The sequence below is a fragment of the Phasianus colchicus genome, chromosome 3, assembly GCF_987193195.1.
Source record: "Phasianus colchicus chromosome 3, bPhaCol1.hap1.1, whole genome shotgun sequence".
Lineage (NCBI taxonomy): Eukaryota > Metazoa > Chordata > Aves > Galliformes > Phasianidae > Phasianus > Phasianus colchicus.
The window spans coordinates 47,810,149-47,882,237 of NC_143438.1; the positions used below are offsets into that span (position 1 = coordinate 47,810,149).

A 72,089-nucleotide genomic window follows, 5' to 3' on the forward strand; every position below is an offset into this window, starting at 1 on the left:
CTTTATCTTACAGGAAACTCCTCTTTGCCAAGTCATCAAACTATGATTTCAAGTATAAGAAAAGGTATTAGTATAAAAGATTCACTTCTGGGAAGTAAGGGAATATTACCTCTTACTTTACAAGGCTATAAAGTTCTCATGTAAATCACAGTAACCTTTAAAATAAAAGGTTGTTCTAGTGTTAAAAAATACTACAGGGTTTTCCTTACTACATATCTAGTAGCATAACATGAAGGTCTTTCTCGCTACACAGAAGAATTATGCATACCTGCTCTATTAACTTGCAAAGAAACATAGAAATATATTCATGTTGCCATGCTAATCCATTTGCCAGGCATCGAACAGAGCTGTTCTCAGAGCCATGAACTGTTGAAATGTAAAGGAAACAGAAAACCAATTAACAGGTTTTCAGCAAGGACACATAGACTTGGAAAGTTAACTGTGCCATCTTCTTTCTAAGCCCTGCTGATAGGAAGAAAAGGTGGATGAAGATAATTTCTACATGAGGGAAATGCCAGACAGAGCTGTGCATAAAAACAAAGCAGGCTTCTTAACAATTCTTTGCAAACTGAGTGTAGATGATGTTGGAAACGAATAATTTTCACACAGTGAGAGCATGCTGATTCTGCCTTCCCCAGACGTTTGGAAGTCAAGATGCAGCTTCTTTCATTTAACTTCTGTTCCACAATTCAGCAGTCTTAGAAGGCTGATTCCCTCTGAGAAGCTGAAATGTTTGTAAAAAGTAAATGCAGTTAAAATATTAACACAATAATAGAAGTAAGGAAAAAAAAAGAATCCCAGGAAAAAAAAATAACAATCTGAAAACATAGCTGGTAGCAGCCAGAAAGAAGCTAATTGGGCTCCGGAAGGGGACATAGCAGAGAAACTAATCCCGGTGTTTAACTAGCCAGCTCTCACAGAGGCCATGGCAAGAGCTTAATTTCAGCCTGGGACCCCAAAGGGTCCTGCTCAGCTCAAAATGTGTTCCTACAGATTGCTGAGGAGAGCACAGTCTGTTCAGTGCACTCAGTGCAACTGTCTCACATAGAATGAATCTAAGACTCTGCACTGATGCTGGTTAAAAAAAAAAAAAAAAAGGTGAACTGTCTCCCTGACTCTTCTCTGTTGCTGTCTCCTATCCTCATCTCTGCAGTGGCTGCAGATTTTTAAAGTCAGTTATGTGAGCAAGAAAAGGGGATGTTGAGGCTTTCCCAGGTCTTTTTCTTGTCTAGCTTTTCATCTTGAAAACAGCGGTGGAGTTTCCATCTTCCCTCACTCTCTCATGTACAATGTCTCTCTGGTCAGCTTAAGTAAGTCATGGCCAATAAATTTATGCATTTTGATACACTGGCTAAACCCAGCCCTGTCAACAGCAAAAAATATGCAACCATGCTTTCCATTTAGATAAAAGAATTTGAGAATAGGTTTCAAGATTACCATAAACATCATCAATTTTTTGGTTTGTTTATGACTCCTTTTTCAGTCAACATAAATATATTACTTATGACTTTTCAAATGGAATATATGGAGTTGCAATCAGATATTCAACTGAAAAATGTGACCATCTCTCTCTAGCATACTTCTATAGGCCTTCTCTTACCAGAGAGAAATACCCCTCACTTCACAGCCACACCTCATTCATGCCATCACTTTTGACAGTAAGTACACTTATGAATAACTATTTTGAAGGACGAAACACAGGAAAAATAAAATTTCATCAAAAATCTCTGACAAACACCTTGAGAGCTCACCACAATTTGCAGCTACTGCTGTTGAACCAGAACGACATATTAGTTTCATGAAAACAAGATCACACATCCCACTAGTTTCATGGGTTTGTTGCTCACCCTTTTTTATATTAAAAAAATAATAATAAAATTAAATTAAAATGCTTTTTTACTTCTATATATTAACCATATTGTATATTTTATGAGGACTGCTCCAAAAGTAATGCCTCCTGTTTTATTATGTTGTCCCACGACATCAGAGGAGGATGTTAATGGGATGGCAGTAGGAGCTGAACCTTCCCACCAGTATTCCTTTATGTTCTGTTGCTGTGTGACAGATGGCAGCAGAGGGGCAATCTGACAAATGGTGTCTGACATGAAAGTACAGATGAAGCAAAGGTGTGTCACTGAATTCTTCCTTGCAGAAAAAAAATGGCACCCATTGGCATTCACTGATGCTTGCTGGATGTTTCTAGACACCAAACAGTGAATGTGAGCACAGTAAGAGGTGTGTGGTGCATTTCAGCAGTGACAGCAGCAAGAATGGGTCATCTACACCAGTGCAGGTTTTTACCAGTGTAGCATGCATGTCCCTGATCATCTTTAACAAAAATGCAGAGTTAATAGTGGTGACCGTGTTGAAAAACAGTGTTTTTTTAGCTGAGGATTTCTCTGTCAAACAGTCATAGTATGCTCATTTTCTCTGTTGTAGTTTCCATGCAAATAAATAGGAGGAGTTACTTTTGGAGCAACCTACATATATGCAGCCCAAGGCAGGTCCTCTTCATGCCCAGGCAAACCAAGAAGCTGGACAATCATAAGCTACTCTGTTTTCAGAGATATGTAACAGGAAGCTCAAACGTATTCCTTCATTGAAAAGTTTCTCTATGAACAGAATGTTAGTTGGTGAAAGAAGAAGTGCCAATAAATCATACTGAAGAGGGAGATCATTTGGGGCATGTGTGTACTAGAAACTGCAGCAGCCAATGGGTGGTGCCTATTTCATGGAGAAAAAAAAAAAACAGGAGGTATTAAAAGCAATTACAGCAACAAGAAGGCTTTGATTTGCTCATTTAAAAAGAAATCAAATTGCTAAACAAAAATCAAACCTGCATCTGATAATGTCTATTAGCCCTTTGCACATCGCCAAGAACACAAGATTTTGCTGGAAGACCAAGCCTGCCCTTTGATAATGACTCATTACAGCATGCTGCAAAGTTCTGCTGCAGGAATCTGCTGCTAGAACGTGACCTTCTTCCTGTTAAATAATGCCAAGACTGATGTAATGTGCTTATTTGAACTTCTAAATGAATCAAATACAGGCACCCTTTCCTAATTCTGACACTGTCTTACAAGAGAGAGTGTTCGTGTAACCAAGAACTTTACCACAATAGCGCTCTGTGATATATTGTAATACAGCCTCACTATTAGAGGATCAGAAAAACAAACGTGCATAGCAAATTCTGACATTAAAAAAAAAAAAAAGTTCCAAATTCAATATCTGAGATTTCTGGAAAGCAAATGCAACTATTTTCTGTGGTATGGTAGCTGATGACCCATAGAACTGTTCCATCAAAGATTTTTATCAGTTCTGTCTGTAAATGTCAACAAATGGCACCAATGTACAGCCACACTACATAGGCTTTAAGGCTGACAGTCTTTTTGTCCAGTACAAATTTTCCATATTCTGTGCAGATCTGGAGATATGCCTTCTGACCAAGACTAATCCAAACAGAAACCTAACTCCTGCAGATAGGGCTTTTCCAATCCAGTATGTTAGCAACTCAAATGTTCAGTGAAAATACTTGTTTATCTATAGGACAAGTCAAAATGGAGCAAATGCAGTCTTTTAAAATTATTCAGTTGTGTGGCATCCTGGCCACATTTTTGTCTATGAAAGATCTAAATCCATTCAAAGTTTGCTCTTTAGAAGTGCGGAAATATCTCCTAAAACTGACCTTTTCACCTTGTTTCCTCTGCCCAAGGCTTTCTGTCCCCTCAGCAGCACTATTTTAAGAGCAAAGCTGCACTCAGCAAGCCTAATTCTAAACCATCATCTCAGGTTTTGCAGCAACTTACCACACCAGCATATCCACAGATTTAAATAGCAATTTGCATGAAATAGACCATTATTTATTTCATGTAGGAATATCAAAATACAGCTCACCAAAATTTTCGCGAGAGTACTTTTAATAAAAAAAGTTTTTAAAATGAGCCCAAAGAGCACTGTCCTTTTGGGACTACAATCTCTTTTGCATTAACATACCAGAAATCAGTTTGCTGAACACAGTGCCTGACAGAAACCAACAACTTTTCTTATTTAAACTATCTCTTGCACAGTTTAACTCACACACTCCCCACCACAGAACTATTTCATCCTTTTGTAGGAAGCAGATTATAGGCTTTCATATTATGTTCCACTGGCATCTTCTTAAACAAGTTACCTCTGTAAGTGGTATCTATTACTGCCTTGAGCTCTAAAAAGAGTGAATTTGGGTAGGGAGGAGAAGAGCTGTTACAGTTGATCTATTCTCCTTAGTTTTTCCTCCTGCTGTGTGCACTCAGCACAATATTGGTTCTGCATGCTTAAGAACAACACGCCAGAGTGCAAGAGGAGTAACAAGCCTTTTGAAGTACTGGAAAATATTTCTAGCCTGCAGGAGAGGCCTGTGTCAGGCAGAGAATTTCTGTGTAGTTTTTGCACTTTTTACTCCCTTGCCATGGTTCCTCCTTCAGATGGAAAATTTGCTGCAGATTCAGTACATTCCCCTTCACCTAATATGTTGCCAGGAGCAGGACAGGAGTCCAGTCCATCCAGCTTTTGGCCGTCACCACCTCTCTCCTCAGAGCACTTACTCTAGCCCAGATAGTACAGGATACATGCCAAAACCTAATTTCTTCAAACTGCATCTTTATCATTTATTCCCTTAGTTTTCCTTCACATTTCCACCAACACAAGCAGTGTTCAAGCTGTTACTATTCACATACTAAAATAAAGAGCACATAATTGCAGTGACACTAGACCTGTGCTGGGTGCTACAAACCATGGCTCTAGTAAACATGGGCATCATCTCCTTCACTTTAGTGCTTAAAGGGCAGCAGATGCAAAGGAGAGGTGAAAAAGTAGCTCACTTATATGACATTTGAAACTCTGTGTAATCTTTGCATGAAAACCATTCTGCTTCACCTTTAGTGATAGGTTCTTAGAGATAATTATTCCATGCACTCTGACACATTATTCCTCCCTTAGGACTCTTCAAAACACAATTCTTGCTGTTCTTGATGCCAACCCTAGATCATCAGGAGATGTTGTCTCTGTATAGACAAGCTTAGTCCATTTGCTGGAGTGTGCTAGTGGAAGGCCCTACTTTCAAGGAAAATCTCACAGCTTTACTGACATCCAGAACTGGAGAAGCAGGACATATTTTGACTGCCTTTTTTTCAGTCTCTATCAAAGATATGTGAGAAATAAAGCAAAGTGATCAACACTGGGAGATCACTAACAAGTTATTGATTTGCTCCCACTTCTAATCTGCTTGTACTTCTCCTTAAAAAAGTAATGTGAAGGCACAGTGAATAAAAATAGCCAGAGGCAGATTCTCCTCAGCAGCAGGAAAAAGAGCAAAATATGAGAATCTTGAGAGCCCCAGAGGCGAGAGAGAAGTCTGTTGGGTGGGGAGGTACAGGGAGGCAGTGCCAGGACCTAAGCAGCAATTAGGAATGGAGGAGGATGGTCAGCACGAGCAACCAGTAGGGTGGAGGAATCAAAGGTGAGGAATGGGCAAAGGTGAACAATTGCTACTTGATCAAATCACAAGCTTGGGAAGGCAGAGAGCAAAGTATTACAGCTAAATATAGCTGACAAAAGATTAATGTAGCAATACTTTATCTGTTTGATAAAGCTGGCATAGCATTTATGCCAAACAGAGGGGAGATGAAGAGATCATCAGATAAGAGCTAGTTTTCTGGGTAGAAAGGAGATGAAGAGAGAGCTGTTGATTTTGACTGTAACAGTGATTCTCAATGCAGTAAAACCTTAAGTATGTCAGATACACTATAGAAACATTCACCAAAGGGCACTTGCCCTTGATTTATGAATCACAGAACTTGATTTATGAATCACAGAATAGCCTGGTCAGGAAGGGATTTTAAAGCCCATCCATCTTCAATCCCTGCTGTGGGCTGGGCTGCTCCCCAGCAGCTCAGCTGCCCAGAGCCCCATCCAACCTGGCCTTGAACATCTCCAAGGATGGGGCACCACAGCTTCTCTGGGCAGCTGTGCCAGCACCTCACCACCCTCTGAGTGAAGAATTTCTTCCTAACATTTTACCTAAATCTCCCCTCTCTTAGTTTACAGCCATTAGCCTTTGTCACTATCTGACTGTGTAAAAAGTCAGTCTCTATTTTTTATCTGTTCTGTCCTCCGCTGGTAAGATGGATATTTTGAACTTACAGTCTGGATAACTGACTAAGCATTTACAGATCTGTTTTTTAAAGATCATGCTTCTTAGTATCTTGAATGCTATTCAATTAAGTAGATTAGTAGGGAAATAAAAATGGAAACATTTCTACAGACATAAACATCTCTAAAATGTGTGCATAGACTTCTGAAAAGTTTACAGTTTACCTTAATTCAAACTCACTGTGTGATGGCATTGAAATTGCACATTGGTGGTGGTACCAAAATAACACTAATCTGCAGGCAACGTCAATATTATCCCCATCAAGTTAAATCCTCATGGCACTAAGTTTCCATGTACACTAATCCAGATGTTACTCAGTTTCTAGTTAAGGTTGGTTATGTTTCATCTAGGTTTGTGATAGCTTCTCTTTACAGTGTCATATGACATTTTTGATTACCAACCACATGGTCTGTAAATGTGCAACGCTCATTATATAAATATACTTTGTAATTAGTATACTTGCTGTCAATACACTTTATATTTCTGTGGCCTTTTCATGAGATATTCTTGGGTTGATATGCCTCATCAAAAGAAAAACCCATGATCGTTTTAGCTAGATGGAAAAAGAGAAGTTTGTTAGAGGAAATATGCATTCACAAACTCTATAAACAACCTCAGTAACTGCAGGTTCTCTCCCACAAAGTGCCATTGACCCAAATGACTGCTGAGTAGAGCTGTATAAGTGAAGTCACTTCACTAGTCAGTAGCAATAGTGTATTTGTAACTACTAATACAACATTATTGCTATCTTGATTCCTGAAGTAACAGGCAATAAACAAAAAACATAAGTGTGCTATTACAGATAAATTCTCTCTGAAAGTTTGTATGAAGCAAACAAGGATTATTAGGGAAACGTTTTTCCATCATTACTTTCCTGCTATCTTAAATATATTGTCCTTGTTTTTTAATTGCCATAGAAGAAGCCTATAGTGTTTCAAGCCTCTTTTGTGACATAGACAGCAGGAAAATGAAATTGCAGTATGTAAACTCACTCAGAAATTCATAATCAAAGCTTTTTTTCAAAAAGGATGGAAAGCAAGTGATAGTTTTTTCTCTCAGTGGAAACTGATTGCAGCTTATGAAACACATAAGCTAAGTTGGGGAAAGTCCATGACATTTCCTACAGGCTTCATTTCTCCATTCATTGTGCTGTCACACAAAGTGCTAAAGCGTTCTTCAACGCAATGAGTAAACAGATGAATAACAAGGAATTCAGGATTAATAACTATATAATTTATTGTGGATTTGTGATTCAGGAACATCTGCATGTCTAAAAAGGGCTTGTTCCACAGTTTAGTGTGGTCTGAAAAACTGACAACAGAGCTTTTATTGTGGAAATTTCCATATGTTTTTAGTCTGCCCTTTTCAGGAATTCATTTGCTGCTCACATTCATTTATGTTTCAATCACTCATTCATACACTATAGAGAGTTATCATTCTCTCCCCGCCCTCAAAGGATTGCTTTGTATAGCTAATGCAATCAATACTTCAGTCTGAAGGGATAAACTATCCCAGACTTCCTATTGTTTAGTGGTTTATTTGATTTTATCTCAAACTACAGCCATATCAAGCAATATTTTGTCATCTGCTTGACAGGTCTATTGCTAGGATATTTTTTTCTTTCATTGTTTGGATTCGACTCATCTTAGACCACTATTTATTTTCATTTCCTAATTAGTGTTCAAGTGACCCAGTGTCATGTTATAGATCTGATGAGAGTTATAACTACCTGGTCCTCATCCAAGCTGTAACTAATTTAAAATGATAATACTGGTGTCAATCAAAAATGCCACTGATAATAATTCCATAATAAATATTCGTAATTATCTTTCTGTATAACCTGACCTTAGATGTAATTAAGTTGGCTTAACGTTTTACATTTAATTCAACCTGTTTACACTGACTATTCAGTCAGTTCAGTTTCTAGTAAATAGGAGAAAACCAACAGAAGTGAAGACTCCACAAAAAGCTTCACATTTTATATTAAAAATGGGAAACACCCTGATTAGTCTCAATAATTAATGAATAGTAGATTTCTCATTCTGAAGCTCATACGTTCTAAAAAAAAAAAAAAGGGTCAATGTGTTAAATTAGTACTGGAGAACAAGGGTGATCTTTTGAAGGATCTTTAGAAAAGATAACCTGTAGTTCATGATTATAAGTATATACAATCATTCTCAGTCAGTACAGCAGAGGTTTGTTCCCAAATTTTTTGAAGAGAAAAAACTCACTGATTTTATTTCAATTTTATTCATCTTGAAACTCTTGTGTCTCTTTGTGTCTCCTGTCTAGAACAACAGATTGTAACAAACAGTAAATAGCAATTGTGTGAATTTATAGAATTTAGGAGACACTGAAGAGGGAGAGATATACGTATTCTCTAGCTTTCTAAAATGCACCAGGCCTAAACCTAAATATTTCAGATGCTCACAACAAGAGAACTATTTAATGAGAGCTGTTGGTGATAGGTGAACTATCCAGTTGGACTGGATGATCTTGTAGCTCTTTTCTAACCTTGATGATTCTACAATTCTACAATCACAGATTCTAAGAGAAAAGCACAGGAGATATTTTATCCAAGATGTTTAGGACAAATTCTTATTGTAAGCAAACTGGTATGTATACACATATGGTTAAGTTCTTGCTTATCTATGTTTGATGACATTGTCATACAGTGACAAAAGTAAGTCTTATTTGTTCAACTTAATAGATATGCACAGTTCTTGTTCAGATTAAGTTGTCAACAGGACACGGCAAGTGCATCTTTCTTTTCCAGCTCTCTTTCTAATCTCCCCTGTCTTTGCTGGAAGGCAATGAGATTTTTTTTTGGTGATTACTATCCACACCATGAAATGTATATACCTATATAAAAAGAAAGGAATTCTTTTGGATTGACAAAATAAGAACACTCTTAATATCCTTCTGTATTACACAATTACTCTCAAGGCTTCTTGTTGCCTCATGGTGAAATGAAATATACATATTTATATATATATAAAGCTGTGACTGAACTTTGCATCTTAGTATAATTTATGCTAAACTTTAAAATTACAATGACACCATTAGTAAGATGCACTAAGGCAAGAAAGTTCAGGCAAATAACATTTTCTTAAGTGAAAATGGCTTAGCTTTTTGAAGAGATTTATTTTATATTGAAAAATGTGCATTTACTTAAAATGACAATAGCAAAAATGTTATTGATTTGACTTTTCAAAACGTAATTAAAATAGCACAAAAAATCTGAATTCTATTTCAGAGTGTTTCAAATAAATGCAAACAGTCACATGAGATAAATTTATCTATACCTTGTTTACTTACTGAAAGTGCAGAGCTCAGAGTAAACCTTTAAGAGTACAGCCACTTATGTGGATCAATTTTTGTCCCGCCCTATGACAGATCTCATAAGACAATATCAAGTTGAGACACTGTTGATTAAAGGCTGATTTAGCAGAGGGTTGTGAGAGTTAGGGTGGTTTCAGTAGGTTGAGGTTGGACTCGATGATCTTAAAGTCTTTTCCAACCTGAACAATTCTGTGATTCTATGATTCTAAACCGCTTCAGTGTAGACAGAGCACTAAGACAAAAGACCAAAGAGTGGAAGAGTCACTCATAAAACTTGAGCCAGTGACAGTAAGAATCTAGGTTTAAGCAACTGGTTTATTTAGGTTGGTATTTGACTCATTCAGTCAAATGAGGATCAGAACAGGAACCATGCAAATAAAAGGTATGCAGGACAGATCTGGATTCTATATGTTAAGCTAGAACATGCTATTTCATGGAAAAAAAACCTCCATAATTTGCTGTCAAAATTATCAGACAGGAATATAGTAAGCAACAAAGAGAAAAACTGGCTAGTGAGCTAAGGTAGTTTTATTTTAATTTGCAGTAGTGAAAATGTCATAGGTGGGGGAAATATTATTTTTTGTCCATATTTTAGAACACAATCTGTTCAAACAATTAAAACGTCTGTTCTGTTATTGCTAGTTGAATCTCTGAACCACACTTTCCCTGTCACTTTTTATATCAACTGAAGCAGAGAAAAAGATGTAGTAACGCTATTTTTTAATTTCTTAAAATAATCTGTTTGTCTTATGACTGTGTTAAATCCTGCCATTTAAGATCTGTTTGTTGTTTGTTTTTTTTTTTTAATATTTAGTATGTTTGATGCTTTTGTGTGAAACTGTTTTCATTTTGTGCTGTCTAGTATCATAGCTGGTGTTGTGTATCAGTTCTTCTAGTAAATAAAAATTTACTGTGGAAAGCCCAAATATGTAAAGGCTGTCATTTCCCAATTACAAATCTAATGTGTGAAGCAATCAAGTTCATTTAAAAATAACTATTTATGTAGATATAATATCTTTATTTATAGCAATTATATTGAAAACTAGCACAGGATGACTGCTGTGCAAACATTCTTCTTCTCTTTCATGGGGATGATTATACTTCTTTTTTTATTATTTTTTTATTTTTTAACTTATCTTCACAGGAATACACACTGAACCAAAGTTCTACCTAATTTTCTTTGTTTTGTTAACAGAGAAATCTAAGTGCTTCAGATGACAGGCTTGAATGGTCACAATCCAGTACCAAACAGAAAGTTGCTTGTGTGAATCCAGTTGGAAACACAAAGAGAGAGCTGGCCAGTTCCCAAAGCTTTGGTAAGTACTCTAGAGAGTTTAGATCAGGGGGAATTCATCTACTAGTTCTTTCAGAGTCTGGATTTATCCAGACAATTAATTTCCACCCTAAACAAGTCTGCTTGTTGCAGAAATGATCATTACTCTTTAGTGATTTCCAAGAAAGCATACTGATGTGTAACTGATTGAATATTCTCCTGATACAAAGGTTACATGAGTTTTCTTTTTGGAAATGAACTGTTAATTAAAACGGAATAATTGGACTGTATGTGCTAAAGAGCTGGAATATTTCAAAGCAGAGCGGATTAGTGCCTTTCTTTCCTAAATACAGACGAGTGAAGTGAACTTTTTCACATGAGGAAGTGATAACACAAAGTGTTACCTGATTGTTCTAAGAAGGCAGCTTGTTTCTCTTCTAGAAAATGTGAGGGATTTTTGCCTTGGGATTTTATCTAGCAAGTGAAATGTGCCAGAACAACAAGCAAACAAAAAAAGCGCCTACCTATACTTTAGCATCCATCAGTTCTTGGTTTATTGACTCTTGTTTACGAAAGAAGAGCTCTTTTTGAGTATTTTGCTTACCCTTGTTTCATACCTTCAGCATTTTTATTCTGTTAAACTGTACATTTTAGCCTCTGGGTTGCACATTTTTTGTGTGTTCAATAAACTAAAACAATCTAAGTTATTACTCTTGGATTACACAGTACTGAGACCACAATGTTGCTATTGTGTCTTACCATGGGAAATAATAGGGTTTTCGTACATTCAGTGCAACTACAGACAACTATTCACAAGAGAGCAACATTTACAATGGCCACTTAGGGTTCAAGCCGATGTAACTGCTCTGTTGGATCTGAACTTTTGAAATCAGAACATATTTAGCAGTGTCTGAATCCAATTCTGTAAAATACAAGTCTGAAAAAGCAATCTGTTCTGTACGTTGTCTTTACAGGCCATTAAACTTGAGGTGAGCTCTGTAGACACAGAGATTCTCACAAGTGAGCAATATACAGCTCTCTACAGCCTGTGGCCAGAGCTGCTAATAGACAACCATCACACCTCTAAATCTAAACAGTATTGCAGTAATTCCACGAGGATCTCACACCTCCCTTCTTTTAAATCTTCTCCATCTTATATTGCATTTTTTTTTGTTGTAATATCCATCTTAAAATCAAGCAATAATGCCTGTGCTTAAGTGGATTGATTCACCAGGTAGCACTTGTGAAATAAATCACAGAACACTTGTGAGATTTTAGCAACCGTGTTCAAGATAACTGACTAAAAAGTAATCATAATGGATCAATAGGTTGAGATGTACAGTAAATTTAGCCTTACAACATGATAGGAAGAGACTGATTTTAGCAAAATTGGTTAAGAAGGTTGCTGTAGGATTCATGGCAGATTCTTTTAAGGACTTCACAGAGGTTTAACAAGCACTTCTTGAAAAATGTCAATTCCTGCTAAGACTCATCCATTTCTGCTTGTACCTTTTTTGTTGCACACTGTTTTCTACTCCTGCAATGAAGTCAATAATCTTCATACAGATCAAATGAAGAGGGCTTTGTATATTAACAGGCCACACAGAGAAAAATAAGCAAAAGCTGTATTTACATGATCTGCCTCTGGACTGGGCATTTAAGACATCCTTACAGAGCTGCTATCTCCTGGTCAGGCACTGGAATGGGCTGCCCAGTGAGGTGGTTAACTCACCGACCCTGGAAGTGTTCGAGAAACATTTAGATGTTGTACTGAGGGAACTGGTTTAGTGGGGAAGCATTGTTGGTAGGTTGGTGGTTGGACTGGATGATCTTGGAGGTCTTTTCCAACCTTGGTGATTCTGTCATTCTATGATTCTACAACAATGCAAGGTTCAAGCTAACAGTCCCGCTCTGTAACCTCCTGACAGTTGTCATTGTGACCATTTTCTTTTTTGTTCTTCTTCCTACATGTGGCATAACACTTAAAATATTGGTCATGCATTAACTCCTTAGGACATTTTGTAAGTTGCTTGACAAATTGCTGCTGCATCTTTCTACATTGTAATCAATCAGATCTGGATTGTGATAGAAAGTGAGAACACATCAATACACCTTTATGTTTGGATTTTCTGTTTAATATTCATGGAAATTTTAAAAACAGATAAAATTGCTTGTTGGCTGTTGCAGACTGAACAAGAGGGAGGAAAATTATCTTATTCAAATGTGAATTTACTTCTTTTTGCTCTTGAGTACACTTGTTGATTTCCCCCCCCCACATACACAAGAAAGGAAGTTAAAAAAAAAAATGAGATAGCTACTTTTAATGAGCAGCAACTCTTTAAATTTGAGAAAAAATAACTTACCCATGAATCAGTCCTTTTTCTCACCACAGTAGTATGGAATTTTATAACACACCTGTAGTTTCATTTGCATTCTCATATCCATTTCTACATAAAGAAAATTGAAAAAGACAGCTATATGTGGCACTTCTAGATGTATTCTAAAGTATCTAAGATATTTTTCCCTGAAAGAGTGGAAGATTCTTTGTTTGCAATACTTACACAAACGAGAGTAGTGATAGAAGATCTAACTGTTAGGGACAGGTGGTGTAAATCAACACCAAATCAGTCAATTTCACTGACTTCCGAACTGGTTTTAAACTAGTTAGGTTTTTTTAACTGGCTTGACTAAAGAAATCCAGTTCTCTTAAAGTAGCTAACATGAGCAGCAAGGTGAATTATTCCAGGTTTAAAAGTGTTTGAATAGTCTTTCTCCATCTATGATGTACATGTGGCCTGAGGGAAAGGGATGAAAAGCTATAAGATGGAGCACAGCAAGTAAAACCAATAAAAGAAGCAGTATCTGTAGAATCGTATTACATCTATCTTCAGAGATCTGTGAAGCCCGCAAATCAGTGCAACAGTTGAAAAGTAATGTTAAGCTTAGGCAGACAAAGATGTTCTCTACAAAGAGAAACAGAATAAGTTTTTGATCAACAAGTTTATATGAAAAACATTTTTGTTTTACTGCCATGGGTGTAGTGAACTTATCCAGCCATTGGTTTTTTTCAGATTTTATGACATAGCTGTTCCATAAAATGTGTCATATGAAATTTTAATAAAAAACATCTTGACATTTTATTAAAAGTTCCAGATCCGGCTTCTAAAGGAAATTCAGCTTTTCCATTCCAAAATCTTCTTACCAATTTCACTTATCGTTTGTACACTTTTCGCTCTTTTACCACATGTTTACCAGCTCTTTATTTTTATTTTGAGTTCACATACAGTCAGCATTTTATCCAAAAAGATCCTGATAAAGAATAAAAATCTCTATCAAGATGCTTTAATCAACACTTAACTGCACACATTTCTGTTTGATCTCAGGAGCTGTGTTTGAAATCACCTTGTTTGGAAAACTCCTGGCAGTGGAGACTGGGAGGATAACAAGTAAAAGTATTTTTATGTCAGAAGATCTGAATGAAAAGAACATTGACACATTTAAGTGTCTTTTTTATTCTATTCTTCCTCCAGTTCTTTTTTCCCTTATGGATAAAATTCTTTTAAAATTCACCAATACTTCTTGTTCCTCTGCAACAGCATTGTCCCCATGGTATTAAAGAAGACTGATGATAGCCAAAAAAAAAAAAATCACTCATTAAGAGTTGAAAGGAGATCTGCATGGTGCCAGACAGGGCTGCATCTGTCTAGCATGAGGTTGCTGTGCCATGCTCCATAGCATCTGGCACTGGCCCCTCAGAAAAGGGATGGTGGATTAGATGGATCATGGATGTAATCCACTTTGACAAGATCTATGTTTCTGTGGCTCAAGAAACATAATCCAATTACTCAAAGGAGCTGGCACAACATATTTAAAAACAGTGTCTTTTGTTAAGTTTCTACATGAAGCAATATGATAAATACTGTGTGTGTTGTATTTATGGAATTTATCAATAAGGCATGCATTTTCTGATCTTATTTAAAATTCACTTTAAGCATAAATTTGCATTTCTGCTAGGCTCTTGCTAAAAGATGAGAATGGCTAAAACATAACCCTGCCCCAAAGACACTACTAAGTTTTTTGGACCATAGTTTTAATGAATAAACTTTGTTAGCTTTGCAACTGTAAAGACATAGAAAATTACATTCTGCATGGTCCTGATACTGCTTTAAGACCCATACCCCTCTCCATCACAAACTCTGAAATGCAGAAGGGGATCATGGTTGTTCACAATGTATAAAAATGTTGAAAAATCCCTTTTATTTTATACCTTCATAGCTTTTTTTTTTTTTTTTAAATACATTTATTTTTTGAGGTCCTAGTATTATCTCACTCCTTATTTAACAGAGAAAAAAACTGAACAGCAAGTGGATTCTCTGGGATCCAACAAGGCATTCAGCCTGATTACAGTTTTTGTATGGTTTAGAAACAGAGAGAACTGTGTGTGAATGCTCCAGTGTTTGATGGTGCACTGCAAACTGTGTGATTGTAGCACAAACTGCAGCCTTAGAGCAGACACTGAGAATCTCTCTGCCATCTACTGGGATAAGATGTCCAGCTACTTCATCAAATACAATGGGGTTTGTCAAGCAAGTTTCTGGGAGAAGGGCAAGGTGGTCACTAAGGAGAGAAGGGAAGAATAACAATGTAAGTGCTTCCCCATTTTCCCTTTAGAATGTCAGAATAAGTAGTGAAGTATCAGTCACTACTGGGTCAACCACTAGATCATCAGCTAGTTTAAGCCATATTTTTTTGAATGCTTTAAATCAGCCCTGAATTGGGCCCCTGATTCACTGACAGTTTTTCATCCTAAGTGAATGGTATGTGATCTTACAACCCCAAAATTACAGATGGTTTGAAACTTCCTATATATTTCAAGAGTAAAAGATGCATTATTAAATACAGTGTTATTAACAAGGATTTGCCAACTTAAAATGATATTTTTTCTCACTTCTGAGGTATCCATTTTTTGTTACAATAAGTAAGTAATCACAAGTAAACACAAATAATAAAAATATAACAGTGGTACTGTGAGAAAAATATTTACCATTATTAAACACAGTCTGTAGTTAATTACAGTTTGCACAAGAGAAAAATATAGCTTAAGCAGCAAATCAAATACTTGTTTTTAAATATCCCATATGAGTCATTTAACTAACTAGATACACATAGTTGATTATTTGCAATCTGTGGATCACAGTACTTGTTTGTTTGTACTCCCTGCAGTAATATCTTGCAATAAGGTGTTAAATTGATCTAACAAGTAGCCAAGGAGACACAGACCAAAGTTGAATCTCAAGAACTTCATTCTGTTTGGAAGAGTTCTTTTCAACCTGCTTTGTGACCTTAAACGATTACACTATAAAGAATATCACAAGATGCCTTCCTCAAGGCTAAGAACATATTGTTTTAAGAACTCAGTTGGGTATTCGCTTCATGTTTTAGATGTAAATTTTTGCTGCTTCCATTAGACACTGAGTCAAACCACTCAAAAATATCCGTATCTTCAACCATTTGGTGCCTAATTCTTTTGGAATAACTCAAAACAAGGGCTGAGATATGCAGATAGCAGAAAGATCTGAGCTACAGCAAAGTCCAAGCATTTTTGGAGATCTTTCTGCATTCATAAAGTCAAATAAATAAATCTAATAAGGCTACCTGCAGTGGCACCACCTAGCTTTTTCCTATAATAACATGACCATTGTTGTAGCTCTTGGTTCTCCACCTGTCAGGTTTCATTCTTAAGTTCAGAACAGGATATATCTAGGATATAACCATGATTCCTCAGTGTAAGGAAAAAAAAAAACAACCTTAAGACACCCCAGTTTGAAGCATCTATTCATTTCTAACTTAATATTCCTCAAAAGCTTGGTATTTCATGAATAGACAACATTCAAAGATATCATGCATTCAGGCTTTGCACTGATTTGCTTCTCAAATTCATTTTCATTTATAAGATTGTATTGAAACCAGTTGGGCAGAAAAACACTGTTAGATTTGCGATGCAGCCAGAAAAACTTGATTTACATGAGACAAATCAAAGGCTGAACTATTAATTAGATCTTTCTCTTACTCCCTAGTCTCCTTTTGCAATTATCAGCTTTTCCTGAGCAAGCTGAAGTCATGCCTTCCGGATGCTTATTTTCTGAAGAAGTGCCTTGGCTTGGAAAGTGATAATTCTGCTTCATCCTATATTCTTCAGCCCCTATTCCTTTCTTTTAACACCTGTGTATCTAACTAGAGAACTTAACTTTGAGCTTAGAGTCTTGTGTTGATCCATCCAACATGTCAATTCATTCTTGAGAGGCATCTTCAATCATTCTGTACTAATAGTTCTCTACATAAGATAAAACATAAGAATATACAGTTAACCATGGAAACTTTGACTATATGTTCTTTAGACTTCCCATAACCCATCTCTTATTTCTGTTAACAAATTCTACAGTAGTACTGATGACAGAAATTTCATGGTGACTGGTAAGGATAATGCAGGTAAAACAGGAGGCACGCTATACAAAAACAAAGTCTCCTGCATATCTGGTATGCTTGTCTTCCCTGATTTCCATTAAAAACGTTGCCTGCAGGATCCTTTCACCACTGGGTACTTATAGGGAAGCACAAATAGCAATACATGTCAACGGTACTCATACATAATTGCCAAGAAAAGCCAGAGGGCATAGTGCCTGTTTAATACATCATAACACTGTGTATAGTATTAAAGGGAACTATAATCTAAAAAGCTATATACAAACACAGATATCCTGTCTTAGCATGCTGGGAAAGTCTCCAAGGGAATCCCATCAGGAATAACTTTTGGTATGCTTTAATGCCTCATTCAGTTTGCAAATCCAACTGATAGAGGAGTTCAAGGAAATCATTCCATTATAATTCAATAGTCTTTTCTTGTCATTAACTGAGATTGCTCCTTTGTTATTCAGCCAATATATCTTATTCCTATTGCCAACCACTGAATCTTCAATGCAAATCCAATGCTGTATTTATAGTCTAAGTCTAGTAGCTTAAGGTGGCTGCAGGACACAATAAAACAGTTCCTAATGTTGTTTGCCCGCTTATTTGTCCATGATAAATAATTACATCAATATAAAAAGGCTATTCAGCCAATGCTTTTTTGGCAAAGTTGTTTTCAATATCTTTACAAAAACTGAATTTCAAAATTGGAATTTGATTCCTCACCAAGACTTCTCAAAGCAATTTTTCAAACAGTTTTTGCAAGAGGCAAACTCAACTAGTCAGACTTATCACTGTTTATTTCAGGTGTGTGAAAGGCAAGCTGGTAAAAACGCTCATCCAACAGAGAACTCATCAGCAGCAGGGTAAAGGTAGGAAATATGCATGCACATATTGGGCTTCTGAATGTGAGCTGTCCTTCTTCTGGACAATTTGTACCTTGTAACAAATCCTCCTATTTGGACTCACTCAGTCAGTAATAACCATCTCCTAGGTAGGTATAAGGAAGATGTGAAGAGCAAAATGGCTGGAAAGGAGAATTAAAACAGTTAGTGTTGCACTATGTGTAACTGGAAGCTTTGGGTGTCACTTGGGTAAGAAAGAAAAGAACAAAGACCTTTACCAGGGTATGAGTATATTTATAAGAACATAAAACAGTGAAAATTCCACCAAGAACTAGAGGGGACATAACCATGTATTTCATGTCACACCTGTGATTAAATATAATTTTTCCCCTCCCTCTTCCATTTTTAAAGAGGTGAGGTAGCACAGCTGTATGAGAAAAGAAAAGAAGCAGAGTAATTTAAAGCAGTGTGACTAAATGAACTTGACAGCAATCCAGAGGAGCTGATATGAGCAGGGAGACCAGAGGCTCTGATGGCTGCAGGCTCTGCGGCTGCCGAGGTGCGTTATCTATCAGCCGAACAAGACAGTTTTAATGGATGGCTTATAATGAGTGCACTGCCAAAATTTTGTGGGTGGGACAAGGAAGTGCTTGAGGCGCTAATGCTCTATTATATCTTCTGTTGGATTCAGCATGAGCAGCAGAGGGCTGGGGGTGGTCACCAGCCAGGCGTGCCCTTCCCCGAGGCTGAGGTCAGACACGCTCACTTAATTATCAGCAGATGAACACGATGAGCAGGAGTCGCTCATAAATTCTCGTCTTTGGCCCAGTTCCACTATTAATGTCAACAGTAATCGTTTTCCCATTGAGGGAAAAGATTACTCCACCATAAAGCCCTTCAGAAACCTGTTCTATGTGCATGGCTGTCATCTGATGATCGTGGCAAGCAAGCTCTGACTCCACTTTTAATTCTGAATAGACCAAAGAAGCACCCAAAACAAGCACTGCAAGGACAAGGAGTTTCTGCCACATATGTTTTTCAGATCAGACAAGGACAGACTTAATTCAGACTACACTGTAATCTTCCTTCAGCACAGTGGCTTTTTGCATTAAATGCAGTTTTATATTTTGCTTTCTGTGCTAATAAAATACAGCAGCTGAATACATATTTTAGTGAGGACAATGTTTAAACAATACTAACACTTTTTTTCCTCTTTAAAACATACATGTTGTTGTAGTGATGACATTTCAATACTACACTTATTGTGAGAGCTACAAAAGTCACTGTTGTGCAATTCTGCTGTAGTGGCCTAACTTCTGAGTCTGTAACATTTTTTTTTTTATATCAAGTACAAAAAGTTGCCTAAAACAGAACACACTTTCTCCCTATTCACAGTATCTGTGAACTTTTTTTTTTTCTTTTTTTCTTTTTTACCACATTTATTCACATCCAAAATTATGAATTCTGCATACAAATGGAGTCTTTTCTTCCATCTTCTATAGGTGCTTTCCAACCAACCAGTTCTAAAACATCAATACCAACACTGGTAGTGGGGTATCAACTAGAAATATCGACTTGCTATTTTTTTTCCTACTTTATAAAGACAGGTTATTTCACACCAGATCTCAGTCAGTTATTATTTTTATAGTCTGTTTACAGTCTTCTGAAGATAGGGAGATAACCAATTTATTATCTTCTTACCCCCTCAGAAAAAAAAAAAAAAAAAAAAAAGGTCAATTTTACTCCTCAAACTGTTTTCCAACAACCTTCTTTGCAGTAGCAACCAGTTACAGCTATTCCTATACCATATAATTTCCATAGCAACAGTGCTTGACGTGAGGAACAAAGCCTTAATTGGCTGAACGTTCTACAATAGCTTACAAATGTTTAAAGAAAGGAAGAAACCTGTTGCAAGTAATTTTCTAAATCTGTAAATCATCCTCAAAACTTCATTAAATTTTTCCAGGAAAGCACATGACATGCAGAAAGTGTCCCTGTTATAGCAGGAAACACAGGCTGTATGCATTTTTACTCACTTTAATTTATAATATATTTCATTTTCAGAATGGGTTCTGCAGCATTCTATCTACTTATTTGATCACATTTTTTCAAAAAGCTAGTTTGTATTTACAAAGATTATTTCTTGCTAACAACTAATTTTGAAAGAAAACAGTACTAATATTAATACACCAGAGCAAAATTTCAGCCTCTGAATACACTCTTGCCATTCACATTGTGGTTATTTTAATTAAAGCAAATAAATAAATAAATAAATAAATAAAGGACTTTTTATACCAGTGGGCCTTCTAACATTGTCATCGGGGATCCACAGTTTCAGCTTTTCAGCCAATATGTGAGCAGGGCCACCACAGTGCATGCCTGGTCCAGCTAGGAAACTAAACTGATTACATAACAACTTTATTCATTTCTGGGAGTACCACCAGTAAAGCACATAATTCCACTTTCTCAGTAATTGTCACATTTTTACATTGCTTGAAGGCTCAGCCTTCTTTTCCTCTGTAGATGAGCAGGCCATGCATTAGGATTTAGCAGGAAGATGATACAGCAGGAAGAGTTGTTAATGTGGCCAGCAGAAACGTGTTGCAACTGAAAAAGTGAGGCTGAATTGTAACTTCAGTAATGAATTTTCATTATTTCCACTGCTGAAATCTCTAGACTGATTATTTGTCTTTACTACTGCTATTCTACTTGACATCTGTACCTTTTCTTCATTCCCCAAAGAGTGATTGTTACTCCATGCTGAGGGTTTTTCTCAGGAATCTCTCTAATTTCCTTTGTTTTTTCCCTATTCTTGATACAATCCACTGACTTGTTTCTACCTGTGATCTCAGAGGAAACAGACAAGCTACTCCCTTTCCCATCAGTCCTCTGAGCTCCTCAATCCAGAGCCACGAGATACAGTAAGAGTCACAACCTCCTCTGGATATCACAACTTGCTCCTCTAGACACTTGCTTGTAGAACAGGCTGTTCTTCAGCTATTTACATCATCACAAGAGGTAGCAGAGGTGAATAGGAAACTTCTTACTCTCAATACATACCTACATAGGGCAAGAGACATCTCCTCTAAGCAAACATGACTCAGAAGTCCAAGAAATAAAAAATACTATACTATTTCATTGCATAAAGGGGCAATATTTATTCACTCCTCAAATTAGAGTCGTATTAGGTTTTACAGTGAAATACAAGCAAAATAAGTTTTTCTTCTTAATGTTCTGTAATGGAGTCAAGAACCTGAGAACTTGTTAGAGAGGTGCCAGAAAAGCACCTTTTCTGAGCAATCTGAAGGAGATGCATGTGCAAATCTTCTTATTATAATAAGACTAGTGCATGTACTTAGTACATATTGGCATGCAGAGACCCAAGGTTTGGCTTCCAAGAACGTTTTGTATAGCCTCTTACAGCAAACACTAGAAACTAAAACTGCTAAAGTGGAAAGCAAGCAGAACAAAATTAAAAGAAGCCATTGCCAGTGGGTTTCAACAATGAATATAAGACTTGGCTGTGACAGCTCTGTTTTTAAAGCTACATCTCTAGAGTTTTTTATATTGTACCTCATGGGCTCTCCACTTTCATTCACATGGAGTTACATTATCTTGATTCATTTGCCACCTGTAACTATTCTTACCTCTGTGGTACGTTTTTGATCCTTAAACAATCCTTTCTATAAAGTTAACCAAATACCCATAAAAACTACCTCTTAAAAAACACAGAAACCCTCAATAGCAACCATTCAAACCAGCACCATTCTCTTTACATTTGTCTGAACTGACTGCTATAACATGTTTATTTTATGAAGGGAGATGTTTGGCTTGCGGATGTCCAGTCAATGCCTACGTCAATAGAAAAATGCTTTCTCTAAACTCTGACATTTGGATTTCAAATACCAAGACATTCAAAAATCAGTATTAATGTTCATGTATTTCTGTCACGTAACCCTTTGTCCACCAAAACAGCTACTAGCCCCATGACAGGACTACTAGGATGTCATGGTTTTATGTTTTTTGGTTTTCAGTATTCCACATCATAACATCATGGAGTGCACTGGGAGTTACAGTGTTAATGCTCCAATTCCAGGTACCTAATCCCCTATACATTATGGAAGTCATGGGATCTGGCCCTTCCGGGTCTTGCAGTGGGTGCTGGAGGGTGCTTTTCAAGCTTTTGGGGTTTGACTCGGTCTCAGGAACTCTCTCTCTCTCTCCTATCTGATTTTATTTATTAGTCTCAATTTCAATCAGATTGTATTATGTTATCTTCTCCAACATCTTATCTAATTCCAATATCATAGTTAGTAAAATAAGTTTTCCTCCATAAATCATTGCCACTGTTTTTCTTCCTTCCTTGTGCCCAGCTCCCATCTCCCTATCCCTTTTCCCTTTCCCTTCCTAGTTTATGGGGCCACAGGGGGGGGCCAGGGGCCTACTGCCCCCCTGTCACGGGCATAGATTGATCTAGTTAACTCTGTGACAGTACTTTACTCTGTATAGAGCTAATTTCTACAGGAGATTATTAGTTCTGCATAAACTTTATTATGGTTGAACTTGAAGTTCTTTACAATGCTTTGTGCTTGAGAGATTGAGTTGGACCAGCCTAGAAATGTAAACCTTTTTGTATGCTTCCCTAAGGCTTTTAACCTTTCTTAAATCAAGACTTTCTTTCCATTATTTTCAAGCCACTCAACCTTCATTTTCCCACTTACAACTTCAGTTTTAAGAAATATTATGTATTTTGTCTTTTGCTCTAATCCATTCAGAGATAGGTTGAGTCTTTGAGATGTTTCCTTTCTCTTGCAGTAAGATTTCTTGAAAACCTTTAATATCTGCTTTGAAAGATATTGAAAGGTAATGTTCTTCCTCACTGAGATTTGATTTGCAGTATTTTGGTCATCTTTAACAGCACAAGCTTTATCACTACAACTTAGAACTAGATGTATTTTCAGTCTGCTCTTTAAAGGTCTCCAGAACTCTTTTTTTCCCATTTGAAGGAATCTCACAGAGTGAGCTCCAGCTCAGAAGAGATGCCTGCTATGAGCAGTATTTCCTTGCTTTCCTGCTGTGAAGACCCACTTTTCTCTTTAAAATTTCTTCATCAAATTGTGGGGGTGCAGAGCTGATTGCTACTAAATTCCTGTCAAGTTATTAGGTGGATGGAAGATGGTAAAGCAGTGGATGTGGGCTATCTTGATTTCAGTAGAGCATTTGACACCATCTTCCACAGCATCCTTGCAGCTAAACTAAGGAAGTGTGGTCTGGACGATTGAGTAGTGAGGTGGACTGTGAACCAGCTAAAGGAAAGAAGCCAGAGAGTTTTGGTCAGTGGAACAGAGTGAGTCTAGTTGGAGGCCTGTAGCCAGCGGAGTCCCTCAAGGGTTGGTACTGAGATCAGTACTATTCAGTATAAGAGAAGAGAAGAGTGTACCATTAGCAAGTTTGCTGATGACACAAAACTGTGAGGAGTGGCTGACATGCCTGAAGGCTGTGCTGCCACCCAGCGAGACCTAGACAGGCTGGTGAGTTGGGCGGGGAGAAACGTAATGAAATATAACAAGGGCAATTGCAGAGGCTTGTATCTGGGTAAGAACAGCACCCCAGGTACCAGTATAGGTTGGGGACTGACCTGTTGGAGAGCAGTGTAGGGGAAAGGGACCTGGGGGTCCTGGTGAACAGTGGGCTGACCATGAGCCAGCACTGTGCCCTTGTGGCCAAGAAGGCTGCAACTGGAGTATTGTGTCCAGTTCTGGGCCCCTCTGTTCACAAGAAGGACAGGGAACTGCTTGAGAGAGTCCAGTGCAGAACCACAAAGATGATGAAGGGACTGGAGCATCTCCCTTATGAGGAAATGCTGAGGGAGCTGGGTCTCTTCAGCTTGGATGAGACTGAGAGGTGACCTCATTAACATTTATAAATATGTAAAGGATATGTGTCAGGAGGACGGAGCCAGGCTCTTCTCAGTGACATGCAGTGATAGGACAAAGAGCAATGGATGCAAGCTGGAACACAGGAGGTTCCATAAAAATATGAGAAAAAAACTTTTTTATGGTGGGGGCGACAGAACGCTGGAACAGGCTGCCCAGAGAGGCTGGGGGGACTCCTCCTCTGGAGACATTCAAAACCTGTGTGGATGCGATCCTGTATGACCTGATCTAGGTGTTCCTGCTAAGGTAGGGGGATTGGACTAGATGATCATACAAGGTTCCTTCCAATCCCCAACATTCGGTGATTCCATGATTCTGTAACTGGTGTGGAGAAGAGATAGCAGCTATTAAAATGAAGACTTGGTAAAAGAAACTCTTTTCACATCTTAGCCAGGATTCTGGCATTTAATTTATTTAAATAAATAATACATTTTTAAGCTCATCTTTTCTCTTCTCTTCCTCTTCTCTCCTCTTCTCTCCTCTTCTCTCCTCTCCTCTTCTCTCCTCTTCCTCTTCCTCTTCCTCTTCCTCTTCCTCTTCCTCTTCCTCTTCCTCTTCCTCTTCCTCTTCCTCTTCTCTCCTCTTCCTCTTCTCTTCCTCTTCTCTCCTCTCCTCTTCCTCTTCTCTTCTCTCCTTTTCCTCTTCTCTCCTCTTCGTCTTCCTCCTCTCCTCCTCCTCTTCTCTTCCTTTTCTCCTTTCCTCTTCCTCTTCTCTTCCTTTTCTCCTCTCCTCTTCCTCTCCTCTTCTCTCCTCTTCCTCTTCTCTCCTCTCCTCTTCCTCTCCTCTTCTCTTCTCTCCTCTTCCTCTTCTTTCCTCTTCCTCTTCTCTCCTCTCCTTTTTCTCTTCCTCTCCTCTTCTTCTCTCTTCTTCCTCTTCTCTCCTCTTCTTCTCTCCTCTTCCTCTTCTTTCCTCTTCCTCTTCTCTCCTCTCCTTTCTCTCTCCCTCTTCGTCTTCTCTCCTCTCCTCTTCTCTCCTCTCCTCTCTTTCCTCTTCCCTTCTCCTCTCCCCTTCTCTTCTTCCCTTCCCTTCTCTTCTATTCCCCTCTTCCCTTCTCTTCCCTTCCCTTCCCCTCCCCACTTCCCTTCCTTTTCCTTCCCTTCTCCCTTTCCTTCTTCCCCCCTTTCTCCTTCTGCCCTTTCCCCTCCCCCCAATCTCCCTTCCCTCTCTTCTTCTTCTCTCCTTTTAAATTTCCCTTTTTCATTCCCTTTTTCATGCCCTTTCCCTCTCCACTTCCCTTCTCTCCTCTCTTTCCTCTTCCCTTCCCTTCCTCACTTTTTCCTTCCCTTCTCCCTTCCCTTCTTACCTTCCTCTCCCCACCCACTCCCCTCACCCATTCCCCCTGCTTGTCCCCTCCCCTCCTCTCCTCTCAAATTTCCCTTTTTGATTCCCTTTTTCATTTCCATTTCCCTTTCCCCTCCTTCCCTCCCCCCTTTCCCAGCTCCTTTCCCTCTCCTCTTCCCTTCTTTCCCCTCTTCTTCCATCCTCTCCCCTCATGTCCACTCTCCTCTCCTCTCCTCTCCCTTTCCTCTCCTCCCCTCCCCTCCTTTCCCTTTCCTTTCCCTTTCCTTTCCCTTTCCTTTCCCCTTCCTTTCCCCTCCTTTCCCCTCCTTTCCCTTTTCCCTTTTCCCTTTTCCCTTTTCCCTTTTCCCTTTTCCCTTTTTTTCCCTTTTCCCTTTTTTTCCCTTTTCCCTTCCTTTTCCTCTTCCCGTCTTTTCTTTCCTTTTCTTTTTTTTTTCCTTTTTTTTCTTTGATCTACTGGCTCCACCGTCGAAGACAAAACTCTCTTATTCTTCTCCACGTCTCACTAGAAAAAGGAGAGTCTCAAGTTGTGAGTGAGTTCTTTTCACCTCAAACAGACTTTGACAGGGAAAAAGAAAAGCTGCTTTGTCCTGGGATCTCCAGCTACAACTCTGACCACAGCAACAGCAAAGGCAAGAGAGCAGATACCTGTCTGTGGGCCCAAGCAGCCGACGGAAGTTGTCAATCGTGACCTCTGCGTGACAGCGGGTGAGGATGATCACCGCCTGGCACAGGAAGGGCATGCCTGTGCTCTGCTGCATGGATGATGTGCAGCTGCGCAAGATGTACAGGATTAGTGGCACCTGAAAGAGGAAGGGGAGAAGGAACAACTTGCTGCATCCTTGACTCTGCAGGGAGTAACCATGGACATTCAGCGCAGGAGCAGTGCCCGCTCCCTTGACATGCTGTCAAGGCCTAAGCCTAAATTTCACGCCAGCCCCCCTGTCTAAGCCCTGGCTCTGTGCTCAGGCTGTGCTTCTTTCGCACAAGAAGCAAATGGCACAAGGCATCATGCAACAGCCAGAAAAAGTCCAAGACACGTGGAAGAAAGTCTCTTACGTCTCGACAGATGTCCTTTCTGTACATCTGCAGAAAGGTGATCATCCACTTCCCAGCAGCACGCAGGCGCATTCCTTTGGCTTTCTTGAATGTCTCCTTCATGGCCATCATAAAGTCAATGGCGCGTTCCACAGGGAAGTTTCTGCAGACAATCTGCAGAGAAATAAGAAGCAGGAGAGATCCCATCACTACTCTGCGGCAGCTCTTCAAAACATAAGGCAGTCTTGAGGGCATTCAGGCAGCCATCACAATGTTGCTGCTGTCTGTACCCTGCTATTTTTACGGAAGGCAGTTGAGCCTTCTCTCAGCTTCTCCACCCGTGGTGTTTGCTTACATGCAAAGCCTACCTCCCAGCAGCCACAGTCACACATGCACACAAACACACACAGTCACACACACAGACAAATGCACATCATACAGTTGGCTCCTTTCACTGGGCACCAGAAGGCCAGACATAGCTCAGAGCCTCCAGCTACTTGCTGAGAAAAGTCTCAGGGTGACAGCTCATTTTGGAAATGGTGTGAGAAGCTGGGGGCAGCTTAGGGTCATGCAGAAGCCTATGCACTGAGATCCCACACCCCTTTTTGGGTCCACTTACCCTTGCAATTTTGGAAGAGGTCTGGAGCTGAGAGGTGGTGCTGCAGGCATGCAGCCCCTCGCACAGGCTCCTGATGTCTCCTGTCTCAATTGTGTTGGTCTCCTTGGCTGGAAAGAGCATGGAGAGAAAAGGAAAGTCATGCTTCTGGAAACAGAACTGCTTTCCTTGGGGCAGAGACAGAGGACAGGGTGGGGATGAGAAGAGAGCAGCACGCAGTGCCTCTCCCTCCTGTAAACAGGGCCCAGGGGAGAAGTGAAGAGGGCTGGTGCACACCCATTCTACTTGCCTTGGATTTGGAGAAGGGAGTGCAGACAGGAGACAGCCAATTGGCGGGATGTGGGCATGGGATCACATGTCAGAGGTGCCAGCAATCCCACCAAGGAGCCAAAATGCTTGCAGGCATCTCCTCTCTGCAGGGGCAAGAGGCAGGAAAAAAGCTGTAGGCAGCCCCAGCTCTCACTAGCTACTTTCACCTGTGCCCTCCCCACACACAGTGACACAGCATGCACAGCTGGGCGGAGCTCGCCTTCCAGCTCAGGGGCAGTGGGGAGGGAACAGGGGGCATGCGGTGGGGCTCTTTACTCACTCGAAGCTCTTCAGAAGCAGCCAGCAGTTGGGAGAAGGTCTGCAGGGCCCTCATGCGCTCCCACGCATTGTCTGAGATGATTGATTTCTGCAGGACCTGGGGCAAAGCATCTGTCTCACTGCGGACATCTTTTCCTTCCTGCCACCCCTCTCTCTGTCCCTCCTTTTCCAGCACTTTTCCTCAGGGCCTGCAGCCCTGTGGCTTCATGCAGCCCCTCCCCCCCCCCCTCCCCCCTGCACAGCTGTCACTATTCTATGCAGATGTTCCTGCCTCCTAAACCAGGAGCTGTGGCCTTCCAGGGGCTGGCTCCTGCCTTTCCCCCTGCAGGGCCCATTTCTCTGCCCATTTCTGAGCTCACAGTGAGCTGGCATGTCAGCAGGAGATTTCTCCCCCTCTGACTGTCCTCTCATTCACCAGATCTCTGTCCCTGCTATGCACAGGCATCACACTTTCTCCCTTGTACTCCTCCCATGTACTCACTTGGACTATGTTCTGAAAGAAGTCACAGCTGGGCTCTGTCTCGAGCAGGACCACCATGAGCCGGCCCAGAGCTTTCAACGATGTTTGCTGAAGCTGAAAGCAGAAGAGGAGATTGAGGTGTGGCATCACGGCTGCTGCCAGAGCATAGGTCACGTGTGCTGAGGTAGGGCTCCTACTGAGAGGTGGCTGGAAAAGTTACAGCAGGTTACCTGCAGGTACTGAGCTGCTTGCTGTGACTTCCTGATCTTCAGCATCATCTTTGCTGAAGGATGTGTCACGATGTTCTTGCAGCACAGTGTCAACATTTCACGCATGTCCTTGTTTCCAAAAGTGGGCTTCAGCTTACTAACAGGAGGAAAAAAGGAAGAGAAAGTAGAAAGGGCTTTACCAGTGCTCTCCAGACTGGTTTAGACAACATCCAAGATTCTCCTATTTGACAGCTACAAAGTAAACACCCCCAGAGCATGCTGCTGAGCACTGTCTTCAGTTCCAGCAGTGCCCACCTCCTCCCTGGCAGCAGTGAACCACCTCCCTCTCTGAAGGGAAGGAGACCCCTTCCCTTCCCTGCCACGGGACAGGAGCACCAGGGCCGTTCTCCCTGCCCAGAACCTCAGCTTCGCTGGACACAAAAGCCCAGCCGTCTCTGCTGTGGATGCGGCTCCTCACCCCCTGCCCCCTCCCGGCCTTCGGAGCTACCCAGAAGGTGGAGCACCATCCTGTTTTGCAATCCCAGAGGCTCGCGCCCTTACCTCAACTGCTCCAGGGCCAGAACCACCTTGAGGGGCACTGGGGAGACAGGAACGCCCAAGTAATACTTCTTCAGCAGGCCCTGCAAGTTCCAGAGAGACACTGTCAAAGTGGGCAAGAAGCACGCGAGAGCTGTTCCACCCAGCCCAGAGACAGACACAACTGCCACACACCAGCCCCATCACTCCCACATTTCCCACTGCAGGATGCAGCAGCTCCACAGCTGGTGGACCTGCACAGCTGCTGCCTGCCAGCACCCAAGGTTCCCACCAGCTGGAGACATGTATGCCTCCAGGGAAGCGAGCCTCGTGGCACAGCCCAAAACTCCACTGCAGACAGCTCTGGCTCTAGGCACTCACCATCAGGATCTCCAGCAGCTTGCCCTTCAAGGAGGGGTGAAGGCTGGCAGAATCACCCACAGTTTGGAAGGCAGAGCTGGAATCGATGATGCTCTGCACCAGTGCAAGGTTGTTCTGCAAGTCCTGAGGCCCAAGAGAGAAGAATATACTGTGAACTGCGGGAAGGGCTGAGGGCTGCAAGGGGGACACATGGGGGCGATGCTAAGGGAAGGGCTTGGATCTTCGTCTGGGCACAAACCGTTTCCCGAGGGACCTTTAGAAAGAGAAGGCCCATCTCAGCATCTCCCCATGAGGAGGGGCTGCGGCTGGGCACTCAGACACCCTGGCATGTTTCAAGCTCTCACCTGGCAGCTGCAGCTGTACAGCAGCAGGATGTTGCCCACAATGTCTACCTCCAGGCGGGCAAGCAGCTGTTCCTTGCTGGCACGCAGTGCCAAACTGCCATAGGCGAGCATGAGAGCGCTGCGTGTGGCATGAGCTCTCTTGCTGTCCAGCTCCATCTGTGTGGGGAGAAGTGCTTTGAGACACTTGCTCAGCGGCTCCCAGTGCCCAACAATGCACGTGGGCTCCCAAGGCAGGAGCTGCTGTGAAAATAAGGCAGAAGAAAGCCAAGGTGGAAACCCGTAACGCTTACCTTCTTGCGCTTGGCAATCCTTCCATTCCGGCCCTTGTACAGCCTGGACGAAAACATGATGAGTGTGTCCAGGGCTGCGTGGAAGTTGCCCTCAGCAGCATGGCTGACAAGAGAGATCATTCCCTGCACAAAAGAACAAGGGGCAGTTGGCGAAGGCCTGAACTTACTGGTGCAGCCAACCACAGTGGCTGGGCCAGTCCTCGCCTGAGGGAACCGGCAGCAGTGAGGAGATCAGAAAGGTCCGGAGCAGGGCTAGAAGACAGACTGGGGACGCTCACAGAAGCTGGAGGAGAGGAGACTCACCTGGGCCTCAGAGGGCTGCTCCGCGTTTGCTTCCACCAGATGTTGCAGCAGCTTCTCTTGGACGTGAATGTGGAGGACTGCCTTACAAGCTCCCAACACTGTCCCCAGCGCCTTGTACAGGAAAGACTGCATGGGAAAGGAAGGGAAGAGAAGGGATGGAAAAGGAAGTAAGAATCGGAGATGTAGCAGCAGCCTGACCTGTTGGCAGAGGGCCAGGTGGGAAGCACCCACACTCCCTGGGAGTCATTGGGAGCAGCTGCAGGCCGAGCTTTAGCCGGTCCCCGGGCAGTTTGCGGGGAAAGGCCCTCTGGGGGACATGGGCTGGGGAAGCAGCATGAGCAGCGTGAGTGGGCAGAGCATCAGCCGCAGCCCCAGCCCCAGTTGGACACCTGCAGCTGCACCGCTGGGTGGAGCCCGGGGGAAAACCCACCTTTTCTGCAGAGCTGCTGGGAGAGCTGCCCAGCCAGCGGCTCAGCTCACAGCTCAGGCCCTTTGTCCAGGCGTCATCCTCCATAGTCTCCAGAGAAGCCCTCAGAAACTGTTGGAGAACAGAAGAAGCCAATGTTGCCTTGCCCTTTGCCTCTTCCCCCACTTCCAAGTTGCTGCAGCCTTCTGGGGAGAGGTGTCTGGAAGAACAGTCCCTCTCTCAGCTGCCCCCAGCATTCCCTCCATTAAAGCCACCTGCAGCTCTTCTCCTAAGAGCCGCCTTGGGCTTGGGACAAATGGGAAGAGGCAGTGCTGCAAAGGCATGCGGCCGCTCTGCAGCAGCATTTGAGAGGTTGTTCCTGTCCTGCAGGGGCTCATATGAGAGCAGGTCACCTTTAGGCAGGCAAGCCCTTCTCTGCACCACACCTCCTGGTAATGCTGTACCTTTAGTAGATGGTGCTCCCACTCTGCAGTGTCCGGGAAGCTCTCCGATTTCCCTGCACAGCAAGAGGAAGCAAAAGACCCTTGCTTGGGATCAAGCCAGAAAAGAGCTGCTGCAACCCTGGTTTGGCCTGGGCACCAGGCACTGCAAAGCTGGGACCTGCGCCCCCTCCACAATGACCTGTCCCTCCCCACAAACACTTTCCCAGTAGGAACACAGAACTACTCCAGGACTGCTGCCTGAGGGGAGGTGAAGAGCCCATCCATCTCCTGGAATGGGCAGAACCCAGGGGGAAAGGTCCCTGGGCCTCAGTGCCGTATCCCTGGAATGGGAACTGCAGGAGAGCAAGCAGTGGGCCACAGGTTGTATTTTCATTCCTCTCCTCTCTCATCCACCCCTCCCCTTCCTTCCCCTCCCATTCCCTTCCCTTCCGTTGCTTTCCCTTCCCTACCCTTCCCTTCCATCCCCTTCTTCCGCCTCACCCTCTCCACCAGCACTTTACCTTCAAGGCACTGCAGCAGTAGGGGGATCTCAGCTGCCCACATGGCCCCCACAGCTCTGTGGATCCTGCTGTGGAGGTTTCGCATGAGCAGCAAGGCAGCAGCTTGGAGTTCACTGCCTGAAAAAGGGCTCCCTGCCACCACCTGAGCAAGAGCAAGGAGAAGCAGGGTCACTTCTGCAGCAAGAACAGCGGCTTCTCCCGGGAGGGAAGCAGCTTGGCTCTGCCCTGGCGGGCAAGGAGCAACCAACAACTTTTCCCATGGCACTGCGAGCCTGGGAAGAGGATGGCAACCCCAGGGCTCAGGTGGACACTGGCACTCTCGGCCATGCTGCTTCCTCCTCGGAGCTTGTGGCACCGGCCCCTGGAGCATCTACTCACCAACAGGCGCACCAGCAGTGTCTGAGGAGTCAGCAGGGGGCCTGCAGGGAGAAAGAAGTGCTGAGTGCCCTGCCACACGTACCTCCACTGTCCCTTCTGGGTGCTAATACAGGTCAGCAGAGCTCACTGGGGGAGTTTCTGCTCCTACCTTGAAACACGGAGCTGAGGAAATGTGGATCCAGCTCTTCTATCTTCCGCGCTGCCAGGTCCTTTCTCTCAGCCAGGGTTTGGATGCAGCGGGAGATCGGGATCAGCATGCCCGTGTACTGAGCTGGAACCACATAGAGCAGCAGCCGCGGCCACAGGAGCTGTAGGGAACGAGGCAGTTGAGCGTGTCAGCATTCCTGCCTCCGCTCAGAGATGAAGAGGACTCTGGGAATTTCCCTGAGTTTTGTGTGCTTCAGAGCACGTTGGAGGAGAGACCTGGGGTGTTGCAATGGGACAAGGAACACGTGGTGTGAAGGCAAGGAGCAGCAGCAGGGCAGAGTGTGGCTTACTTTGGTCATCCCTCTCACTGAGAAATTCAGCGATCCCAGGATGCTCATGCACTGCTCTTGCAGAGCTCCTTCTTCCTGGGCCTCCTGGGCAAAAGGGACTCCAGCTGTCTGCAAAACATTGTTGTTGAAACACCAGTTACTCTCAGTTCTCAGGAGCCTCTCAGGAGGCTCAGGTGTGGTCCCACTGGTGCTTCTGGGCCAGCCTCTGAGCAGCAAAGGCCTTCCAGAAGATACAGCCCACTGTCCTTACCCTTTTTCCTGTGCTGCGGCTGAATTCATTGAAGATATGCCCCACTATGTCCCAGGATGAGCAGCTCTGGGCATCGGTGCTGAGCAGGTCCCTGATGAAACGCAGAGTGGCCCTCCTCACCTGCCAGGGGTCAATTATGGGTTTGATTTTCCTGATCAGAAGGCAAAGGGAAGCTACATGCTCATTAGGACAGCCCTTTGGGCATGAGCAGAGACAACAAGAGCAGAGGACAAGCCTTGGCTCTTGAGGTGAGGGCCAGGCCTTAGCACCAGGCTGTGCGCTTTCCAAGTGCAGCACAGGGACCTGCCTGCTCCACTCTGCCTGCTCTCCCCACAGGAGCCATCGCGACCGTGTGGTCAATACCCCAGCACCTCCCTGGTCACCCAGCCCTGTCCATGTTGGCAGCAGCATCACTACCCCAACAGTGCTTTCCTTTCCCAAACCAGCTCACCTGGATCCTGGGGTCACTGCACACGCACTGCACAGCTTCTACAATTTGGGGCAGCTTCTCCATCATCACAGGCTCTGCAAGAGATGTGCAGAAGCATGCGTGGAAATACAACCCTGATGGCAAAAAGGATCCCTGGAAATAGCAACCCATGGTACTGACCATCAGAGCAAGCTAGAGCACTGAGCAGACCCAGGGCTGTCACGCATCCAGCCTCCCTCTCATTGCCCAGCTGCAACCGCAGAAACAGGATTGTTTCCTCTGGGCAGATTCGGGCTGCAGAGAGAAAATCCCATGCTGTGTTAGCAAGAAACACATACCCATTCCTGAGGTTTGCGAGAAAGGTTTTGGGCAGGGCACTGCCAAGAATTGCCAAAGCTCCTCTCCTTACCCTGCAGCAGGATGCAGCGGGTCAGCTCTGCGCTATCAGCCTCGCTGTGCTGCCTGGTGTCATCAGAGAGCTGTGGGAACAAGGTCCATTTTAGAAAATCGCATCAGCACTGAGGACAGAAAAGAAACTGTGCTGCCAGCTCTCGTCTCCCTTGGCACTCTCAGGAAGAGGACATGCAAACAAAACCCAGCCTGCCCCACAGCATCCCTGGGGGCATATGCATGGCTCTGGAGGAGCCTCAGGCATGCAGGAGCTACAGCTGAGCACCTGTCAGAGGCTCAGAGCTTTGCAGTCCTCCTGAGACTTAGGCAAGAGGGAAACTGCTGTGGGTGCAAGGATAGGCTCCCCTTACCTGGTAGAACATGGCACTGGTAATGGCCAGAAATTTGTCCTTGGGGATGATAGTCTGAACTCCCTCTAAGGCCTCCAGGAAGATAGTGAGGCTCTGTAAGAGACCAGGAGAGGAAAAAAGTGCTGAAGTCACATCTAGCCACTTGGGAGTGGAGAAACTGTTTTCCAATGGTTTCTCCACTGGGGGAAGCTCCTGCACATTGCTTGGCATTCTTGTTTGTCCCCCACCTCCCAGCAGCACCAAAAGACTCTCTCGGCTCTCAACCGAGCCCTGTTGGCATCGTTTGCAGATATTTCCCACCCAGCATTCCTCTTCTCCCTCATCAGATACAACTGCATGTGGTCCACCTGGTTGTTAGCACAGAGCTCCTCAGGCACTCAGAGCCCCACGGTGGTGGTTGTGAAGCCTCCCATCCCCAGGAGATGGATCCTACTGACTCTTGGCTCCCTCCTGGCTCCTGTTCCCATTGTTCTTTCCTTGACTGAAGAGCTCAGGAAGCCTCAGACCTCCCTTGATCACCTGTTCTATCTTTCTCCAAGGATTCCCCACCTCCTCCCCGCATCCCCCTGACCCCTCGTGGCATTTGCATGGGCCCCACGTCCACGCTGAGCCCTGCACAACATCTCACCTTGGTCACTCTGCAGATGTCTTGGTCCTCCTGATAAGGGCGCACGAGCCAGAGGAGCTGCTCCCAGACTTGCTCTCGGTGCAGCTCCTCTTGCAGGAGGACAGCCATCATGGCAGTCACAGCCCCGAAGACGGCCTGTTTATCCTGGAGAGGGATGGCAGAGGCCCAGCATCAAAGACTGAAGGTCTGCCCTTCCTACAGAGAGGGCTTTCTCTTTTCCTTCCCCTTCCCCATACCCCCTTGCCCAGCAGGAGATGAGATCGCTCTGGACAGCAGGGAGATTTTGCCCACACCCTCATCCCCAGCACTCCCTGCCACAATGCTGTGATATGCAGCTGCTTCCTGGCAAGGAGATCCAGCCCTGAGCACAGTTTGGGGCCCTTTGCAGAGCCAGCCCACTCCCTCTCATCACCCCTCTGCTCTCAGCCCACTGGGCACAGACACAGCTGCTGACATGGAGGTCCCCGCTGCCATCCTGGGCTGGGAATGCAGCACTGCTCACCTTTTCCTCCTTGCAGTCCTGCCAGTTTGTCAGCACGGAGAAGAAGAGCCGGTACAGATTCCCGTAGATTTGCTCTTTCTCCGTGGCAGGCCGGGGGCATTGCTTTCCCGAGCAGAAGTGAACCTGGACTCCTTCTGACCATTGTTTCACAACTGAGAAAACAAAACGAAACAAAAAAAAAGAATAATTAATTTTAAAAGAAAAAACAAACCAAACCAAACCAGCAAGAGAAAAGGGAGCCTGTGAGAGTCTGCAGGGCAGGTGCAAGGGCTGTCCTGAGACCCCCTGCTCTGGAGCCAGCACTCACCAGCACAAGCGAGGCGCAGGGTCTGGCCGCTCCTCACCTGGCCCACCACACTGCGCAGGCCAGCCAGCATCAGCCACATGAAGGGGATGAACTGTGGAGCTGCAGAGGAGAAGGAGAGGGCCACAGTCAGAGCCCTGGCAGCAACAGAGGAGGGGGGGAAGCCCTGCATCCCCCAGCTCAACGCAGGTCATGTGCAGAGGGGAAAGACCCCTTTCCCCGGTTGTCATAGATGTAGGGTGGTTGAGAGTACTCTACCGTAGATGCTGAACAGTTTGCTGAGGGTGATGAGCACAAAATCCCTGGATATATCCCCGATGGCCTTCAGATGGCCCTGGAGCTCAGCCATCACCCAGCTGAAGTGTGTCCGGGCCAGAGCCACCAGGACGTTGCTGGCAGCCATCCTCACGTTGTCAGTGACACCCTAAAAAAGAGTCACTGGTGACACACCGTACGGGAGACTGCCTGAGACCCTTGGAAGGGCTAAGCCACTGCCGTCCACCAGCACAACACCAGCGTGGGCAGGTTTTGTGCTGCCTACTCTCTTTGCCTTTGGGTGTAACCCCTCACCTGGGTTGCTGTCAGGTCCTGGGAAACCTCTGCCAGCAGCCGGTTCACCACTCCGCATGGAGGGCGGCTGTCATCTTCCCACAGGACGCCCTCCAGCTCGCGGTACACCTGTGCTCGATCACCCTGGGGACAGGGATCAGTCATGGTTTGCTTTGCCCTTGTTCTCGGGGAGCCGCCCCCTGCCACCCATCATTGTGCCGGTGTGCTGCCGCGGCCTGGCACCCACAGGACCGTGGCACTGGGCCACGGCAAGGATTCATGGTTGGATGTCCCCAGCTCACCTCATGGTCTTGCAGGCACTGCTGCAGCAGAGTCACAGCGGAGACAGGGACAGGGCTTGCCACCCTACCTTCCCCCCTGCGACGCGTACATCTGGGCACACAGCCCACACAGGCAAAGAGACCTGGAAGGAAAGAGCAGAGCAGCTGCTGCTGGTGTTGCTTGGAGCCAGGGCCGAGCATCCGGCCAGCTCTGGGAGGAATGCTCTCGCAGCCCCACAGTGCAGGGGGGCTGTGCTGGCACATGTGTGGTTGGCAGGGAGAGAGGAGAGAGCCTTCCCCTTGCTGGGGTAAACCACAGTGGGCAGCTGCACTCAGCAGAGCAAGGACAGAGCTGCTGGCACGACTTAAACAGACACTGGTGGCACACACGTGCTTGGGCAGTGTCAGGGTGTCCAGAGAGGTGGAGGGACCTCACCTCGAAGGGCTCTCAGCCGCTCCATCACAGCAGGAAATATCCAGACAGACACAATGCTCTCTCTGGTCCTCCTCCTGCAGCTCCCACGAGCTAATGGGTCACCACTCCCACCGTTGCCACGAAGGTGAAAGAGACAGCCTCTGTGACATCACACCCAGGATTGTCATCTCACAGAGAATGACACGCCCTGGGCTTTATATTTTGCCATCACATTTTCTATTAAAATTAATTAACGGAGCCAAGTAGAATGAACAGAAATACACAAATTTATGTGAGGGAAACAAATGTCATCAGATTGTTATTAATCTATTACATTTGTGTATTGATAATGCCTAGAACATGAGAAAATGGAGTTCCATAATATAAACACCACATAAACTCACAACATTTGAGAGCTACCAACAGATTTCTGTACCTTGATGTCTCACTAGCATAAAGAGGGAAAAATTAAGTAGCAAAAAAAAAAAAAAAAGAACGAAAAAGAAAAAAAACAAAGCAACAAAAAAATCAGAAGTGACTTCAAGAATAAAAGAAAACAGTTAGAATTGCATATATTCCACATGATCTAATGACAGTGTTTAGGTATACTGCTTAACTATTCACATTATACAGTTACAGTTTTTGATTTCCCAGTGGAGTAAAGCTGTATGATTTGCTGTTGTGTGTACTTGTCAAGGTTTTGTGTTTTTTGGTTTTCAGTATTCCACATCATAACATCACGTAGTGCACTGGGAGTTAAAGTGTTAATGCTCCAATTCCAGGTACCTATCCCTATACATTACTGAAGTCATGGGATCTGGGCCTTCCGGGTGCACAGTCTCTTACTGCCTTGCAGTGGATGCTGGAGGGTGCTTTCCTCGCCTTTCCAAGCTTTTCAGGTTTGACTCAGTCTCAGGAACTCTCTCTCGTATCTTATTTGATTTATCAATTTCAAGTAGATTGTATTATATTGTGTTATATTGCATTCCAATATCATAGTAAAATAAGTTTTCCTGCATAGATCATTGCCACTGTTTTTCTTCCTTCCTTGAGCTCAGCTTCCCATTTTGTTGGGCTGGGGGGGGGGGAGGGCAGGAGCCTACTGTCATGATTGATCAAGTTAACTCCATGACATAGGAATATTCTCTTTTATCATATTTTTTAGTAATTATTTGATATTCCAGTGCATCTTAAAAAGTGACCTGACTTAATCAAATATGTTTCTTTCACTTTCTGTATGTGATGCTCTATGTGCTGTCAGGTCCCAAATAGCTCGTCTTACGTGGCTCTATATGTATATGCATACTTAGATGGGGCTCTTGAACCACAAGAATGCAATGAGAGTGCAGACACTGTCATCTTGGAGAGACATTCTTGATCTCTGATGATTGTGAGGAGGGTCAGGGTGTGGTTAGGTTAAGGCAGAGAGCAGAACAGTACATGTAGGATGACAGGGAACAGACGAGAAAAGAGAGCAATCTACTTGGGGAGCACATCTTCCCTCTGCCTGCCCCTACATCAGGAAAGGAGCAAGAGAGATGTAGGAGGATCACTTTTCCAAGAATCTCCTGAGCAGCCCTGCAATGGAGCCCTATGCTGACATCAGCTCATGAAAGAGAGAAATTTTCAGCATGACAAAAAGCTGAAAATTAGAACAAGATTAGGCAAAAAAAGAAGCCTGAAATAGCATACAGACAAATGAAACTACATACAGACAAAGCAGTAAAGAAATATTTGTTATGTAACATGACGGATCTCCTTAGACTTCTCTCTCTGTGAAGATCAGTAATATATTGAAGACAGAAAATAGGATTCACATCAAAACGCCTTCCATTTTCTTCTTCTTTTTTTTTTTTTAACCAAAATCTTTTCTACCTCTTACCTACTGCACAGTAAATGAGTTCCCTAATGACACAGGAGGAAAAGAACTATTCATACCATACCCAAGCAAATGGTATGAACTATTATTGATATTTTATAAAGGAAAAGGGAGACTTAAGGTAGAGATCCTTTGTTATTGGTTTTCAGGAAATAAAAAAAAAAAAAAAGAAGGAAAGAAAGGAAAGAAAGGAAAGGAAGGAAAGGAAGGAAAGGAAGGAAAGGAAGGAAGGAAGGAAGGAAGGAAGGAAGGAAGGAAGGAAGGAAGGAAGGAAGGAAGGAAGGAAGGAAGGAAGGAAGAAAGAAAGAAAGAAAGAAAGAAAGAAAGAAAGAAAGAAAGAAAGAAAGAAAGAAAGAAAGAAAGAAAGAAAGAAAGAAAGAAAGAAAGAAAGAAAGAAAGAAAGAAAAATCAGTCTGAGCCAGAACAAGCTTTCTATCATTTTATTCAACTGGCTCAGTTAAGTTTTTCAGGTTTCATCTCAAGAAATGTGAAATAAGTAATTTTGTCCAATGCATATGTTTACATACAGACCAGACATATCCCATTTGTATGCGTGGTGTACCCACATGTGGCACTGCAACACTGGTAACTGAATAGTTATAAAATGAGGTCTGAGGGCTTGCAACCTAAATAGAAAAGACAAAAAATGAAGGGAATGGGATTTCTCTTGGAAAATTCCCTGAGCAAAAAGCAAATGAAAGCTAGGAGCTGACTAGTAAGAAGTATCTTTGCTTGACCTCTTCTTATTCTTCTGTAAGCACTCTTCTCTGCACTAAAGACAGGATATGGATTACATGGACCTTTCGTTCAATCCAGCACAGCCATTCTCTTCCAATGACGTAATTCCTCTTTCCATTTCTGTTTCGGACTGTTTCTGGCTCTTTAATGCCAACCAGTAGAAACTAGAAGGAAACTAGAAGACATTTAGGAATTCTGTCCTCGCTTACTGCTTTAGTTCAGACAACTACATTTGGAACTTTTGGCCTGAACATTTTGCATTAGTAGACTGTTGGTAAAGATTCAGGTTGCCAGTGCATGAAAGTCAATATCTATGGTTTAGTCACTCAGTGAAACAAATGAAGCAACACAGTGCATTACAATATACTTCTTGCTGATTTTCAAAGTTCAGCACATTTCAGCCATATAAAAATTGTGATTTTTAACAAATGGCCAGGGAGTGAGTAGTCAGTCCTTCCCGGCAAGAGAGCCAAGTGCACTGATGTTATTGTTGAGAAGTGAGTTTATTACCTGCAGGAGTTACTGAAAACTATTTTTTTTTTCACTTTGTAATTCACTTTTTTTGACATTACTGTGCAATTTAGTTGGTGGTCTCACCTTTTAGTTTCTGCTGGAATCCCTTACCACAAGCTATCGCTTTCAAGCAATGAATGAGCTGAGAAGTGGTAGCAAGATAGCTGTGTTCAATAGCACATTGCCCTGGTCCATCTCTGCTCCCTTTGACACTGAAGAATATTTTGTCACTGACAATAGCAGAGCAATTTTGTTCACTGCACTCTGATGGGACTGTCCTTATTATTTCTCATCCCAGCCTACATCTCCCTCTGGCTGGACCAACAATAAAATGCTCTGTAAAATCCCAGTTCCCTGCAATAGCAACCCCAGGCTGTCCTGCCTCCAACAGACTGGCAGCTCCTGGTTCACACTACTGTTTTTTTCTGCTCCCAGCACAGTGGGATTCAATTCTGCACACCAAGGGCTGCTCAGATCAGAGAAGGAACCGTTCACCAAGCCAGGTTTCCTCTCAGATTTGCTTTCCAACCAAAGCCTCAGACTCAACAAATCATCAGATGCTTGTTGACATTCCTCTCAAGAATACGTAAGGTTTTTAATACATAATGATACAATTAGTTCTCGGTAGATCATCCTGTCACCATTACCTGTTTTCTATATCTGTGCTTCTCACTACACTTTTCTTCCTTAATATCTTTTAAAAAGTCCGAGAACAATAATAAATAGCTTAAGGTCACCACTTTCACCCCAGCAGAACCAAGTGTGCAAACTTGAAGAGAATGTATCTGAGAAAAAAAAAAGTAAGAATTTCAAATAAAGATCTCTTATTCTTTTGTTGTTGCTTTCTGAAGGAACTTTATTAGGATAAACTGAGTTGTAAGGCATGGCCTTGGGGGTGGAGCATTGAAGGTAAGGCTGTGCAACTATTTCTTGGTGCTGGATAAGGGCAATATTAAATAAGACTAATGAGCTTGAGTGAGTCAAACGACCTTTCCTCATTTGCTACAAACAGCTTTGTTCCTATGATTCAGTTGGTTGCTCAGTAAAGGTTGTGCAGCTCATTTGCTGCATATTTTTTACTCCAAAAATTAATAAATGAGGCCACAGTGTTCTGTATCTATTTGGTGGCCCACTGGTATGCAATTTTAGCTACCTAAATAATATTTGGATGAAGGCTTGCATTTCCGAAGCCACTGAGTGACACCATAAAGAATAATAAATAAAGCCATTTGGGAGTGTCAAGCACACCTTCGAACAGCTTGTTCCACAGATCACTGTGTGCCCCCAGCACCCCATTTTCAAAAGAAAAATGTTGTATAGCAATACACTGCTAAAGAATACAGCAACTGGCTTTTACGGAGTTGTGTGTTTTTTTTCAATATTTATTTTTACAGAACATGTTGCAAACAGGGAGAAAAGGTATATATTTATGCTCTGGATGTGTGAATTGAGTGTGACTGACTTAAATAATCATCCCAAAAAATTAGGAGGTGGAAAAGATTTCTAACAAGTTGCTAATCTGACTCCACTTCTCCCAGGACAGAGAAAATGCCTGCATTTTCATCTAATACTTCATTTCAAAGTACAGTTCAATATTCTTCATCATATGTAAATGTCATTTTTGTGTATCTTGAGGAGAAGGAAAAGAATGAGGTCGTATGCTTTTGGACGAAATTTCTCTTTTGCCAAGTTTTTCTTTGTGCTATCCTCCAGGTGCACTTCTCAACACCTTAGCATCCTAATTCCTCAATCTCTGTTCCAGCTGCCATCTGCCCTACACTTACAGATGTCCTTTCCTTAGAAAGGAGAATAGGATATGTGAAGGATAGGGAAGAGTGTCCATGAAGGTCCCACCTTGGCAAAAAAAAACTGGGCTCCAGTGGTTCTGAAGCTGTTTAGATGCAGCTATTCTCTGAGGATTGTGATGAAGAGAAGGGATTTGACGTCTGAGAAGGTTTGACAAGCTGTAATTGCTTTCTAATCCCTTAACAATACATACTTAAAATTATGCATATATTTAAGTCCTTTGCTGGACTGGGGCTACAGTCAAGAATAAAGCAAACGGCTCAGAAGGATGTCTCCATAGATGAGGACATTAACCTACGTAAGCTAGAATAGTCATGCCTCAAGACGTAATAGTGCACATCTGTCTCTTCTATTCCTTATTGTTTCCGATCCAAAATTTAAAGCCTACTTTCAGGAGGTCTTTTTTTGCCCTAAAATGGCTTCTCTTATAAATAATACCAGAAATCCCTGCCATACCATGCATATGCTACAGTGATACATATCTTTTGTTTCCCTTCCCTTGGTTACAAGCACTGGCTTTTATTTTCAGTAATGCTGTTTTCTCCTCCAGATGACAGTGATGTAAATGGATATATGCCCTAAAAGAATAAATAATAGTACTGACACATAGCATCTGATTGGCAGAAACTGTTTAAGTTCTGTCATATGGCTGGCATGTCACTTCATGATCAAATTATTCTCCTGCCAGTTAAAATTACCTTGATGCCTCATGTGAATTTTAGCCTCTCCACTGGACTATAGCTTTATTTACCAAATATACTATGCGTTTCATATGTTTTAAGATCATACTGGGAAATCTCCCATGCTTGCTTGACTTCTCTCATATTTGTGTCAGCTCTACTTGCAGAATAACACACCTCTGCTGGTCCACAGGCTCATCTGTAAGTCATATGGAAACATGCAGAGTGGGAGAAGCTCAACACACATTAGAACCAAGGCCCTTCAGAATTTTTATTGATAGAAAATACCCACCAGTTTCTAGAGGCACTGTTTGTTACTTAAGAATCCTGACATTAACCTGCTGAAGATATTTGGAGAAACTTCCTCACAATATCATCATATCTCAACCAGGTCAAGGAAGATGTAACTGCAATTTCTTCTCTGTTCAGGCAGCTTTCAAGGGCTTAGGTTAATACAAACTACAGTGATGATATTTCTGAATTGAAGATTTGTCTCTTGGACCAAAACACTGCCTTTCTTTTTAGGAACACTAAGTAGTCTGATATACTGTGCCCTAAATACATATGCCGTCTGTCCAGGTCATCACAGTCATCTGTTCCATCATTTTATATTGCCACATTCCACAAGTTGCTTTACAAGTTAGATAAGTTGGGGTGACCTATATAAATGGGGAAAATCTACAGGTCAGTGTGGAAGAAAGCAGCGAGGAGCAACAAGAAGCATTCCTACCCACTATGGATTTGGTATGTAGGAACTGAAGAACTGTACCCCCCTTTTCCCCACAGTGTTCACATTAATTTTGAGAGTCATATCACAGCTCAACAGTCACCACTGCAGAGATGGAAAGAAAGCAAACGGACAAGAGGCAAAGAGGCACTTCCAGATAGCATGAAGCAATGGAGGGCTGGAAGAGTTTGAAGACAAACTGTTGCAGAGGGAATTCCCGTTGCCAAAACATCCATGTTGAGACTGTGGGAGGGGTGAGAAGGTCAGTGCCACACATGGCAAGAAGGCAGCGCTGTAGAAGGTAATGTCTGAACAAAGTGAAGGAATGGCAGTGATGTGGTGGCTATACTTTGCATATTGGAGAAATTAGACAGCACTGATCAGAAAACACAGTATTTAGAGTGCTGGAATTGATGATATCAAAAGAAGAAAAACAAATCAGAGTTGAAAGGAGGCAAAGGGATCATTTTAGTATTGGGCAAAGCAAGGCGTTGATCAGTACACAGCACTGAGCATAGGTAGACCACCAGATCACAGAACTAGCGTGATATTCCTACTTATTTCTGCTCACTGAAGAAATACCATATAGTTGTTAAGTTGCTTCTTAATCTCATTCACTTATTTTTCCATCTAATTACAAGATATGAAAATTTGAATTGGTAGAATATTTATGCATTACAGATTTATTTATTCAAGGTTTCCTACAGCAAGCTGCAAAGGAATTATTCAAAAAATTCAAAATGAAACATTGATTAAGGATTCCTTGGGAAATAAAGTCATGACTTAAGGGAACAAAATCCACTTTGGGGAAGCTCTCAAGAGCAGACAGTCATCAAATTTATTAACATCTGACTCAAATTCAATAAAGCTTTTGTGAAATGAGCACACCTGTTCTGGAGCAGCTGTACGCACACAGAAAATTTTGAAAATTGTTCTACTTAGAAGGAATTGTGCCAAATGCCCTATATTTAATCTTTCTCCCATTTTGGCATACTGATATAAAAAGTAACATCATTGCTTCTCAGAATTTTATGTTTCTTCTGCTGTTGATTATTCAAATGAAGTCACACTTCTCTGTAATGGCAATAATTTTACTAGAACTATATTTGATGCTATGAACAACATGTAACTAGTCACAGAAGATGATCAACTCTCAAAGAGCAAAGTGTTTTCATTCAGAGACTCCTCTCTGAGGAAAGAATGACAATAGAAGATATAAGATGATAGACATATATATCCTTTCATTAAGAAAAGTATTTGTGAGGCTCTGGAGACATCCATTTGTATGAGTCATACAGTATTCAAAAACTGACTAATTCTTTTAAGGAATAATTAGCAAAACATGAGGAAATATGATAATAAAATAATTGATTTATAAACATCAGTTTATAAATCTGCCACTAGGAATGTAATCTTTTGTGGCAGCCCAGCCACATCCCTCCCTGTTCCTTGCAGCCCACTGGCCCATGGTCAGTCATTGTCCACATGTTCTGAGTGTCATCATTCTCCCACTTCAGAAAGCAAGTGCAAAGTAGTCTAGCACCTAACACACCACACACCCTGCACATGCAACCCAGTCCCACTCAACAGATTTGATTCCCTAAGGCAATAGTGGAGCATTCTTCCAAGTAAGAGATCTAATTTCCATTTTAACCACAAGTGTAAGATTTCTACTAACAAAATTCTTCCCCTCTCCAGGCTGACTCCTGCAGATGTTCTCAGTACAACCATCTGGTAAGTGTGTTTTTCTTTATCTTTTTGGGAGCTTTCTAACCCTCTCCCAACAGGTGGTGTCAGGGAGTCTGTCCTGTCATAATTACCCCTAATTATGTCTCTTCTCATCTAGTCCATTAAGGAGAATTATTCTTTTGAAATGCAATACCTATGTGAAAAAATGTTTCAGGATCAGGTCAAAGCTTGAGACATCAAAAAGCAAAACAGATTTGCACTGTATCAGGGCTGTAAGAATTCTTTGAAACAGTAAGCAGAGAAATAGATGCTCTACCTTCCTGGTTGAGATAGTAAGCAAGCTCTACTGAAGTCAAAGCAGTAAATATTTTTTGAAATTCTGATAAGTACTTTCATAGCAAGTTTTACAAATTGATTTCATTTTCTAGAACACTGCAGGCTATTGAGTTCATTGCCTTTGAGTAAAAAAGAGTTAAGTATGACAGTACTGCAGAACCTCCATTATAATACTGACAATGATGATTTGACTCCACTGCACTCTTCGTATTGTGGACAAATACTGAGTTGTTTGCTTGCCTGTTCCATGCTGAAAGTGCATCTGAGATTTGCAAATATAAAGGACCTAAACGCACTCCAAGTGAAATCACCATTGACTTTCACAGTCACAAGAGAAGTCTTCATAAAAAGATTTTTAAAAAACCTCTTTATAAAACCTCTTCTGCATTCTTGAAAGCTATCCAGTTATTTCACAATCCCAGACTGTATAACAGCAAGCGTAAGTGTTATCTCGTCTTACAAAACAGCTCCTTTCTTCATGGATTAGTGGGCATGGGGGTGACAGATTGACAGCTGGACTAGATGATCTTAGAGGTCTTTTTCAACTTTAATAATTGTATGATTCATTTTTTTTAAAGTGCAGAGCTACATACCAAATACTACTTCTGATACCACATGGCAAAGTGAATCTGGATTTTGACCAATAACAACTGGTCAACCTGACAGATACAGGTCTCTTTTAAAGGTATTAGCTCATCCGAACAATGAAATGCAATCCATCAGAAGCTAAACTAATACTATTGAATTCATGTATGACATAAAATACAGATAACTAGGTATCATTTTACCAATGTGGATGAGTGGAACCATTATCACATAGATCCAATTATCCTGTACTTGCATTCTTTGTTAAATCACATCTAACTCAATCTGATACAGAAGAGAGATGTTCCCTCAATTAATTAATTATTTTGCAGAGCTTTCTCTTCTGCCACATGTCCTGCTGACCCACACAAATTGAGGGATTCCCATACTCCTGATTCAGCGCAGCTACTAATTAAGATGCGAGAGGTGGATTTCTCAATGTGCAATTATCTCTCTGATCCCTGCACACCTAGGGGAACTGCAGTGCCAAGTCTCCTCAACCCTTTATGTGGGATGCCAAAGAGGATTCTAATCTGCCACTTTATCCAGTCTTGCTATCATAAAAAGGGGCTGTGCTTGTGACAGTGTTATAAAGTGCTGCAGAAGAAAGAAAAAACAGCTTTTGCAAAGTCTAGTCCAGGACAACTGGTGAAAACTAGAAATCTGCTTCAATAACCCTATCAGTTCTGTTGTACTGCTTTTATTTACTACTACTTTCTTCCCTATAGTAGAAAAAATATCTCTGAATTTTGGTTATTCTTCTATCACCATTAGCAACAACAGAATGTTTAGTCTTATTAATTTCTGAAGAGATGTTGTGGAGTAGCCATGAGAGAACTCTAAACACACTGCTATTGGTTTGCCTGGCCACATTAGAACATAAATCAGTTATTCCTCTTATGGAAGAGGTCTCAGAGGACAAAATAATGCAAGATCTGAATGGCATCTCGGCTGCTTTATCTGTATCTTTGACAGTTGATGGGAAAATTGAAAATTTCATTTAAAGAAAGAAAGGATTCACGCAGTTCATCCACAGTGATAATTTTCCTCTAGCCACCTCACGTGATGGAGGCCACTTCTGCAAGAATCTCTAAACTTTCCAGACAGTGCAGCATGCAGTTCAAGAAAAATGGAATTACAGAATGGTTGAGGTTGAAAGGGACTTCTGGGGGTGATCTGGTCCAATCTTCGCTTAATAACACTGCACTATCCAAACTGACTGTAAAACACCATATTTTCTAATTAAATTTTTTGTTAAAAAAAAAAATTAAATTAAAAATAAACAAGCTTTAAGTTATTCTTCAGTTTCTGGAAAAATTTTTCAAGGCAGCAGGAGTAATAGTGGAACATATTGGAAAGAGTTAGGGGAGGCAAGGGGACATGCAATGGATCTTCCCCAGAACTGAGAGAGGGTTAACCTAAGTATCCCCAAGGTAAGAATGCTGAACTAAACAGCATCTACCCAAGCTTTTGCTGCCAGCTCTTCTAAGATGCTACAGACATAAGTGATAAGACTAAATTACCTTTTATCAGCTTATGTTGCAAAGTTCAGGGAAGGTACCAGGGTGATTGGAGGCTTTTGAGAGCTATACAACCCAGTGCTAAAGTAGAACATCGCAAATACAGCAAAGGAGAATATTTCTCTCATCTGAATCTAATGAATTCACTAATCACGTTGCTGTAATTTTCTTTCAAGATATTGGTAGAAAAAATGGATACCTTGGGAGCCAAAACTGCCTGTGAAACCTAGAACTTCTGCTGTTTATTGGTATGTGTGGGAAAAAGTTGTTTTCCTGGATGCATTTACTTGCTGGCTTTAAATTCTTATGTTTATCTGGGGACTGTAAATACAGTTATAAATGGTAAATTGTCATTAACCATAATTCCTGATGCACCTAAGATCGAAACTAATGTCTTTCAGGTGGGTGCTATTAAATTAGCCCACTGTAACCTGACAGGTAGCCTTTCAGAAAAAAATGTGTTGTCTTCACTGACTAGGGAAACTTTTTCTGCTTCTGGATAGAAAGATAATGACAAGTAGTTGAATTGTTTTCAATGTGCGGATTTGTGAGGGCCAGAAATAAGAAGGAAATGGTTTGTCCCCCTTCATTATTACTACAATTTGTGTTTGAGTAGGGTGGTGATAAGTGGTAAAGAGAAGAATGAGTGATTAGAAGAGTCTGCTGTCTCTGCAGGCAAGCAGAGGGAGATAGAAATATTAACACTTACACATGAGCCCTGCAGAACAAAGAGTTAGTCTGCCATTTAAACTGCAAGAAACACAAGGCCAAAGTGAGGACTGAGTATGGTTCTGGGACTCTGCAATCTTACCTATAGGATCATGTCTTTGTACTTCTCACTTTTTATTCTTCATACATAAATTGCCAGTTTTGATTGGTGTTTATTTTCTGGACTTGTTGAGGAGTAAATGTTTTTACGGCAATGCCAATATTTGTGTTCATAAAATGGCGACCTTCTTTTCAATGTCCAAGTGCCACTCCAGAAAACCTGGATACCTCAGAACCACAGATACTGCAGGTGCATATTTCCACAGTGTAAACATAACTGATTAGAGAAGTAGCAGCTGGACATATCTTAATTTGAAAATATATATATATATATATATATATATATATATATATGGAGAGTTATGATACTCCACTGTATGAGAAGAGACTGAAACACTGCTGAACTGAACTTTCTTCTCAGTCCGTTTGGCATACAGAAGAGTCCATGAGATTGTTCTATATTTCAGCATTATTTACCAAGTACTGGCAAAGAACAGTTTCACCTTATACTGTGAGGTGCTCCTTTGTCCACACTAAGATAAACATTCAGATTTTCAGTAGAACTGACTGCCTATGCAAGTCTGATAGGAGTATTTTAGTACTGCACACACCACAGACAAAGAAACAAGCATCTGGAGAACTGATTAGTTGCCAAACAGGGATTTGAAACAAGATTATCACACCTTATCTCAAGAGATTGAAATTGTTATGGAAATGGCAATCAGGTTCCAGAACACTTCTCTAGAGAAAAAAAAGAATTCTAAGAAGCTGAAATGGAAATACAAAATCCACACAGGCAATATAAGTTATCTTTCACCAACTGAAACAGACTATTCTACTCCAGGACATTAAGAAATTTCTTCAATGAAAGCACGTCTGCCCAAAGAGTAAGAGAAAAGAAGAACTCTCACAATCCCTTGAGCTAACGCCATTTTTTTCACAGTATCCATGCACAAGTGAAGCCCTCACTGCAGGCATTCTAACAACTCTGGGAAGTCTGAATATATGCCTGTATATGTATAAAGAAAGTTGATAAAACATTTTACATATTAAGTGTGCAAAGGATATTAACCCTTATTTAATATGAAATGCTCATTTGCTAGGCAATGTTCCCATTAGTTCATTTTTGCTCTGAGAAAAGCAGCTATTACACTGAAAGTGGGGTATTCTTTCAATATTTTATTATGATCTATTCCATTACTAAGCTTTGCTTGATGTGGCCCAGCAAACTTTGTTATGTTACATCTTTGGTAACCCGTATCATTAAGGTACTTCTGTTCTGGTTTTGTTCATGTGATTAATAATAAAGTACCTTGGAGACATCTAGGTAAAGGTAATGGTAGGTTTTGGCTCTGAATATTTCAACAAACAATACAGCAGTCTTATCTTGCTAATTTGAACTAATGAAAACTGGGATGCCTTCTGGGAATTACTACATTTTGCAAATTGCAAAGTGAAAAAACAAAAGAAGCCACACTAATGCTTCATAAAATAAATTAAATAAAAAAGGTAATCATGAAGGCAAATAAGGAGCCTTACACACATATGTTCTTCTTACCAAAAAAATTACAGGAAAAAAAAATGGCAAAGGAAGCACTATAGTTATCAATAGACTAAGCAAGAAACAGCAACACTTCAGTCCATCAGCCTTCAGACCACACCACATGAGCAAGCAGAGCTAGGAGGTGCAGGGTGAAAGTTCAAGAAGTCAAAACAAGCAAAACTCAAGCAAAACTCCTGATGGACCCAAGTGAAAACAAATGAACAACAATAGCAAAAAACTGTACTGTTTCAAAGAGACATGGTGGACTTAACCTTGGTATACAAGCAAAAGTAGAATTAATCAGCTAAAAATTAATGATTCAGTGAATAAATGATTCATCACAAAAATTACCCACGTCTGTGATTGAGCGTCCTGGTTTCAGCTGGGACAAAGCAGATTTTTCCTTGGGTCTGCTATGATGCTGTGTTTTGGCCTTAGGAGAGAAACAACATTGATAACACACTGCTTTGTTGCTGCTGAGCAGTGCTGTACAGAGCAAAGGGCATTTCAGTTTCTCAGCTTCTCATACTGTCCTAGCAGCAAGGGAACTGGAAGTACAAGGAGATGAAAGAAGACAGCACCAGGACAGCTGACCTCAACTGGCCAAAGGGATTTTCAATACCATATGATATCATGCAAAAAAACTATAAACCTGAGGGGAGTTGGCCAGGGGGGCTGTAGCTGCTTGCGGACCGACTGAGCACTGGTTGGTGGGTGGTGATGAGCAATCACCTAGTGTGTCACCTGTTTTGTAAATATACATATATATATAATTACTATTATTTATCTTTTCCTTTTCTGTCTTAGCAAATAGATTTTATCTCAACCCATGAGTTCTACTTTTCCTTTTTTTTTTTTTTAAATTTTATTCTCCCCCCAGTCTCATTAGGAGCAAGAGGAACGAGGAAAGCACTGTGTGGTACTGAACTACTTGCCAGGTTAAACAATATTATTGGATAATCACCCTGGCAGAAAACTAGCTGACCTTATCTCACTGTCTGTAGTGGGAACCCCCCAGCAAGGCATATTTTTCTATTTTGGGCATTAAAATGAAAGAGCTTTCACATATGACATCTGCTATGCGTGTTGAGTGCAATAAAGATATTTCAGCCACGTCTTTCTTCCTATTACCACAGTCCAGAAAAAAGGAAAAATCACCTATAAACTACTACTACCACACCTAATGGCATCCGTGCATAAAGAGCACTCTTCTGTGTCCATACAAATAAGCAGTGATTTAGCTGCCACTACAGTGCAAAAGTCTTGTCACTAGAGGCTTTCTGTTACTTTTTCAGATAACAGTAACAAGTAACCAAATAAAGAAAATGAATACTGGAAGTAATACACAAATGTTTAAAATAGCTCCCTTCAACTCAAATGAACTGCCATGTAGTTCAAAATTATAAAGCCACAAAATTTTTTCCCTCCCAAGACAATCCAAGCAGCCTGGTACAAAAATGCTGAGAGCATTTGATTTACGTTGTCCTCCTCAGGCATCCAATAGGATTTCATGGAGGGTTCCTCCAAGGGTAGTCTACAGTGAAGATTTTGCAAACTGAGGAAACCAAGCTTCTTCCAAGCTCATCCCAGTCCAAACAATTGGCTTTCTCCCCACTCTGTGTTTTCAGAATCCAGTACATAGGAACAACAAGCTGCTGCTGATATATTTGGAAATATCATTGAAAGAAAGTAAAGGCTTTTCCTTTCTTACTCCCAGTTCAATCGGTAACAGGGAAATAACTGTCTCATTTCTTGAAGTTTCCTCCAAAACTGGTCCAAAATGAAACAAAAGTGAATGGCCTCATTGTTCTGAAGGGGGCATAATTTAAAAAATACCAGGAATGCTTTTCTTAGTCAGTAATTGCAAATTCAATTTTAGTATTCTCAATGGCAACAGGCTTCAAGAATCAAGCATATTGCAGCCTGGAGTTTGCCAACTGCAAGGCAATCACAAGTGCTCTTTATTTCTCGTGTCACTCAATAATATTAGACCTTGTTAAAGAGGAGAGATTGAGTTTCAAGATTGAGCCCTGGAGACAGCACCCATTTATAAATAAACAGAAAAATTAACGCTGCAAGGTACTGTGTGAGATATAGACTGCCACCAAATCCAAAAAAAATGTGTTCTCATTTAGCATGGCCTTTCTACTGTGAAGTTTACAGCATACTGAAGAGAAATACAGAGTAAAATCAGTAATCAAAGGAAGGACTGTAAAATTAGGTATTGCAATAATGTCTCTACCCTGAAGCTAAAAGAGTAGTATTAATTTTATTTAACTTTTGCACAAGATAGAACCTTTCACCTTGGGTGGCTTTGCAAGAAACTCTACCCCATAGCAGTTGAAATGCCATTTCATTTTGGTGTGAAGTACACCAGTGCTATCTGGTATAACAAAAATAAAATAAAGCATACAGAGAAAGCATGTAACCCTGTGTTGTACCCAAAGTATGATTCACTGCTTGCTAGCTTTGCTCTGCCAAAGGCTTGTAATATGGTCACTGATTTCATGTTTCTATACTTGCATTCTAATTAATATGTAAAACCTCCTGTTAATTGGAAGCCATTTCTCCTTTTAATCTTCTTTAATCCACACGTATAGCTGTACTTCGAGTCTTTTTATAAAAATGATAGATGTGCCATTAATTTATAAAATGATTACAGGTCCACCAATGAAAGAATATACCATGCATCTGAAATGCATGAAAAATCAAGACTAAAGATGATTAACTATTGAGATTTGTCTCATCCTTTTGAATAGACATCATCTCCCCCTAGAGATCAAGGATCAGATATTTAGTTCTTAGTACTGGCATACAAACCTTCCTCATCAAGCACTGTCTTAGTAATGTTCCTCTATCCTAAAGAATAACAATAAAAATGAACTGAAAGACTAAACAATTTATTTATGACATTCAGTGATGGGAAACAATGAGATGGCAAAAAAGGATGTATTCTCCTTATTCTTAGTTTTTTGTTCCAAGAATAAGGTGCTTTCTCTTTTACATTCTGATTGTGTTTCATGACAATCATTATTCACCGAATGAACCATTTTGCTGGCTTAAAAATTAATTTGATGGTCCCAGCATAGCTCACCATGAACACATGCCCACATCAAAAAAAAAAAACCCACACTAATTGGCAATCTCATTGGCATTCACAGCAGAGAAGCAAGGAACTCCATAGATTTTAAAGCCAGAAGTGACCATTGTGATCATTTAGTCCGACAGGTCATGGGACTTCCTTGAATTAATTATTGCTTCAAAACTCAATAGCTGTGATTGACCTGGAACATGTTTTTTAAAAAAACAGGCAATGTCAATTTTTCCCTTTTCCCAATAATGGGAAAACCACTAAAATTCTTGTTTAGTAATTCTAGGAGCAGATATTGCTTACTGTTATATAATAATTTTGAAAATCTATTTTTACTGTGAATTTTACTACTTTATGTTTTCAAATTTGTTTTCATTTTATACCTTCATTTGCTAGAGTGAAGTGTCCTCCTAGCAAATTATTAGTGGTGACACAAATGTCAGGACTAGAGGATGCCTTATTTTTAATGCTGTTGTCTAGCTACTGAGTCATTTGCCCAGGAAAATAGAAAAACTAGATACAATGCACTCCTAAATCTAAGGAATTTGTAACCCACATTTCCCAAATCCTGGAAGAATAGCCCAATTACTAGACTACCCACTGCTGGAAATTGAGGTTAGAATGCTACTTCCCTTTCTTTTTTTGGAGCTGGGTCATTATGTTGGCAAAAAAAACATTGTGTTTCTAAGGGCAAAGAGAGGACAGCAAGAAACATGGCACTAACCCCAGTATACAGAGTTGTTAGTTTAGAGAGGTTGTTAAGCTGTGATATATGCCATACATACTTTATAACATTAAACATAATAGTTGGTTAGTGAAATAACTCATAGAAGAATTTAAAACTCAAAACACATCTTTCTGCCTCCCTTTCCTTGCAAAGTGCTTTGGTATCTCTTGTTCTTAATTCTGTTTAATACTCCATTGTCATTTCATCCCAGACAGCTTTATCACTGCAAAGATGAAGCATATCATGGGAAAAGCCACGCTGTATTGCCTGTGACATTCCCATTTTCTCAGTATTGCTGTTTGAATTTTACATTACAAATCAGGCAGTCCAACACATTCCATTGCCAACACTTATTTATTTTTTAAATAATGTATTAGAATATTATCTTACTACTGGTGTTGTCACATGGAAAGCATCTCCATCTTTCTAAAGAGTATAATTAATGGTAGGTAGACATTGCATATGGAATCAATGAAACAACCACGTTTTCCAACAGATGGAACTAATAGGGATTCACCCTGATTAAAAGCTTCAAGTTTTAATGAAAATATAAAGCCTTTCCTGGGAAGTATATCTCTTTTGATTTGCACTTGAGTCACAGTGGCAGCCCCCTTCTTAAGAGACCGCCAGCAGAAGTGAGGCTGTTGAACACTCCAGGAGCCCTCAAGAGTACCAGCATATGAAGCTCATAATAGGAAAGCATAGTAGTTGGTTCAAGGTCTCTCAGTGAATAACTGGTGCATTTGTGCTCTAATTAAAGCACTGCACTTTCTTTTACTCTTTTTTGCTCATTAGAGTATTATATGTGCCTGCAATATGTTGGGGTAGAAACCCTGACATCTTTAGTGCTGTTTGAAGATAAAAGAAAACATTTACTTAATCTGCCCAGTAGAAATTTGGGAAGTGTTTCGTTTAATATACATAATCTTTTTAAATACATAGGATATCCCCTTCCATTCAAATTCAAAGAGAAGAAAAAGGACATTGAACACCTACTTCCATAAATCCACACTTCCTTAGTGTAAAGAGACTATTTTTAATAGGTGCTTTAATTACTTAATAGCTTGAAATAAAGTCATAACCTTTTGGTTTCCACTATAATTACCAACAACTAAAATTTGAATCTCTGGCAAAATGGCTCCCTCTCCAGAAAAATGAACTCTCTACCTACGTTACTCCCCAACACTCCACTTAATTACATTTTCCTTCATTTAGATGATGATTCTATTGCCAATCTAACAAGGAGAAGTCATAGCACAGTAATAGTGAGTGACTAGGACAGATTTTGATCAAGGAATTATTGGATTACACATACTGAGGATGCAGCTGAATGGTGAAAACTGATGTTTTTGCTACATGATGAAATTCTGCTTTGTCATTTTTAACACAGAGTACATCCAAATAAAGATTAAAAGAAAAAATAAGGTTCATAATGGATTACATGCATAGAGACATGTCTACCCTGATATGTTTATTCAGAACATTATTATCTTTCTTATTATCTGCATGACACTTTATGACCACTTAATTGGGACTGCTACAGATCTACCAGACATCCCAATTAAGTAAAGTCTTCAGTGCAACAGAAATCAAATTGAGCTATCGAAATCTCCATCAAAACCATTACATACTCAACAAGAAGCCATACAGGGGCACCTATAAATGCAAACCTTTTAGAAAAGAAATCCCTCTTTCCCTCTAACAATAGAACTGTAAAGGATTCAGTCCCTGGCAGCACAGTTGCTGTGCATAGCAGACAGCTGGTGAGCTGCACCAGGACAAGGAGCTGGTGGTGAGCATGGCAGGACAGTGCCAATTCATAAAACCACTGCTGCCCCATGTTTTTGGGACTGCATGCCTGTGCTCTGCCATGCCTACTGCCAACTCATGCTTGGCACCTGGCCTGCCCACAGAGGAGGACCCCAGGGATCCATCAGCACAGCTGGCACAGGGATGGCTTTCAGGGCCCAGCAGCAGTTTTTTTTAAGCCTTTGCAATTCTGTTTTAATTACAAAACAAAACCTGAACGCCCACTGAAGCCACGGGATAACCTCACCTCAACACCAGGAAAGACAAACAGAAGTAACCCCAATACAGGCAGTCAACACAGTCAACACTGTAATTATTTTAAGAAAACATGGTTCAGCAAATAGAGGCGAATCTGAGTTCAGGAACATATATACTCAACCTCTAGTTACTAACTGTGCAGAAGACCTTTTTTGTAATAGAGTGTGCTGTCCTACCTCTGGTCACTTGTGCCTCATAAGCCATGTCCCAGTGTGTTTTCCTGTCAGACAACCTCTTAGAAGAAGGAAGGTAATCCATTTGGAAAAGCCTCCCTCAGAAGGTATGGGGAGGAAATAAGGAAGATATGAGAGAAGATCGCTATATTTGATGACCAAAAAGTAATAGAACTGAACTCAGGAGAGAGTCCTCCTGTGGGTATTTCAGTTAATGTGACATTTGAAGCTACAACTTTCACTCTGAATTTGATTTTCCAAACCTTGAAGTTTTGCCAAAATACTTTGCCTTCTTCCTCACACTTTTCAGTATTTGGCTTTGGCCCCAAAGAGTTCACTTTTAAACATTTGAAGGGAAAGTCTATAAATGCTTCAGAACTGTACAAGTTACAATGAGCTTCTCCACAGGTTAAATACATAGAATCATTGGGCTGGAAAAGACCACTAAGAGCATATAGTCCATCCATCAGCCCATCGCCACTATGCCCACTGACCACATCCCTCAGTGCCACATCCACACAGTTCATGAACACCTCCAGAGATAGTGACTCCACCGCCTCCCTGGGCAATCTGTTCCAATACCTCACTGCTCTTTTTGAGAAGAATAGACCAATGAAGCAACAAAGTCCCTAACTTCTGCAGGACAGAAGAATATATGGTGGTGTAAGCACAATTGAAAATCTTGTTGGGAGACATATGGCAATCTATCCAATCCACCAATAAAATTGTGTTTCTACTTTAAGCTCAAGCCCTGCTTCGTCACTATCTTCATCCCCATGCACTCATTTACACCTGTGCAAAGTGAATGGAAAACACTACTGAGTGAGAATTAGAGCAATTTATCATTCCCTTTTTGCAGCTACTGCACAGTGGGGAAGGATGTAAAGAAGCGGGCACTGAATTTATCAGGTCCAAAAGACATTGCAAATTCAAATGAATATATCTATACCATTAATTTTCAAAGGGAACACAGAGTTGTAGCCTAATACAATGTTAGTGTTCCAAATATATCTTCAACCAGGAAATACATAATTATGGTTCCCATAGTAGTCACAGCATGATCACATTTGGGACATCTGAGTACACACTCTGAACTGCCCTGAAGTTCAGTAAAGTGATGCATACACCAAACTTGTTAAATAGCAGGAAAACACCAGTGTGTGAATTTCTGAATTTACAGGTTTATATATATTGCATATATTATCACTTAAGTTGACCATGAAATGGTCGAGTTCAAGATCCTTAGGGTATCAAAGAGGATGCACAGCAAATTTGCTGCTTTGCACTTCAGGAGAGAAGACTTCAAACTCTTCAGGGAACTGCTTGGCAGGGTGGCATGGGATAAAGACTTGGAGGGAAAAGGGGCCTTAGAAAGCTGGTCAGTATACAAGGAACATCTCTTCCAAGCTCAGAAGCAGTGCATCTCAAGAAAAAGGAAGGCAAGCAAGAATGCCAGGAGGCCTCTATTTATCAACAAGAAGATTCTGGACTTACCTAAGCACAAAAATAAAGTCTACAGGGAGCGCAAACAGGAACAAGTTACCTGGGAGGACTACAAAGAAGTTGTCTGAGCAACCAAGAATCAGGCTAGGAAAGCTAAAACCCAGATAGAATTAAATCAATCCAGGGACATAAAGAGGAACAAGAAGAATTTTTACAGGTGTATCAGTGATAAAAGGAAGTCCACGGAAGATGTGGGCCCTCTCTAGAAGGAAGCTGGAGACCTGGTCACAAGGGATACAGAGAAAGCTGAGGTGCTCAATAACTTCTTTGCCTCAGTCTTCAACAGCAAAGGTTCTAGCTACAGTGTCTAAACTGCAGAAGGCAAAGGTAAGAACTTGGAGAAGGAAGATCTGCCTGCTGTAAGTGAAGATCAGGTTTGAGACCATCTAAAGCATCTGAAGGTGCACTAGCCCATGGGACCTGATGAGATCCATCCATCGGTTCTGAGGGAACTGGTGGAGGAAGTTGCCAAGCTTCTATCCATCATATTTGAAATGTCATGGCAGTCTGGTGAAGTCCCCACTGATTGGAAATCCCTTTTTTCAAGAAGGGAAAAAAAGATCCAGGGAACTACAGGCCCATCAGTCTCACCTCTGTGCCTGGAAAAATCATGGAGCAGATCCTCCTGAAGGCCCTACTAAGGTACATGGAAAATAAAGATGAGGTGATTGCTGGTAATTAACATGGCTTCATTAAGGACAAGTCATGCCTGACAAAGTTGGTGACCTTTTATGATGGAGTTACAGCATCAATGGATAAAGGAAGAGCAACTGATGTCATCTACCTGGACTTGTGCAAAGTGTTTGATACTGTCCTGCATGATATCTTGATCACCAGATTGGAGAAAAATGGATTTGATGGATGGACCATTTGCTGGATAAGGAATTGGCTGGATGGTTGTACTCAGAGAGTTGCGGTCAACAGCTCAATGTCCAAGTGGAGACTGGTGATGATGAGTGGTGTTCCTCAGGGATTGTTTCTAGGACCAGTGTTATTTAACATCTTTGTAGGTGATATGGACAGCGGGATTGACTGGACCCCCATCATGTTTGTAGATGACACCAAGCTCAGTGGTGCAGACGACACGCTAGAGGGAAGGGATGGTATCCAGAAAGACCTGAAGAGCCTTAAGAAGTGGGCTGATGCCAACCTCATTAAGTTCAACAAGATAAAGTGTTAAGTCCTGCATCTAGGCTGCGGCAATCCCGAGCACAGATACAGGTTGGGCAAAGAATAGCTTGAGAGCAGCCCTGAAGAAAAGGATTTGGGAGTGTCAGTTGATGAAAGATTCAACATGAGCCAGCAATGTGCAGCACAGAAAGCCAACTGTATCCATCAAGAGAAGCATGACCAGGTCAAGGAGGTGATTCTGCCCTTCTACTCTGCTCTCATGAGACCTCACCTGGCATATGTGTCCAGTTCTGGGGCCCCCAACACAAGAAGGACATCAAGCTGTTGGATCAGATCCACAGGAGGGCCATGAAGATTATCAGAGAGCAAGAGTACCTCCCTTAGGAGGACAGGCTGAGAGAGCTGGGGTTCTTCAGCCTACAATGGACAAGGCCCTTGAGGGACTTTATAGCAGCCTTCCAGTACCTACAGGAAAGCTGGAGAGGGACTTTTTACAAAAGTAGCAACAGGACAAGGAGAAATTGTTTCAAACTGGAAGACGGTTGATTTAGACTAGATACTATGAAGAAATTCTTTACTGGGAGAGTAGTGAGACATGGGAACAGTGAGGCTGTGGATGCCCCATCTCTGGAAGTATTCAAAGCCAGGCTGGATGAGGGCTTTGAGCAACCTGGTCTAGAGAGAGGTATCTTTGCCTACAGCAGGGGAGTTGCAACCAGATGATATTAAAGGTCCCTTCCAACCCAAATCATTCTATGATTCTAAGTTACCACAAAATCTTAAAAAAAAAAAAAAGAAATGGCGTTTGAATTGCAGTTTTGGTAAATTTGCAAAAACTAGACTAACAATATGAGAAGCACAGACTTTTAGATAAAGTCACTTATATTATTCCAAATTAATATAACTGTTGCAGCAGGCTTTATTTTCATACAGTTCCTGTGACCATCAGGCTGACCTGAAGCTGATTTATGTCCTTGAAACACTGTGATGCAGCGCCTGGGCTTTTAAATGATAATATAAATCATAAAAAACATCAGATCTTTGAAATCACATTCATTATTTCATGAGAACAAAAGTCACATTTACACGAATAGGTAATCATATTTCAAGTAGGAATGTTTCACACCAAGTATATGAACCTCTGTTTGAATACATAAGAAAATAAGCAGATTTTACAAGTTGCTAGGCATATTCTAATCAGATGCAGGCTGTTTCATAAACATCAATCCACTTCAGGTAAAGGAAAACTGAAAAAGAAGTATTACAATAACAGCATAATAAACCTATTTAATTCATATATTAAATAGTCTTAGATTTCTTTGTGGATTTAATTAAATTTTCACTTTCCTTCTATCTATATCAGCGAATAATAACAAACTTTTTTCTTTCTTCCTCTAAAGATACATTATTATTTCAGAACTGAAAAAGAATGGTAGTAATGTAACAGGATTTAAGTTTGCTTTCCAGCTTTCTTTAAAAACAAAAGAAAAAAACAGCTCTCATTGACTACGACTAATTGCATCTGCTTAATTTAAATGGACGATTCCCAGAGAGAAGCAAGTTTGTTAGAATTTACAGTAAAAAATCAACTCAACAACTTTAATAAAATAAAACATTTAGCAGTGTAAAATTTTCTGCTTTTGTGTGTTATTCTGTTAGACAGATTATTAAACTACTGTTGCCTTATTCTGTAAATATATTATTATCCATGAGTAAGAAATATAAGTTTGGGTTTGGTTGGCTCACAGAACTGCATAAATATTTGTATATTTAGTGTTACTTAGATGTGAAGGTTGTACCAACACTGGCACTGTTCTTACAGCAAAGGGGTTCAGCATTAATCCTCCTGTTATGTAAAGAAATCAATAAATGCTTTCATCACTTAACACCTAAGTCTTACTTTCAGAAGATTGTATGTGCATTTTAAAGCTGCATTTGAGCTCCTTCCCCACAGACCACCTTGAAGTATTGCATACTAAAGTGTTAAAGGTGGATGAAAGAAGGGAAGGAACTAATTAAAGGGGCTCAATGGTAGCATGGCTATACAAGTACATTAATAGCCATGATTTTTGCTTTGGTTTAGACGATTGTGTTCCTACTCCATTTCATTTAGCATTTCTAAGGAACTAAGTCTACTAAATTGTTCTTAAACAATGAAAAGCTGGTATTATTCACTTTTATGTCTTTAAATAGCATTCAAATTGGGACAATCCTAACAAAAATTAGATCTTTATTTCATCGTTTTGCCTCCAAAAGTTAATTTTCAAAATGGAGTTTCTTTCATTTTAAGTAGATAGGCTGCTTGCTGATTTGATCAATAGTGTCAGGAACAGAGTTGCTAATAAGTTAAACCAGCGTGCTCTCTGTCTCTGTGTTAGGAGGTGATCACAGAATCACAGAATATCCCGAGTTGGATATCTGAGTCCAACCCCTGGCTCCACACAGACCACCCAAAATCCAACCCCTATGGCTGAGAGTGCAATCCAAACACTCCTTGAACTGCGGCACTCAGGGCCGTTCCCACCACCCTGCGCAGCCGTTCCATGCCCACCGCCCTGTGGTGCAGCAGCTGTCCCTAACCCCCAGCTGCCCTCCCCTGACACAGCTCCATGCATCTTAAAATTTCTGGAAAAAGGGAGAGAAGTGTATATTATATAATCAGTATATACTAAAGAGAGTGTTGAGGAATGCTGGGAGAAAGGGGGATGCAGAGCAGAGGCGGAAAAGGAGCTCGACTTTGGTCAATCAGAGCTGCCTTTCTCTATAGCTGAACTTCTAAATCCCAGAGCTGGCACCGTGCAGCCATACTGCTAAGGAAAGGCTAACAGGACGACACATACACAGCTCTCTCCAAGACAGCCAGATGTTGCAGTAAATGAGAGTACAAATGAATTATTTAGGAAAGTATCAGCGATACATACAGTAATGGAGCAGAATTGAAGGGAAGCTGCAAGGAGGCAGAGTGTAATGAACTTATTGGAAAATCCAGGCTTGCTCAGACACTACTCTTTAGTGGAAGTGGAAGAGATTTGCAACTTGAGCATGGGATGTTTCTTATGATTTAATAAGCATTTTCACATCATTCTTAAACACTACGAATTGGCCTGCAGTTGTGATTTCAATTACAGTTGAAAAATTACTGTTGTTCAATTACATTTAAAGTGTGCTCAGGAGGGAACTATCACATATTGATAGTTAGTATCCTCTTAATATGGAATCCCAAAAGTTCATAATCTTTTAGACAGTTACACATACTGAGTAACTTATAATCAACAGTACTCCTTAAGTATGGGAAATGTGCCTAAATTAAGTGCTTTCTAGTGAAAAAACATTTCCTATAGAAGTGTAAAGTATAGGAAAACACAAAAGCCCTTTGAAGAAATCAGAGTGAAATGATTTTTCATATACAACATTAAATCAGTGTGGTTTCTGAATCAGCAGGACTGATTCAGTCTGGTTTACTGGTTTTCATGGTTCTCCCCACAGATACACTGTGATCGTACAGGATGTATAAGTTATTTGTTGCATTAACTTCTTTTTCTAAAGGATACCAGGGAAATTCTTTCCATGTCACCTGGTTTTGTGGATCTTTGGAAATAGCTGAAAATTAAAATATTTAATTTTTTTTCATGTGCAGTATGAAAAATAACCCTTTTCTTAGCAGTGAATTTTTGAACTTAAAAATTTTCTCAGGAAAAGTGTAAGAATAATGAATAAAATTAGGGCTGGAAATAAAGTTCATAAAGCAAAGATGACAAAATTATTTCCTTATATATGTGTGGGGATATGTAGATATTCTAAACTTTAGATTTAAAAGTCAACATGTTTTGTCTATCTAGAGCCTTCCATACCTGCTCGCTTAGGTACCTGTTCATCAAATATATGCTTGCACATATATATTTGCAGTTATATTTGATATTGATAACTCATGTATATTTGATATATGTATGAATCATCTGTTTCTGCGGATGCATAATATAATTTCACAATTCTTCTATTAAGTATGGAAGCGTAATCCATGCAGAGAAGCGATGTGAGATCACAAAGGCTGAACATGGTGAAGTTAGGATGTTAACCAAAATCTGGTTTTGTCAACTCAGAATTCATGGAGTAGGGACCCCAAATTCATTTCAATTGAAAAGCTCCAAGCATTTCATTTTTTTGTTTTATATAAGAATCTATAGTCATCTTTGACTTTTGAAATTCTAAGGTGCATCTACATTGTACTTTTCATCCAGAAGATTAGAAGCAGATTTTTAAAAAGTAAAATTGAGGGTACACTTTATATCAACCTATGAATATACACAACATTTCAACAATTGAAACATTAAGAAAGACATCAACTATTACGAAAAATCCTAAATGTCAAAGATGATGATGATACTGTATCTTGCACTTCATCTTTTAATTTATGTTTTTGAAATGTTTCCTGTTTTTGAAATGTTTCCTGATTTACTTCTTAACAACTTAAAGCTATATTTTTAATCAACTTTTTAAGCATAATACTTTATATTGTAAACCTGCCTAATTTTGTAGTATTGCATACACCACTGGGAAATCCTCAGGATTACATCCTTGCCAGAAATGAAAACGAGCATCCTTTTACGCTAGAAATCTATAAAATGGAAAATTCTGGGGCATAAAAACCAGTTACATGAAGGAAATGATTCTTCTGGGTTTGTGCCAATTCCTAATAGGTGCTATTTCATCACAGATTAGCGTGTTCAAACTACTTGAGTGAAATCTAACACTTTGTAAGCAGAAAAATGTATAGTCCTGTAACTTTTACTGGAGAATCACCAGTCAAACCCCACAAACACTGGGAGAAGTGAAGAGCTGAGCACAGAGTGGCCATAAAAGAAGCCTTTATTAACAGCCTCACCTCAAGCCAGGGTATGCTTTCAGTGTTTTTAATACCTGATCTGTCAGAACTAACAATCTCATTTCATAAGGAGTGAGTGTAGCTTCAGGAACAGGTATGCCTGTGCATGAGCAGTTCTGCACTGCACTTACATAGCTTCTTATGTCTGTTTACCTTGTCCATTCCTAGCATCTGCTCCAGCCATAATGCTTAAATCACCAGAAACTGGATTTCTGTCTTACTAGAAGGAGATTGTCTGTGGGATTTCAAACCTTTCCTGTGCAAATAACTTCTCACCTGAAACAGGAACAGGCTACTTTGCTTGAGGCATAATTTGATGTGTGCAAGGGAAAGGGAACTTGCTTGGGTCTCATTTGTGCCCTGGGCAATTTTAAGCAAGTTACAAGCTTGCTATGCCACTGACAACCAAAATACTGGTTAGCTTTCCCTCCATGCAGCAGAATATTCCTGTCACCTACAGCTCCTCAGCTGTAGATTATGGTAGAGCTGACATTTTTTAACAAGAAGAGGCATTTGCAATGATGAGGAGCATCCTTCGGAAATCTCATGCCTTGGATATGAATGATGAATGGGCTTCTGCTTCTGCTCTGTATGTGAAGACAATGGAATGAGCAGATCTGTGGATAGGGAGGAATCTGTGTAGAACAGGAATAGTAGAGAAACTAATGAAATGGAAGCAGAAAGGCAAAACTAGTATATGTGGACATGATTTAAAGTTTCCCGAGGTTTCAAGGTTTTTTTCTCTACACTTCTGATCTGGACATAAAGAATACAAGCGAACTGAAACAAAGTGTAACATCTCATTGGTTGAATGAGATGAGTTATTTCTAAGATCTTTCAAAACTCTTCAGAAGCCTTGTACACATGAAGAACTGAATGCCAAACTGAAAACCACTTTTTTTTCAGCTATGTTACAGTTAATGCTCTCATTTAAAACATAATTCCTTCTCATGCTGTTTAGTGTAAGGGCAGTATTAAAGGCAAAGAAAAATTTTTAACATAAAGTATAAAAATACTGCAGAATTTAATAATCTTCATCTTCGAACAGTGAAAATGAATGTACATATGGTCTTTTCCTTGTAATTAAGACTTGATAGTTTGAAAAAAAATGATGCAACTTTGGACTGGACAAATCCATGCTGTTTTTTCCAGTTACTTCAGGCGAAATACTCGTTTATTTTGTTGTGTACTCCCTCTAACATGAACAAGTCTCCTTAGAAATCAGAGATATTACAAAGACAGTTCCCAGGATGTCACTGAACAGGTAAATGCTCTGTGAGAGAGCTGACTGCTGTTACAATTCTGTGGCAGTGGCACGGAGTAAAACAGCACTGAAGACATGAAAATCCATAAGTCAGAGTCAACTGAAGTGTGAGAGCTGACAGAGCTGCACAGAGTCCTAAGTATGGCAAAACAAGGCATTGACTTCAACAGAATGTCTTCATCCAGCCAGGGGCGCAGCAGGATCTAGCTACAACTTCCTAATATATCTTCAGCTGCTCTTCTTTCTAAGCAGAAGTAACAAAAAATAAATTATTATTCATATTTTATTCTGTATTCTAGTTAATGACATTTTCATTACATTGTTTGTATTCTATTTTTAGAGATGCTGATCACCACTAAACAAGCAGAACATATGCTCTGGGAAAACTAAAATAATTTATTTTCAATGAACAGAGATTAAAATATCCTTTTCCTCTTCCCCATCATTTAGCATCCACTTTTTGTAGCAATCAGTGCTGTTCCCATTCTCTCCAACAGACAGAGCCACTCAGGACACCATACTAGGGGCTGAAAATGGATCTGTGCCTTATAGATTGATGGCAGGCATGTTGGTTTCTGACTTGTACTGCTTTTCTTGTAAACAGGATACATAGACCCTCACAGTCTGGCAAAGAGAAAGAAAATAGTTCCCCTAGATGAAATTGTTCAACTTGTAACTGCAGAGTGGAGAGCAGGGAGAGGAAGCATTGAATAATGCACTTCATTAAAAAACCATTAATGCGCTTCCCACTAAAAGGACAAAAAGGAGAAAGCTACACCCCTGCCTAGCCCACGCAGGGTTGTTTGGCATGGCTTCTGGGCATAACTCTCAGGAATCTTCTACAATCTCAATAAGTTTCAAACTGATCAAGTCTTCCTTCTTAAAATAATCCAAATCATTGTGGTTCTCCAAAAATTTTGCTTTTCTTACTGTGGTCCCTATTATTAGTATTGCCATTACCACTACTACTGCACTGTTGTCTTGACACTATTAGTAGTAGCACCTTATTGTTGCATGCTTTATTATTTTACTGAGAATTTTCTCGCCCAAGATCGTCTGCTCTGCCTCTAGAGATGAGTTTTCTGCCTCAAGAAGATGACACACATTGCTGGTACAGTAGGCATCCGTAAACAGAATTCTGCTTGGACTAAAATTGAAAGGTGCCCTTTACATACAGCTTGCTTTGCACTACTGCATCTGTGTCTGTGGTTGGGCCATAGACACAGACAACCTGTGATGTTTGGTAGTTACATCATGCTTAATGGTGTTACCTTAGTTTTGGACTGAGGATAGTAAACATGATTTGTTTAAATGAGAAACAAACTAGAAGGAATATGTGGCAAACTTGTTGGCCTTTGTTTTGTGATTTCTGTTTTACATATTGCATAACTTCTCCAAGTACGTCCAGAAATAGCCTGATTAGAGTTAGCACTTTTTCCTGATTTCGTGCCAAAGGCTTAGCTCTTAGGATAAAGAAAATAGTAATGATTTCCCCTGCCTACTACAGAATAAAAATATTCATTCATTCTATTTTGATTTTACATTGCTTTCCTGTTTGCTTATTCCCTTCAACGTTCGTACCACGTCAGAGATTCTAACTAGTTTGTTATGGGCTTTTTTAAAGCAAATCCTTTTTTTTTTCTTTTTTCTGCAGCTAGCACCAACATACCAACTGACCAACAGTCATTGCAAAAGCTGATGAGCTACCATCAGAATGCAGATCTACTCTTCAGCTGAGAGGATGGATTTCAGGGGCAAATTAAAAGGAATGCTCTTATTTAAAAGTGCGCTTTACCTGTCCTATGAAATGGGTCAAAGTATGAATTTAAACTGACTTTTTTCTTCCAATGAAGACAATGTGCCTTCTTCATTCAACTTATTTACAAAGTAAAGGTTATACATTTCTGCTCTTTGTTTATGTTCACTGCTTAGAATGGGAGTTTAACAGATCTCTACAAAGAGTACTACACTGAATTCATCTTTTGATGTCACACATAAAAATAAAACTTTGCTTTATGAAGCCTTGTACATACAATTTGCTCAGCTTTCTAATATTATGTAGGACAAACAGATTGCACACAAACCACTAGAGGCATTTTTTGCCTTCTTTGCACACCCTTCTACTCTATTCTTGACATCATAGAGAGTAAAGGAAGCTGTTTATAGCACAAGCTGCAGTAACAAAAACCAGACACTGAGTATCTGGGATACAATCTGCATGTGAGGACGTAAGAGTTCCGAGCTAAATTTAAGCAGAGATAAGGCTGCAGTGGCTAACTGAAACTTCCTGTATATGGCTAAGGAAGGCATCCAGTGGAATACAGACATCCAGCAGTAGCAAAACATATACCTGCAATATCAGAATGCAAACAAACCATCAGAAACCCACAATTAAACCAAAACGGGGAATAAGAACTGAGACCCAACTGTAATTGGGCATTACTGCACCTGCAAAACAGATATTTGCAAGCCGGACACTCAGAGAGCTCCATATATGACATGAATACACAAACAGATGCATTCAAAACTCATGTGAGCCACTTTCAAAGTAATAACTCACTCCATAGAGACCTATATTTTTCCGCTGATTGGAAAATGTATGGCCATAAAGTAAATGGACATGGAATATATAAAACCGTATTGTACTAGATTCCTAAATATGTGCTAAAACAATGAGGATATGTAAGTTGTAACCCTTTCTTAAGAGGGAAGTGTCTTTTGATATGAACCTGTAGTCATGAGCACAGTATAAATGATTCTGGAATCTAACAGGATACAGGCTTTCAAAGTGTCAGAACACTGACCCAACCAATATTCATAACATTCTGAATACAGGTGATGTCAGAAAGAAACTCAAGTGAAATGTAGTGTCCATCAGGTGATATACAAGCAGTGCTGCCACACAGAAATTTGTAATTTTCATTCACAGGGAGCTGCTTCATATGTATTTTTTCACTGACTCCGTGAAAAGCATATTGGTAAGCCTAAGGGATTTTTGGTCTTTCATGTGTAGAACAAAGACTTTGATTTCCTCTGAAGAGAGTATTTTGCCTTACACTGACATTAGCCAACAAAGGATGTTGTTTTTCTTTTATAAGGATTCATTACAAGTATTTGCATTCACAAATGTTTGTAGATGAAGTATTTCTACCTTATGCTACAAGCTACAGTGCTATAAATCCTCATGGAACCTTGGCACTGCCAAGAAGAGTTCCAACAAATCTGACCAGAAACCATGAGATTGGAATTGGGTCAATGCAAGTGCTGCTATCAGTACAAGCTGGGGGATGTAAGGATGAAGCACAGCCCTGCTGAAAAAAACCTGGGCATACTGGTAGATGGCAAGATGGACATGGTCCAGCAATGTGCCCTCACGGTCCAGAAAGCCAACCATATCCTGGGCTGTAGCTAAAGAAGCATGACCAGCAGGTTGAAGGAGGTGACCCTGCCCGTCTTCTCTGCACTGATGATGCCTCTCCTGAAATACTGAGGCCAGATGTGGAGTCCTCAGTACAGGAGAGACATGGACCTGTTGAATCACATCCAGAGAAGGGCTACAGAAATGATGCAAGGGATGGAACAGCTCCCATATGAGGACAGGCTGAGAGAGCTGGTTCAGACTGGTTGTTCAGAAGCCTCTGGGGAGAGCTGATAGTGACCTTTTGATATCTAAAGGTGGGCTACCAGAAAGAAGGGGACAGACTCTTTAACAGGGTTGTGATAGGACAAGGGGAAATGGTTTCAAACTTAAAAAGAGTTTTGGATTGGATATAGGGAAAAAGTTTTTTACAGTAAGTTAGTAGAACATAGGAAATGGATGCCCCAACCTTGGAGACACTCAAGGTCAGGCTGGATGGGGCTCTGAGCAGCCTGATCTAGCAGTAGCTGTTCCTGTTTATTGCAGGGGAGTTGGGCTGGCTGCCCTTTAAGGGTCCCTTCAAACTCAAACAATTATATGATTCTACAATTCTGAACTCCTATTTTCTCTCTCTGTCCTTGTATCCTGTCCCACCATGTTCAGTGAATGAAGAAGGGGGATCTGGATTTGATTTTAGAAGGAAATTTTTTGTTCAAAGAGCTGTGAGGCTGCACAGAGTAGTTGTGGATGCCCCATCCCTGGAGATGCCCAAGGCTAGGTTGGCTGGGGCCCTGGGAACCTAATCTGGTGGTTTTATAGAATCAGAATCATTTAGGCTGGAAAAGACATCTAAGATCCTCAAGTTAACTGTTAACGTACCAAAGTCTACCACTGAGCTATGTCATTGAGCACCATACTCACATGTAAGTAAGTATTTTTCCAAATAAATTGCTCTCTCAAAGAAATTTCTGGAACTTCTAAGAACAGGAACTCATCAATGTAACAAACAATACCAAGAAAAAGGTATAACAGGGCTATGTGTTTCAATCACTGTGGCGTACACAACCTTCCCACACTTGTCAAATCAGGTAGGTCTGCAAGCTCCAGAGAAGTCTAACACATGTCCAAAAAACTGATGCACACTACCACAAGTCAGAACTTTGTAAACAAAATCACTAGGGGATAGGTGGAAGATGAACATCTAGTGGAAAAATCACTGTTCACAGTTTTCAGAATTTAGAAATTGTCATAATATTGGGCTTCATTAAGAGATTTCTGGTCCAAATAAATCTTGAGGTATTTGAATTCCATCAGGAAAAATAACTTGAAGTTAACTAAATTAATTATCTTGAAAAAAAACAAAATAAGGATGAATTGTTTCAAAATTCAAAATGTGGGGTTTTATTGAAAAGGAAAACCTGCGGGGGGGGGATGGGGGGAGTGGCAGAAGTAGTTGATTTGGTAGTCATTGTTTGAGGCATTCAAGGCCAGGCTGGATGTGGCTTTGGGCAGCCTGGTCTAGTGGTTGGTGACCCTGCACATAGCAGGGGGGTTGAAACTAGATAATCATTGTGGTCCTTTTCAACCCAGGCCATTCTATGATTCTGTGATTCTATGAAAACTCTACTTTTTGTCCCAACTTTGGATCTCTAGCTCTCATTAAAAAAATGAATGAAATCGAAACCCGTCGCCTAAGTCCAGAAAATCTCCCCTGGCATCTGTCAAGTTAGACCAGATATCTACTATTTTCATCTTAAAAATAGAAAGCAGAGCTCTGAAATGTTCTCTGTGGTGTAGGCATATGTCCAAAAAGCAAAGAACTGCATCGATTAAAAATGTGCCCTCTGAGCCACCAGCATGCAAAGCTGTTCCAGCTGGGCATTGAGACTCCAGGGCTGCACAAGGCAATTTATTATCATTCCTCATGAGACCTTGTCAAGCACCTTTCCATCACCGAATGACTTGGAAGCCAAGTTTATTTGTGGTCTTGTTTATCAGATATCTTCTTTCTCAGATGACAATAACTCCTCAGGTTCTATCAGCATGCAGTAGACCATCATTTGGGAAGAGGGAGGCAGATGAAACGTTGAGAGCTTGAAGTAAAAGCAGGTGAAAAAGAAACACTGAATTTCAGCTGTTTTTAGCAAGTCTATTTATACCTCACCATATCCTTTGAAAACATAAAATTCTAGTCCTAATTTATTAATGGAATGTGCCAGCACCAAGTTATTTTTAAATTTAGAATATAAATGGCCTTCATGAACTAGAGCGAGCAGGCAGCATCTGACATGAGTCTCAGAGCTAGTGTGAAATTTACTTTTAAATCACTGCTGCCTTTCCAAAAATTATGCACCGTGAGCATGTGGCTTCACTCGTGTTAGCTTTTTCTTTAATTAGAAAACAGAACCGCAGGAAGTGGCACATAAGAAGGATCTTGCCCTTGCTTGGATGTAAATAATCCTCTCAGCTTATTTCAGCTGCTGCTTCCTACATGAATTCAACTCACCAAAGGAATGCAAACCTGAAAAAAAATTAGAAAATTCCTGATTTTTGTAAAAGCACAAAAGGCAAACGTTATTTTTCTTGTTTGTGTTGTTTTCCCCACCCATTACCATCCCTTTCCCTCTTCTATGGAAAAAGGAAGTGAAGAGAAAGAAAACTGAAATAAAGAAATCTTGATTTCTTGAGCTCCCGGGGATTTGCATTCTCAATATTAAGTGAAAGAAAAAAAGGTATTCTTTGTAGAATTGTTCCACAAAAGAACCTCACATCCCAGTGTTCATCCAGTCTAAATCATTTGAACTTATACACTGTTGTATTTTCCAACAGCTGTCCTCATCATAGCTTTAGAAACCCATTAGAGGCATGCATTTGAGTGTTTTAGGAAAAGACTAGATGCAGTAAATGATTTCCCATAAATAATTTACTTGATGACTTCAAAATCCTCAGTCTTCCTGTAAGAAGTGCCAGTCATGGAGGAATGCTGGTAAGAGATAGCGGCTCTGTTCCCCAATCCCACCACCTGACGAAGAGATGCTGTTATGGTTGCTTCTGGGACATGTTCATCTGCTCTCTGAGTTAGCGGGAATTTTCCTAATAATTGGACTGGAACTGAATGAGGTCCAGATCTTTCCTGTTATTTTTGCCTTCTGGGAATGAAAGGGAGAACTTCATTGCCTTGCAAAAATCATTCTTAAGCATGAGTCAGATATGGGACAAAAAATATGGCTATCAGGAGTCTGGTCTCCCAAGGTCCTCAAAGAAACTGTGCCGTTATAAATACGAAGGGTGCTCTGAAATAGTGCTTCCTATTTTATCATGTTGGCCCACAGTGTCGGAGGGTCAGAGGCAGATGTTGGTGATATGATAGTAGAGGCTGAATCTTCCCACCAATATCCCATTAGATGTTATTGCCGTGTGACAGATGACAGCAGGGGGGCAGTCTGATAGAACGAGGTCTGACATGAAAGTGCGTTTGAAGCAAAGGTGTGTCACTGAATTCCTCCATGAGGAAAAAATGGCACCGATAGACATTCATCAACCCTTGCTGAATGCTTCTGGAGACTAACCAGAGGATGTGAGCACAGCAAGGCAATGGGTGGTGCATTTCAGCAGTGGCAAGAGTGATGTGAAAAATAAGCTACATTTCAGACATGCACAGTTGTCACACAACAAATTCAGGAGAGTCTTGATCAGCTCATTGGCTAAGGGTGATGACTACGATGAAAAATAGTGTTCTGTAGCAGTGTTATTGTGCTCTCCTTATCTATTGTAGTTTCCTTGGAAACAAATAGGAGGCATTACTTTTGGAGTGACCTACATAATAAAGATTTACAGCACTAAACCATTGAAGGTTTTGCAAAGGTTTAGTAAATGCATTTTATATTGAGCTTTACTCTTTCTTCATACTTCCAGTTGAGAAGACACAGATTTGTTTTAAAATGGATGAAAGAATTCCATCAGTTTTCATTAATTTTAAGTTAAAAAAATAGTGAATTATGAATTTTTTGTTTTCTTGAAATCTTGAAATCCTCTAAAACTCTGGCAATAGAAAACCTACCTATATTTTAACGTATTAAACATGCAATTGAAACTTGACCACATATAGTAACTGTGTGTCATACTCTGAATGTTTTTTGCATATTGAACACAGTGTTTCTATGCAGTCTGTAACTTCTAAAAGAAAAAATTCCTGCTATGCTTTTTTTCTGTGCTCTCTGTAAGTTAATCATCTGCAGTGTCCTTGCATTGGTTTTGAGGGAAGAAACTCAGAGGAGTCTTTTTATTTACCTTTGCCACTGTAATTTAAAACAAGTTCAAATAATAATTAAAATTAAATGTTGTAACTGCATACTCGTATGTGGGCAGTTTATTTATCACTCTAAACAGTGAATGTGCTTAAATTATCTCACCTCACTTCCTGATAAACAATCAATGAACTTTATTTAACAGCTCCATCTCCAGCGCTAATTGTATCCATTTAAATGAAATTATTCTGATTGTTATTCCATGGAGTGATCTAGTGATATGAGACTTCCGAAGAGATATTATCAATCTGGGGCAGCCAAGCACCATCCATTATGGCCATGAAGACAGGAATTAAATATAGTGGGCTACTATTTTGCGGA

General features: G+C 40.9%; 1 protein-coding gene across 2 annotated transcripts; it reads right to left on the minus strand.

Moving 5' to 3' along the window:
* Positions 1-24,442: 24,442 nt before the first annotated feature.
* LOC116242272 (maestro heat-like repeat-containing protein family member 2B) lies at positions 24,443-36,629 on the minus strand. Of its 2 annotated transcripts, XM_090137433.1 has the most exons (31): positions 36,503-36,629; positions 36,088-36,209; positions 35,807-35,929; positions 35,495-35,660; positions 35,240-35,338; positions 34,933-35,084; positions 34,431-34,574; positions 33,803-33,895; positions 33,451-33,520; positions 33,222-33,335; positions 33,063-33,136; positions 32,612-32,731; positions 32,362-32,469; positions 32,013-32,172; positions 31,865-31,905; positions 31,487-31,628; positions 30,987-31,039; positions 30,547-30,654; positions 30,117-30,242; positions 29,814-29,936; positions 29,524-29,679; positions 29,180-29,302; positions 28,823-28,902; positions 28,283-28,418; positions 28,074-28,166; positions 27,594-27,689; positions 27,294-27,417; positions 27,008-27,114; positions 26,410-26,562; positions 25,999-26,153; positions 24,443-25,855 (listed from the first exon to the last, which is right to left on the minus strand). In XM_090137433.1, exons 1-31 carry the CDS (start codon positions 36,525-36,527, stop codon positions 25,804-25,806), a joined length of 3,438 nt encoding a protein of 1,145 aa, XP_089993559.1. In that variant the 5' UTR covers positions 36,528-36,629; the 3' UTR covers positions 24,443-25,803. The 2 variants fall into 2 exon arrangements, with proteins under 2 accessions (XP_089993559.1, XP_089993558.1); XM_090137432.1 differs by lacking the exon at positions 36,503-36,629 and having other exon boundaries at positions 36,088-36,282.
* Between the last annotated feature and the right edge of the window lie 35,460 nt (positions 36,630-72,089).

Excerpts from the sequence above, each read along its gene's own strand:
- LOC116242272 (XM_090137432.1), bottom strand. The coding sequence starts at position 36,267 with ATGCTCGGCCCTGGCTCCAAGCAACACCAGCAGCAGCTGCTCTGCTCT. Across the intron at positions 29,303-29,523 it reads TGTACAGCTGCAGCTGCCAG|GACTTGCAGAACAACCTTGC; the intron begins GTGAGAGCTTGA and ends CTTGGGCCTCAG. Across the intron at positions 27,690-28,073 it reads TCTTTCAGAACATAGTCCAA|GTCCTGCAGAAATCAATCAT; the intron begins GTGAGTACATGG and ends GCTTTGCCCCAG.